At 42.1% G+C, this 71,827-nt stretch overlaps 4 protein-coding genes and 1 long non-coding RNA gene across 9 annotated transcripts; 4 read left to right on the top strand and 1 right to left on the bottom strand.

The window, feature by feature from the left end:
- Window positions 1-5,690: 5,690 nt before the first annotated feature.
- On the top strand, window positions 5,691-6,866 carry LOC110486040 (dispanin subfamily A member 2b). Its single transcript, XM_036940686.1, has 2 exons — window positions 5,691-6,041; window positions 6,450-6,866. Exons 1-2 carry the CDS (start codon window positions 5,814-5,816, stop codon window positions 6,603-6,605), a joined length of 384 nt encoding a protein of 127 aa, XP_036796581.1. The 5' UTR covers window positions 5,691-5,813; the 3' UTR covers window positions 6,606-6,866.
- A 1,804-nt stretch (window positions 6,867-8,670) lies between these two features.
- LOC118938245 lies at window positions 8,671-19,856 on the top strand. The gene is made up of 2 exons (XR_005035506.1): window positions 8,671-8,868; window positions 18,020-19,856. It is a non-coding gene; the product is annotated as an uncharacterized LOC118938245 (long non-coding RNA).
- Window positions 16,650-17,778, top strand: ifm3 (Interferon-induced transmembrane protein 3). Its single transcript, NM_001165249.1, is given in 2 exon segments — window positions 16,650-16,967; window positions 17,376-17,778. Coding segments are annotated over 2 exon segments (381 nt in total). The 5' UTR covers window positions 16,650-16,739; the 3' UTR covers window positions 17,529-17,778.
- Window positions 19,857-24,664: 4,808 nt separating the features above from the next.
- LOC110486043 (spastin) lies at window positions 24,665-56,541 on the bottom strand. Of its 4 annotated transcripts, none has more exons than XM_021557354.2 (17): window positions 56,081-56,541; window positions 47,902-47,985; window positions 47,462-47,545; window positions 44,412-44,495; window positions 43,639-43,829; window positions 43,149-43,282; window positions 42,674-42,767; window positions 41,103-41,177; window positions 40,376-40,447; window positions 40,083-40,158; window positions 39,726-39,817; window positions 39,263-39,342; window positions 36,479-36,521; window positions 36,285-36,364; window positions 29,753-29,823; window positions 29,614-29,654; window positions 24,665-25,005 (listed from the first exon to the last, which is right to left on the bottom strand). In XM_021557354.2, exons 1-17 carry the CDS (start codon window positions 56,436-56,438, stop codon window positions 24,880-24,882), a joined length of 1,785 nt encoding a protein of 594 aa, XP_021413029.2. In that variant the 5' UTR covers window positions 56,439-56,541; the 3' UTR covers window positions 24,665-24,879. The 4 variants fall into 4 exon arrangements, with proteins under 4 accessions (XP_021413029.2, XP_021413028.2, XP_021413031.2 ...); XM_021557353.2 differs by having other exon boundaries at window positions 43,639-43,847; XM_021557356.2 differs by lacking the exon at window positions 44,412-44,495.
- LOC110486044 (protein dpy-30 homolog) lies at window positions 56,325-59,089 on the top strand. Of its 2 annotated transcripts, none has more exons than XM_021557359.2 (5): window positions 56,325-56,701; window positions 58,036-58,076; window positions 58,170-58,217; window positions 58,542-58,684; window positions 58,877-59,089. In XM_021557359.2, exons 1-5 carry the CDS (start codon window positions 56,692-56,694, stop codon window positions 58,947-58,949), a joined length of 315 nt encoding a protein of 104 aa, XP_021413034.1. In that variant the 5' UTR covers window positions 56,325-56,691; the 3' UTR covers window positions 58,950-59,089. The 2 variants fall into 2 exon arrangements, with proteins under 2 accessions (XP_021413034.1, XP_036796583.1); XM_036940688.1 differs by having other exon boundaries at window positions 56,695-56,732.
- The last annotated feature ends 12,738 nt before the right edge of the window (window positions 59,090-71,827 follow it).

Here is a 71,827-nt window from a genome sequence, read left to right on the forward strand (position 1 = left end):
TAATATTTGACTAGTATTGTACTTGATAGACTACAATGAGCACACTATGGAAGATAGCTTAATTTTATTTGTAGACTTTTACAAGGCATTTGATACCGTTGAACATAATTTTATTTTTGAGACTGTTCGATTGTTTGGTTTTGGTCAATATTTTCAAAGTGTAATTAAGACACTTTACAATAGTAAAGTCTCTGTTAAATTATCCCATGGAACTTCACAAAGATTGGACATTAGACGTGGAATTAAACAGGGATGCCCAATTTCTCCTTTCTTATTTTTATTGGTCACACAAGTTATGGCACCGCATATAAATAAGAATAGTTTTAGGGGTATTCAGATACAAGACAAAGAGATAAAATGTTCACAATTGGTTGACGACACCACCATTTTTTTGAAATATTATAATGAAGTCAAGAAAGCTATTGAGTGTATTAATGCCTTCACACATGTATAAGGTTTATCTTTGAATATTAGGAAATGTGAATTATTTGCTTTGAAAAGATGTGACTTAAACTCAGTATGTAATATACCTGTAAAAGATGTGACTTAAACTCAGTATGTAATATCCCTGTAGATGATGGGACTTAAACTCAGTATGTAATATCCCTGTAGATGATGGGACATAAACTCAGTATGTAATATCCCTGTAAAAGATGGGACTTAAACTCAGTATGTAATATCCCTGTAGATGATCGGACTTAAACTCAGTATGTAATATCCCTGTAGATGATCGGACTTAAACTCAGTATTTAATATCCCTGTAGATGATCGGACTTAAACTCAGTATGTAATATCCCTGTAGATGATCGGACTTAAACTCAGTATGTAATTTCCCTGTAGATGATGGGACTTAAACTCAGTATGTAATATCCCTGTAGATGATCGGACTTAAACTCAGTATGTAATATCCCTGTAGATGATGGGACTTAAACTCAGTATGTAATATCCCCGTAAAAGATGTGATCACATATCTTGGTGTTACAGTTAGCAAAGATCAGAAAGAAAGGGCCAACTTAAATGTCTCTCCTATTGTAGAGAAAATTGGAAAGAGATTTAACTCCTGGTTATTAAAAGATCTTTCTTTATCTGGATGTGTACTTTTATTAAAATGTGAAGGTCTGTCCAGATTAGTTTATACCTCCCTTGCCTTGGATGTTCCTCTGTCAGTAACTAAAATGGTTGATCCTAAATTATTTAACTTCATATGGAGGAATAAACATCATTATTTAAGAAAAGCGGTAATATGTAGCACCCAAGGTGAGGGAGGGTTGAATACTCTGGATTTTAAAACCTCTAATATAATATTTAAGTTTAAATGGATACAAAACTACTTAAGAGATTGTCACGACTCCTACCGAAGGTGGCTCCTCTTCCTGTTCAGGCGGTGCTCGGCGGTTGTCGTCACCGGTCTACTAGCTGCCACCGATCCCTTTTCTATTTTCTGTTTTGTGTCTTTCTGCACCTGACAGGACTGTTTCGGTTTTCGTTCATTCTCTTTGTTATTTTTGTTATTTCAGTGTTCAGTTCTAATAAAAGCATGAACATGTACGACGCTGCAACTTGGTCCTCTCCTTCCAACAGCCGTTACAGAGATAAGGTTTGCATTTGGAATATCATCCCTAATTTAATTTTCCAACAGATTGGTGGTCTAGAATTCTTACTGAAATGCAACTTTGATATGGGTATAATCCCTATTATGCTTGCAAACTTTCAAAAACAAGTACTTCTAACTTGGAACCTCATGTACAAACACAATTTTTCCCCAAATAGGTGTCACGCCCTGGCCTTAGTTATCTTTGTTTTCTTTATTATTTTTGTTAGGCCAGGGTGTGACATGGGTGATTTATTGTGTTCGTCTTGTCTAGGGGTTTATTAGAATAATGGGGTTGTGTTCAGTTTAGTTGTCTAGGTAAGTCTATGGTTGCCTAGAGTGGTTCTCAATCAGAGGCAGGTGTTTATCGTTGTCTCTAATTGGGAACCATATTTAGGCAGCCATATTCTTTGGGTATTTTGTGGGTGATTGTTTCCTGTCTTTGTGTTTTATGCACCAGTTAGGACTGTTTCGGTTTTCGTGTTTATTGTTTTGTAGTTTGTTCATGTTAAGTGTATCTTATTAAAGAACCATGAACTTCAACCACGCTGCGTTTTGGTCCGCTCACCTTCGCAGGAAGAAAGCCGTGACAGAATCACCCACCACAACAGGACCAAGCGGCGTGGTGAAAAGCAGCAGCAGCAGCAACAACAGCAAGAGAAGCAGAATCTGGACTATACGACTTAGGAAGAGATAGACAGGTGGGCGGTCAACCCAGGGAGAGTGCCGGAGCCCGCCTGGGATTCGCTGGAGCAGTGCGAGGAGGGTTATAGGAGAATGGAGTTGGAGAAACGAGCACGGCGGCGCGTTAGGAAGCCCGAGAGTCAGCTCCTAAAATGTCTTGGGGGGGCACACAGGAAGTATGGCGGAGCCAGGTAGGAGACCTGCGCCAACTTCCTGTGCTTACCGGAGAGCGAGAGAGACCGGGCAGGCACTGTGTTGTGGAGCGCACGGTGTCCCCAGTGCGGGTGCATAGTCTGGTGCGGTACATACCAGCTCCTCATATCGGGCCGGGCTAGAGTGGGCATCGAGCCAAGTGCCATGAAGCCGGCTCTACGCATCTGGTCTCCAGTGCGTCTCCTTGGGCCGGCGTACATGGCACCAGCCTTACGCATGGTGTCCCCGGTTCACCCTCACAGCCCAGTGCGGGCCATTCCACCACGCCACACTGGCAGGGCGACCGGGAGCATTCAACCAGGTAAGGTTGGGCAGGCTCGGTACTCAAGAGCTCCAGTGCGCCTTCACGGTCCGGTCTATCCAGTGCCACCTCCACGCACCAGCCCTTCGGTGGCAGCCCCACGCACCAGGCTGTCTCTCTGTCTTCTCCCTACAGGTGCTCCCGCCTGTCCAGCGCTGCCAGAGCTTTCCTCTTGCCCAGCACTGCCAGTCTCCCGTCTCTCCTGAGCTGCCAGAGTAGCCAGTCTGTCCTGAGCTGCCAGAGTCGCCAGTCTGTCCTGAGCTGCCAGAGTCGCCAGTCTGTCCTGAGCTGCCAGAGTCGCCAGTCTGTCCTGAGCTGCCAGAGTCGCCAGTCTGTCCTGAGCTGCCAGAGTCGCCAGTCTGTCCTGAGCTGCCAGAGTCGCCAGTCTGTCCTGAGCTGCCAGAGTCGCCAGTCTGTCCTGAGCTGCCAGTCGCCAGTCTGTCCTGAGCTGCCAGAGTCGCCAGTCTGTCCTGAGCTGCCAGAGTCGCCAGTCTGTCCTGAGCTGCCAGAGTCGCCAGTCTGTCCTGAGCTGCCAGAGTCGCCAGTCTGTCCTGAGCTGCCAGAGTCGCCAGTCTGTCCTGAGCTGCCAGAGTCGCCAGTCTGTCCTGAGCTGCCAGAGTCGCCAGTCTGTCCTGAGCTGCCAGAGTCGCCAGTCTGTCCTGAGCTGCCAGAGTCGCCAGTCTGTCCTGAGCTGCCAGAGTCGCCAGTCTGTCCTGAGCTGCCAGAGTCGCCAGTCTGTCCTGAGCTGCCAGAGTCGCCAGTCTGTCCTGAGCTGCCAGAGTCGTCAGTCTGTCCTGAGCTGCCAGAGCCGTCAGTCAGCCAGGAGTGTCCAGAGCCGCCCGTCAGCCAGAAGCTGCCAGAGCCGTCCGTCAGCCAGGAGCTGCCAGAGCCGTCCGTCAGCCAGCAGCTACCAGAATCGCCCTTCACTCCGGAGCTGCCGGAGTCTCCTGCCTGTCCGGTGCTGCCGGAATCTCCCGTCCGTCCGGTGCTACCGGAATCTCCCGTACATTCGGGACCCGTGGCTAGGGTCCCCAGTCCGAGGTCGGCAGCGAGGGTCGCCGCTCTAACGAGGCCACGGAGGCGGGCTAAAAGGCGGACAAGGACTATGACGAGTTCATGTCCCGCGCTAGAGCCGCCACCGCGGACAGACACCCACCCAGACCCTCCCCTATAGGTTCAGGTTTTCAGGTGCTCTCGCCTGTCCAGCGCTGCCAGAGCCTTCCTCATGCCCAGCGCTGCCAGAGTCTCCGGTCTGTCCTGAGCTGCCAGAGTCTCCCGTCTGTTCTGAGCTGCCAGAGTCTCCCATCTGTCCTGAGCTGCCAGAGTCTCTCGTCTGTCCTGAGCTGCCAGTCGCCATTCTGTCCTGAGCTGCCAGATCCGCCAGTCTGTCCTGAGCTGCCAGAACCGTCAGTCAGCCAGGAGCGGCCAGAGCCGTCAGTCAGCCAGGAGCGGCCAGAGCCGTCCGTCAGCCAGCAGCTACCAGAATCGCCCTTCACTTTGGAGCTGCTGGAGTCTCCCGCTTGTCCGGTGCTGCCGGAATCTCCCGTCCATTCGGGACCCGTGGCTAGAGTCCCCAGTCTGAGGTCGGCGGCGAGGGTCGCCGCTCTAAAGAGGCCACGGAGGTGGGCTAAGAGCCTCCACCGCGGACAGACACCCACCCAGACCCTCCCCTATAGGTTCAGGTTTTGCGGCCGGAGTCCGCACCTTTGGGGGGAGGGGGGGGGGGGTACTGTCACGTTCTGACCTTAGTTCTGTTATTATATGTATTATTATATATATATTATTTGTTCTAGTATGGTCAGGGCGTGAGTTGGGTGGGTTGTCTATGTTCGTTTTTCTATCATTTTGGATTTTGTGTTCCATACTAGGCCTAGTATGGTTCTCAATCAGAGGCAGCTGTCAATTGTTGTCCCTGATTGAGAATCATACTTAGTTAGCCTGGTTTCACTTTTGAGTTGCGGGTGTTTGTCTTCCGTGTCAGTGCTTGTTGCCACACGGGACTGTTTTGTTTATTCACGTTTATTGTTTTTTTCCAGTGTTCTGTTGTGTTTAGATTAAACATTATGGACACTTACCACCCTGTGCATTGGTCCTCCAATCCTTCTCGCTACTCCTCCTCAGAAAAGGAGGACGAGATCCGTTACAGGTGATCCTAACTGACCTAAGGCAGGGAATTGTTACTAGGATTAAATGTCAGGAATTGTGAAAAACTGAGTATAAATGTATTTGGCTAATGTATAGACATTCTAACCAGTTAGAAGGCAGGATAGACAGACTGGTATACCACAGACAGAAGTGGTAACCTAGACACGTCACAGGGGCTATAAAGCTGAAGCATACGTTCATAACGTTTTCTCATGACCAAATATGGTAGTGACAGAAAGTCCAGTCAAATGTCTTTGGGGTTTACACTCCCAAAAGCAGCACAAAAAGTTTGACAAACCTGCTATTGTGCAAGAGAGGGGGGAGGGCCTCCAGAAATCAAAACATACACATTTACTGGAAACAGTGCTAATTGTGAAAAACTGAGTTTAAATGTATTTGGCTAAGATGTGAGAGGAAGTCTAGTGTGAGAAGATGGAACTAGGTGAAACTTGGCAGACATTCTAACCAGTTAGAGGGCAGGATAGACAGACTGGTATACCACAGACAGAAGTGGTAACCTAGACACGTCACAGGGAATATAAAGCTGAAGCATTCGTTCTTAACGTTATCTCATGACCAAATATGGCAGTGACAGGAAGTCCAGTCAAATATCTTTGGGTACACACTCCCAAAAGCAGCACAAAAAGTTTGACAAACCTGCTATTGTGCAAGAAAGGGGGGAGGGCCTCCAGAAATCAAAACACACATTTACTTGGAAACAGTGCTAATGACGCCATCATTCACCACCCACTCCTCTTATAAAACCTCCACCTCACCTCACAAAAGAAACGTCTCTTTGGGTCTAAATTTCTCGTATGCACTAGAAGCTTTTATTATTTTTTTAACACGAGGCTAAATAAGTAGCAATATTCGCTTGCCATGGATCAACCACCACCGTACCAGCCAGAGTTTGTCCCAATGAAAGGAAATAAGTACATGCGTCTTGAAGACACTCACGGAGCGCCCAAGTTCCAACATACCGTCGTCTTGGGACAGCCACAGCCCGTTGTACCTCATCCCAGGGATCACATTATCTGGTCACTTTGCAGCCTCGTGTACGGCAACCCATTCTGTCTCGGAATGTTAGCGGTGTATTTCTCCATAAAGGTGAGTTGGAATTCTCCTTATATAGCTTTTTATAGCAATGTCTGGTGTTGGTGCTTGTATTGTCTGGATTTTGAAGTTGAGCAAGTTATTATATAGGCGACCAACTTTGAACTATGGAAGGAGGACAGCATAACAATTATCTACATTTGCGTTTCGTTTTCTTGTTATCACACTGTTATAAAACATGTGTAGCCTATACTTCATCTATAGGCTCTATAGATCTTTACTACAAAATAACTATTTTATGGAGTATTAAACCACTAAGAGGGTAATTCATCACTGAGGTCATCTCATTAGTGTGACATGTCATGTGTGCATGTTGCTAACTAATATGCATAGCTACATAAACACAATCAGCAACACATGAAGGATTCTATAATATAAATGATTCTACATTTTGTCTTCCAGTCGAGGGATAGGAATATGGTTGGAGACTTGGAGGGAGCAAGAAAACACGGGAAGACTGCATGCTGCTTTAATACTGTGACTCTGACTTTGACAATCCTCGGGCTGCTCTTCTTCTTCATCACCTATGGTATCATCATCTACCAAGTTGCACACTGAGGAGATCCAGTCTTTGCTTTTGTAAAAAAAAAGTGTTCATTTGAAGTCTTGGCAGGTGTTATACATCTCTAGGATTGTGTCCTGATATACATTCCAGCTCATCTCTTAAACACACACACACCACAGATGTTCCTTCAGCACTGTGTACCAGATCTTATTTGCTCTTCTTTAGTTTTGTGTTTTAAGGAAGCAAGATGATTCTTTTGAAGTTTCATTCAAATGTAATTTTTTATTAATAAATTCAACCTTTTTGTAAATGCATTACATTTCAGTTTTTATAGCTGTGAATGGATGTTAACGACTCTGTGAGACTCATCCCATATAGACATACACTCACTTAACAAGAAAACAATTGCCATGGCTTTGTATCTACTTGGCAGAGACAGCGTAACAGAACTTGTCTCGGGTCAGCAATTAAACTGTTTACTGAATCTGAGAGGTCCATGAACATACAGTGCCTTGCGAAAGTATTCGGCCCCCTTGAACTTTGCGACCTTTTGCCACATTTCAGGCTTCAAACATAAAGATATAAAACTGTATTTTTTTGTGAAGAATCAACAACAAGTGGGACACAATCATGAAGTGGAACAACATTTATTGGATATTTCAAACTTTTTTAACAAATCAAAAACTGAAAAATTGGGCGTGCAAAATTATTCAGCCCCCTTAAGTTAATACTTTGTAGCGCCACCTTTTGCTGCGATTACAGCTGTAAGTCGCTTGGGGTATGTCTCTATCAGTTTTGCACATCGAGAGACTGAACATTTTTCCCATTCCTCCTTGCAAAACAGCTCGAGCTCAGTGAGGTTGGATGGAGAGCATTTGTGAACAGCAGTTTTCAGTTCTTTCCACAGATTCTCGATTGGATTCAGGTCTGGACTTTGACTTGGCCTTTCTAACACCTGGATATGTTTATTTTTGAACCATTCCATTGTAGATTTTGCTTTATGTTTTGGATCATTGTCTTGTTGGAAGCCAAATCTCCGTCCCAGTCTCAGGTCTTTTGCAGACTCCATCAGGTTTTCTTCCAGAATGGTCCTGTATTTGGCTCCATCCATCTTCCCATCAATTTTAACCATCTTCCCTGTCCCTGCTGAAGAAAAGCAGGCCCAAACCATGATGCTGCCACCACCATGTTTGACAGTGGGGATGGTGTGTTCAGTGTGATGAGCTGTGTTTCTTTTACGCCAAACATAACGTTTTGCATTGTTGCCAAAAAGTTCAATTTTGGTTTCATCTGACCAGAGCACCTTCTTCCACATGTTTGGTGTGTCTCCCAGGTGGCTTGTGGCAAACTTTAAACGACACTTTTTATGGATATCTTTAAGAAATGGCTTTCTTCTTGCCACTCTTCCATAAAGGCCAGATTTGTGCAATATACGACTGATTGTTGTCCTATGGACAGAGTCTCCCACCTCAGCTGTAGATCTCTGCAGTTCATCCAGAGTGATCATGGGCCTCTTGGCTGCATCTCTGATCAGTCTTCTCCTTGTATGAGCTGAAAGTTTAGAGGGACGGCCAGGTCTTGGTAGATTTGCAGTGGTCTGATACTCCTTCCATTTCAATGTTATCGCTTGCACAGTGCTACCTGGGATGTTTAAAGCTTGGGAAATATTTTTGTATCCAAATCCGGCTTTAAACTTCTTCACAACAGTATCTCGGACCTGCCTGGTGTGTTCCTTGTTCTTCATGATGCTCTCTGCGCTTTTGACGGACCTCTGAGACTATCACAGTGCAGGTGCATTGATACGGAGACTTGATTACACACAGGTGGATTGTATTTATCATCATTAGTCATTTAGGTCAACATTGGATCATTCAGAGATCCTCACTGAACTTCTCCTCACTGAACTTCTGGAGAGAGTTTGCTGCACTGAAAGTAAAGGGGCTGAATAATTTTGCACGCCCAATTTTTCAGTTTTTGATTTGTTAAAAAAGTTTGAAATATCCAATAAATGTCGTTCCACTTCATGATTGTGTCCCACTTGTTGTTGATTCTTCACAAAAAAATACAGTTTTATATCTTTATGTTTGAAGCCTGAAATGTGGCAAAAGGTCGCAAAGTTCAAGGGGGCCGAATACTTTCGCAAGGCACTGTACATATCCTGACATGGCTTGTCTTTGTTGTCGCTCTCCAACCAAGTTTAAGCCACAATCTGTACTATTTATGGTTGGTAAGATGACTTGTCCTTGTGTGATATAAAGATGTAGGAATTAGAGTATGTTGAACAACTTTATCAACCCCAAGAATGAACAGTATTAGGTGTTTTTGACCTATTACTCTGATTCAACATCTGTTAATAATTTGTTAAAGTGGAATTTCCAGCAGTGTTGAAAGTCCAGGCCTGGTTTCCGGAGACAAGCTATGTCACCAGGAATCCCTGGCTGTCTGTGTACTGTGGTACTCTTGAATATCTATTTTCCCTCTGGAGAAATATGCTGTGTAGGTTTGATGGGTAAAAAAAAAACACTATTCAATTCATGGCCCTGTTAAAATACTTACATTTATCATTCAGCAGGGCTTGTAACAAGGATGCAAATTTATAGGGATTCACACAGGTTTCCTCTTGTCAGTATAGTTCTTGAAGGAAAGCAGATCAGTAGAGTGAATTGAACTAGATCAGATGATTGGGACAAAGCTAAAAATAAATAGTGTGAGCTGGGGGCCATTTTCAGGCTCCTTGCAAAGCTCGATAGCCTGCAGATTTCTGGGCCCTTTCGAGACTATGGCTTAATGTTTTTATGCCAAGAGTGTGCCAAGCTGTCATCAAGGCAAAGGGTGGCTACTTTGAAGAATCTCAAATATAAAATATATTTAGAGTTGTTTCAAAGGATCGGATCCTTTTTTTAAACTTTTTCTCTTAAGTAATATGATATACCCAAATCTAACTGCTTGTAGCTCAGGACCTGAAGCAAGGATATGCATATTCTTATACTTTTATTTAGTACCATTTGAAAGAAAATCATTTCTAGCTGCCATCCATATTTTTCCACTGTGCTGTGATGTTTCAAAAACCTTTATATTCTCAGAGTATTATTATATGATTGATCGATTGATTGACTTTTCCAATCACACAGCAGTGCTATTTGCAGAGTTAGCTGCAAGTAAACGTTGCAATTTTTCAGCCTTTCCTGTGCCTGCGACCAAAAACAAGCTGCATATGGGCATTACCACAAGTGATCTAATGATTCTATCTCTTCGCAGCACAATGTGCAGAGCTGGGATGGTTGTATCCCCCATCTATAACATTCTATTAGTTGCAAGAATTGTGTATAATAATTTAAATAGAAAAACTCTACGTTTTGAATCTGTCATCATTGTGTATCAGTTCATAAACGATGTGCCATGGAATCAGTACATCGAAAATCTCCTCCCAACTATTTTGCAACCTTTATGGTGCAGCTGTGAATTTTTTGGTCCTTAAATTAAACAGGTAAACTTTATTATTTATTTTTAAAAACTATTTAGCCAATTTTGCTCTTTAATGCTGGGCCGACAAACAAATTCCTTACTTTCTCCACGTTCCACTTGCCTCCTCCGTGTTTGCGGTAATGCAGCAAACAGTTCGTTGTAATTTTGGATAGAGCAGACATTTCCACATTTTCCACATTTCCCTACAAGCTATGGGTATTGATCATATTCCGGCCTCTAATAGAAAAGGGAACCATCTTAAACAGTTAAACCATAGGGAAAGTGTTTGGCTTTACAAACTACAGGCCACTAAATACCCTGGCTTAAATGAAGACATGGATTTCTCACCCTTCCTGTAGGGTCGTGATGGGTCCATTTGCTGTCATCTAGTGGACATTTTGCTCAATTGGCCTCAGCTATGGTTAGACTGTTGTTGTTCATGTTTTGCTGTGTTCTAGTGTACTATGGAATATATAGCTTTCTTATTCTTGACACTTCTCCCAGTCATATTTAAGGTTAGAACTACCTTTTAGTGTTCTGATACTTCTACTTTGGAGTTGTATTTTTATGATAACATAGCTACAGTATTTCACCTTTTAATGTGTATAGTATTGCTTACTAGGTGTGTCCAATCAATTGTGTAACCACTCCCTCTTCCAATTAAGGCTAATTGAAAAGCTGTTAAAAAAGAGGACCTTGTATTCCTTTTTTTTGTACTTCCTGGCGAAGGCCATGCAGCCGAATCACGTCGGTTTAAAAAAAACGTTGTTTCTATTGAACATGCCATACTAAAAGGCATTTTAAATCAATTATATGAAGAGTGCCTTGGTCCTCCTTTCTTTTTGATGCACTGTATATGTAACTTGAAATCACCTGAGATCACAATTTTGTTATAATTTGGATGAATGATTAACAGAAATTCGGAGAAATCAGCTAAGCAAAGTGGGACATGGCTTTCGTGGTCTATAGAGGGTTTCGACAAGCACAGATCATTGTCATTTTAACAATACAGCATGATGTTTAAAGTAACTGAGGTGACCGACAGATGTCCCTGCCATTTAGAGCATTTGAAAAATAGTGACTGTCCCTCCACCTTTTTTTTCTCTCCCTTGTCTCAAATAATTAAAAAATCTATAGTTCGGTGAAGCTTCAATAAGTCAAGTTTCAGTTAGAAACATGCAGTTCTAGATTGTGCTCTGAAATAAGTTTTATTAGAGTGATCTAACATTAACTAGTCCCATCCTTATGTTGACAGGGATGCCCTGTCTTTAAGGAAGCTGCCTTGAAACAGTTAATGCAACAGGCACAATATTTCTCACATTTGATCCAGGCTGTTTTTGTTGTCTAGATAACACCCGTGTGAAGCTAGCCACAATAAGGATTAACCACGATAGAGGAATTTGTAGTTCACCTTAAAAAAACAAAAGGGGGGCGGGGGGTAGTGTTAATGGTGAATATACTGAAAAGACAGGGCAAACAATAAAACACACAAACTGTCACAACATGTGTAGACTTCACTGTGAAATGCTAACTTACAAGCCCTTAACTCTTCTTGAACTGCACTGTTGGTTAAGAAAATATTTACAGAATAAGCTAAAGTAAAAAATAATAAAAAGTAACACACTAACGAGGCTATATACAGGGGTTACCGGTACCGAGTCAGTGTGCAGGGGTACAGGTTAGTTGAGGTAATTTGTACATGTAGGCAGGGGTGAAGTGACCATGCATAGATAATAAATAGCGAATAGCAGCAGTGTGCAAAACAAATGGGGTGGTCAATGTAAATGGTCCGGAGGCAATTTTATTAATTGTTCAGCAGTGTTATGGCTTGGGTGTAGAAGCTGTTAAGGAGCCTTTTGGTCCTAGACTTGGCGCTCCGGTACTGCTTGCCGTGTGGTAGCAGAGAAAACAGTCTATGACTAAGGTGACTGGAGTCTCTGACAAGTTCATGGGCTTTCCTCTGACACCGCCTATTATATAGGTCCTGGATGGCAGGAAGCTTGGCCCCAGTGATGTACTGGGCCGCACGCACTACCCTCTGTAGCGCCTTACGGTCAGTTACCATACCAGGCAGTGATGCAACCGGTCAGGATGCTCTCAATGGTGCAGCTGAAGACATTTGAGGATCTGGAGACCCATGCCAAATCTTTTCAGTCTCCTGAGGGGAGACTGTCTTGGTGTGTTTGGATCATGATAGTTCGTTGGTGATGTAGACACCGCTCCACTACAACCCCATCGATTAATGGGGGGCTGCTCGGCATTTTCCTGTAGTCCATGATCAACTCCTTTGTCTTGCTCACATTGAGGCTGTCTCATCATTGTCGGTGATCCGGCCTTCCACTGTGGCGGCACCGGCGCGGGACGTGGACCCCACTCCACCATAGTCTTAGTCCGCTTTTTTAGCGTCCTTTGAGTGGCGACCCTCGCCGTCGACCTTGGCCTAGTAACCCTAACAAAGGACCCACCTGGACTAAGGGGTGCCTCATTACTGAGGAAGCTCAGGACCGAGGGGTAGCTCAGGACTGAGGGGTAGCTCAGGACTAAGAGGTAGCTCAGGCAGGTTGACGGCTCTGGCGGATCCTGGCTGAATGGTGGCTCTGGCGGATCCTGGCTGAATGGCGGCTCTGACGGTTCCTGGCTGACTGGCGGCTCTGGCGGATCCTGGCTGACTGGCGGCTCTGGCGGATCCTGGCTGACTGGCGGCTCTGGCGGATCCTGGCGGATCCTGGCTGACCGGCGGCTCTGGCGGATCCTGGCTGACCGGCGGCTCTGGCGGATCCTGGCTGACCGGCGGCTCTGGCGGATCCTGGCTGACTGGCGGATCCATGCTGACTGGCGACTCTGGCGGCTCATGACAGACGGGAGACTCTGGCGGCTCATGACAGACGGGAGACTCTGGCGGCTCTGGACAGACGGGAGACTCTGGCGGCTCTGGACAGACGGGAGACTCTGGCGGCTCTGGACAGACGGGAGACTCTGGCGGCTCTGGACAGACGGGAGACTCTGGCGGCTCTGGACAGACGGGAGACTCTGGCGGCTCTGGACAGACGGGAGACTCTGGCGGCTCTGGACAGACGGGAGACTCTGGCGGCTCTGGACAGACGGGAGACTCTGGCGGCTCTGGACAGACGGGAGACTCTGGCGGCTCTGGACAGACGGGAGACTCTGGCGGCTCTGGACAGACGGGAGACTCTGGCGGCTCTGGACAGACGGGAGACTCTGGCGGCTCTGGACAGACGGGAGACTCTGGCGGCTCTGGACAGACGGGAGACTCTGGCGGCTCATGACAGACGGGAGACTCTGGCGGCTCATGACAGACGGGAGACTCTGGAGGCTCTGGACAGACGGGAGACTCTGGCGGCTCTGGACAGACGGGAGACTACGGGAGACTCTGGCGGCTCTGGACAGACGGGAGACTCTGGCGGCTCTGGACAGACGGGAGACTCTGGCGGCTCTGGACAGACGGGAGACTCTGGCGGCTCTGGACAGACGGGAGACTCTGGCGGCTCTGGACAGACGGGAGACTCTGGCGGCTCTGGACAGACGGGAGACTCTGGCGGCTCTGGACAGACGGGAGACTCTGGCGGCTCTGGACAGACGGGAGACTCTGGCGGCTCTGGACAGACGGGAGACTCTGGCGGCTCTGGACAGACGGGAGACTCTGGCGGCTCTGGACAGACGGGAGACTCTGGCGGCTCTGGACAGACGGGAGACTCTGGCGGCTCTGGACAGACGGGAGACTCTGGCGGCTCTGGACAGACGGGAGACTCTGGCGGCTCTGGACAGACGGGAGACTCTGGCGGCTCTGGACAGACGGGAGACTCTGGCGGCTCTGGACAGACGGGAGACTCTGGCGGCTCTGGACAGACGGGAGACTCTGGCGGCTCTGGACAGACGGGAGACTCTGGCGGCTCTGGACAGACGGGAGACTCTAGCGGCTCTGGACAGACGAGGCGCACTGTAGTCCTGGTGCGTGGTGCCGGCGCTGGTGGTACTGGGCCGAGGACACGCACCTCAGGGCGAGTGCGGGGAGGAGGAACAGGGTGGGCTCTGGACTGGGCTCTGGACACGCACAGGAAGCCTGGTGCGGGGGGCTGCCACCGGAGGGCTGGTGCGTGGAGGTGGCACTGGATAGACCGGACCGTGCAGGCGCACTGGAGCTCTTGAGCACCGAGCCTGCCCAACCTTACCTGGTTGAAGGCTCCCGGTCGCCCTGCCAGTGCGGCGAGGTGGAATAGCCCGCACTGGGCTGTGCAGGCGAACCGGGGACACCATGCGTAAGGCTGGTGCCATGTACGCCGGCCCAAGGAGACGCACTGGAGACCAGATGCGTAGAGCCGGCTTCATGGCACTTGGCTCGATGCCCACTCTAACCCGGCCGATACGAGAAGCTGGTATGTACCGCACCGGGCTATGCACCCGCACTGGGGACACTGTGCGCTCCACAGCATAACACGGTGCCTGCTATAAGGTTTCTCTCCTGTATGTATTCTCTCATGTTTTTTAAGGTCTGTTGACCACGTCCCACGCCAGAGCCGCCACCGCGGACAGACACCCACCCAGACCCTCCCCTATAGGTTCAGGTTTTCAGGTGCTCCCGCCTGTCCAGCGCTGCCAGAGCCTTCCTCATGCCCAGCGCTGCCAGAGTCTCCCGTCTGTCCTGAGCTGCCAGAGTCTCCCATCTGTCCTGAGCTGCCAGAGTCTCTCGTCTGTCCTGAGCTGCCAGTCGCCATTCTGTCCTGAGCTGCCAGATCCGCCAGTCTGTCCTGAGCTGCCAGAACCGTCAGTCAGCCAGGAGCGGCCAGAGCCGTCAGTCAGCCAGGAGCGGCCAGAGCCGTCCGTCAGCCAGCAGCTACCAGAATCGCCCTTCACTTTGGAGCTGCTGGAGTCTCCCGCTTGTCCGGTGCTGCCGGAATCTCCCGTCCATTCGGGACCCGTGGCTAGAGTCCCCAGTCTGAGGTCGGCGGCGAGGGTCGCCGCTCTAAAGAGGCCACGGAGGTGGGCTAAGAGCCTCCACCGCGGACAGACACCCACCCAGACCCTCCCCTATAGGTTCAGGTTTTGCGGCCGGAGTCCGCACCTTTGGGGGGAGGGGGGGGGGGGTACTGTCACGTTCTGACCTTAGTTCTGTTATTATATGTATTATTATATATATATTATTTGTTCTAGTATGGTCAGGGCGTGAGTTGGGTGGGTTGTCTATGTTCGTTTTTCTATCATTTTGGATTTTGTGTTCCATACTAGGCCTAGTATGGTTCTCAATCAGAGGCAGCTGTCAATTGTTGTCCCTGATTGAGAATCATACTTAGTTAGCCTGGTTTCACTTTTGAGTTGCGGGTGTTTGTCTTCCGTGTCAGTGCTTGTTGCCACACGGGACTGTTTTGTTTATTCACGTTTATTGTTTTTTTCCAGTGTTCTGTTGTTTAGATTAAACATTATGGACACTTACCACCCTGTGCATTGGTCCTCCAATCCTTCTCGCTACTCCTCCTCAGAAAAGGAGGACGAGATCCGTTACAGGTGATCCTAACTGACCTAAGGCAGGGAATTGTTACTAGGATTAAATATCAGGAATTGTGAAAAACTGAGTATAAATGTATTTGGCTAAGGTGTATGTAAACTTCCGACTTCAACTCTATTAATTAACATGACTTTAAATATTTGTTTTATTTTATTACTTTATTATTTAATTACAAGTCATCTCATCTCTGTAGAGCTGCTGCCTATGGTGTCTGACAAAATCACAATTTGAGTAGTGATTTCAAAGTAAATAAGGCATACTTTTATGACTGCTGAACACCAACTATCAGTCACTTAGTTTATGCATTTTCAGGCTCGCGAAGCAACTGCTTTTTATCACTCGAAATCGTGTCTAATCTATTGATTTTACCACAGGTGTTCTCCAATCAACTTGTAGAAGCATCTCAAGAATGGTCAATGGAAAAAGGTTGCACCTGATCTCAATTTCGAGTCTCATAGCAAAGGGTCTGAATACTTATGTAAATGAGGTTTTTCAGTTTTTAAAATGTTTATACATTTGCAAACATTTCTAAAACACTGTTTTCACTTTGTCATTATGGGGTATTGTGTGTAGATTGATGAAGCCATTTTTTATGTAATCAATTTTAGAATAAGGCTGTAACATAACAACAACAAAAAAGTCAAGGGGTCTGAATACTTTCCGAATGCACTGTACCACAGACAGAAGTGGTAACCCAGACACGTCAAGAACATATGTTGGTGAGAGGAAGTCTAGTCCCGGGTAGTGTGAGAAGATGGAACTAGGTGAAACTTGGCAGACATTCTAACCAGTTAGAAGGCAGGATAGACAGACTGGTATACCACAGACAGAAGTGGTAACCTAGACACGTCACAGGGGCTATAAAGCTGAAGCATCCGTTCATAACGTTTTCTCATGACCAAATATGGTAGTGACAGAAAGTCCAGTCAAATGTCTTTGGGTACACACTCCCAAAAGCAGCACAAAAAGTTTGACAAACCTGCTATTGTGCAAGAAAGGGGGGAGGGCCTCCAGAAATCAAAACATACACATTTACTGGAAACAGTGACAATGACGCCATCATTCACCACCCACTCCTCTTATAAAACCTCCACCTCACCTCACAAAAGAAACATCTCTTTGGGTCTAAATTTCTCGTTTGCACTAGAGCTTTGATTATTTTTTTAACACGAGGCTAAATAAGTAGCAATATTCGCTTGCCATGGATCAACCACCACCGTACCAGCCAGAGTTTGTCCCAATGAAAGGAAATAAGTACATGCGTCTTGAAGACACTCACGGAGCGCCCAAGTTCCAACATACCGTCGTCTTGGGACAGCCACAGCCCGTTGTACCTCATCCCAGGGATCACATTATCTGGTCACTTTGCAGCCTCGTGTACTGCAACCCATTCTGTCTCGGAATGTTAGCGGTGTATTTCTCCATAAAGGTGAGTTGGAATTCTCCTTATATAGCTTTTTATAGCAATGTCTGGTGTTGGTGCTTGTATTGTCTGGATTTTGAAGTTGAGCAAGTTATTATATAGGCGACCAACTTTGAACTATGGAAGGAGGACAGCATAACAATTATCTACATTTGCGTTTCGTTTTCTTGTTATCACACAGTTATAAAACATGTGTAGCCTATACTTCATCTATAGGCTCTATAGATCTTTACTCCAAAATAACTTTTTTATGGAGTATTAAACCACTAAGAGGGTAATTCATCACTGAGGTCATCTCATTAGTGTGACATGTCATGTGTGCATGTTGCTAACTAATATGCATAGCTACATAAACACAATCAGCAACACATGAAGGATTCTATTATATAAATTATTCTACATTTTGTCTTCCAGTCGAGGGATAGGAAGATGGTTGGAGACTTGGAGGGAGCAAGAAAACACGGGAAGACTGCATGCTGCTTTAATACTGTGACTCTGACTTTGGCAATCCTCGGGCTGCTCTTCTTCATCACCTATGGTATCATCATCTACCAAGTTGCACACTGAGGAGATCCAGTCTTTGCTTTTGTAATTTTTTTTAAATTTGAAGTCTTGGCAGGTGTTATACATCTCTAGGATTGTGTCCTGATACATTTCAGCTCATCTCTTTAATACACACACGCCACAGATGTTCCTTCAGCACTGTGTACCAGATCTTATTTGCTCTTCTTTAGTTTTGTGTTTTAAGGACGCAAGATGATTTTTTTTAAGTTCCATTCAAATGTAATTTTTTTATGAATAAATTAAACCTTTTTGTAAATGCATTACATTTCAGTTTTTATAGCTGTGAATGGATGTTAACGACTCTGTGAGACTCATCCCATATAGACATACACTCACTTAACAAGAAAACAATTCCCATGGCTTTGTATCTACTTGGCAGAGACAGCGTAACAGAACTTGGCTCGGGTCAGCAATTAAACTGTTTACTGAATCCGAGAGGTCCATGAACATACATATCCTGACATGGCTTGTCTTTGTTGAATGAACAGTATTAGGTGTTTTTGACCTATTACTCTGATTCAACATCTGTTAATAATTTGTTAAAGTGGAATTTCCAGCAGTGTTGAAAGTCCAGGCCTGGTTTCCGGAGACAAGCTATGTCACCAGGAATCCCTGGCTGGCTGTGTACTGTGGTACTCTTGAATATCTATTTTCCCTCTGGAGAAATATGCTGTGTAGGTTTGATGGGTAAAAAAAACACTATTCAATTCATGGCCCTGTTAAAATACTTACATTTATCATTCAGCAGGGCTTGTAACAAGGATGCAAATTTATAGGGATTCACACAGGTTTCCTCTTGTCAGTATAGTTCTTGAAGGAAAGCAGATCAGTAGAGTGAATTGAACTAGATCAGATGATTGGGACAAAGCTAAAAATAAATAGTGTGAGCTGGGGGCCATTTTCAGGCTCCTTGCAAAGCTCGATAGCCTGCAGAGTTCTGGGCCCTTTCGGGGCTAAAAGGAGGAGGAGACTATGGCTTAATGTTTTTATGCCAAGAGTGTGCCAAGCTGTCATCAAGGCAAAGGGTGGCTACTTTGAAGAATCTCAAATATAAAATATATTTAGAGTTGTTTCAAAGGATCGGGTTCCTTTTTTAAAACTTTTTCTCTTATGTAATATGATATATCCAAATCTAACTGCCTGTAGCTCAGGACCTGAAGCAAGGATATGCATATTCTTATACTTTTATTTAGTACCATTTGAAAGAAAATAATTTCTAGCTGCCATCCATATGTTTCCACTGTGCTGTGATGTTTCAAAAACCTTTATAATCTCAGAGTATTATATGATTGATTGACTTTTCCAATCACACAGCAGTGCTATTTGCAGAGTTAGCTGCAAGTAAATGTTGCAATTTTTCTGCCTTTCCTGTGCCTGCGACCAAAAACAAGCTGCATATGGGCATTACCACAAGTGATCTAATGATTCTATCTCTTCGAAGCACAATGTGCAGAGCTGGGATGGTTGTATCCCCCATCTATAACATTCTATTAGTTGCAAGAATTTTGTATAATAATTTAAATAGAAAAACTCAACATTTTGAATCTGTCATCATTTTGTGTATCAGTTCATAAACCATGTGCCATGGAATTGGTACATTGAAAATCTCCTCCCAACTATTTTGCAACCTTTATGGTGCAGCTGTGAATTTTTTGGTCCTTAAATTAAACAGGTATACTTTATTATTTATAAAAAAAATGTGTTTAGCCTATTTTGCTCTTTAATGCTGGGCCGACAAACACATTCCTTACCTTCTCCACGTTCCACTTGCCTCCTCCGTGTTTGCGGTAATGCTGCAAACAGTTCGTTGTCATTTTGGATAGAGCAGACATTTCCACATTTCCCTACAAACTATGGGTATTGATCATATTCCGGCCTCTAATAGAAAAGGGGGCCCATCTTAAACAGTTAAACCATGGGGAAAGTTTTGGGATTTACAAACTACAGGCCACTAAATACCCTGGTTTAAATGAAGATATGGATTTCTCACCCTTCCTGTAGGGTCGTGATGGATCCATTTGCTGTCATCTTGTGGACATTTTGCTCAATTGGCCTCAGCTATGGTTAGACTGTTGTTGTTCATGTTTTGCTGTGTTCTAGTGTACTATGGAATATATAGCTTTCTTATTCTTGACACTTCTCCCAGTCATATTTAAGGTTAGAACTACCTTTTAGTGTTCTGATACTTCTAGTTTGGAGTTGTATTTTTATGATAACATAGCTACAGTATTTCACCTTTTAATGTGTATAGTATTGCTTACTAGGTGTGTCCAATCAATTGTGTAACCACTCCCTCTTCCAATTAGGGCTAATTGAAAAACTTAAAAAAGAGGACCTTGTATTCCTTTTTTTGTACTCCCTGGCGAAGGCCATGCAGCCGAAACTCGTCGGTTTTTAAAAAACGTTGTTTCTATTGAACATGCCATACTAAAAGGCATTTTAAATCAATTATATGAAGAGTGCCTTGGTCCTCCTTTCTTTTTGATGCACTGTATATGTAACTTGAAATCACCTGAGATCACAATTTTGTTATAATTTGGATGAATGATTAACAGAAATTCTGAGAAATCAGCTAAGCAAAGTGGGACATGGCTTTCGTGGTCTATAGAGGGTTTCGACAAGCACAGATCATTGTCATTTTAACAATACAGCATGATGTTTAAAGTAACTGAGGTGACCGACAGATGTCCCTGCCATTTAGAGCATTTGAAAAATAGTGACTGTCACTCCACCTTTTTTTCTCTCCCTTGTCTCAAAGAATTAAAAAATCTATAGTTTGGTGAAGCTTCAATAAGACACGTTTCAGTTAGAAACATACAGTTCTAGATTGTGCTCTGGAATAAGTTTTATTAGAGTGATCTAACATTAACTAGTCCCATCCTTATGTTGACAGGGATGCCCTGTCTTTTTTATTTTATTAGGCAAGTCAGTTAAGAACAAATTCATATTTTCAATGACGGCCTAGGAACAGTGGGTTAACTGCCTGTTCAGGGGCAGAACGACAGATTTGTACCTTGTCAGCTCGGGGATTAAAACTTGCAACCTTTCGGTTACTAGTCCAACGCTCTAACCACTAGGCTACCCTGCCGCCCCATCTTTAAGGAAGCTGCCTTGAAACAGTTAATGCAACAGGCACAATATTTAGCCACAATAAGGATTAACCACGATAGAGGAATTTGCAATTCACCTTAAAAAAACAAAAGGGGGGCGGGGGGGGTAGGTAGTGTTAATGGTGAATATACTGAAAAGACAGGGCAAACAAAACACACAAACTGTCACATACTTCACTGTGAAATGCTAACTTACCTTAACCAACAGTGCAGTTCAAGAAGAGTTGAGAAAATATTTACAGAATAAGCTAAAGTAGAAAATTATAAAAAGTAACACTAACGAGGCTATATAGAGGGGTTACCGGTACCGAGTCAGTGTGCAGGGGTACAGGTTAGTTGAGGTAATGTGTACATTTAGGCAGGGGTGAAGTGACTATGCATAGATAATAAATAGCGAATAACAGCAGTGTACAAAACAAATGGGGTGGTCAATGTAAATAGTCCGGAGGCCATTTTATTAATTGTTCAGCAATCTTATGGCTTGGAAGTAGAAGCTGTTAAGGGGCCTTTTGGTCCTAGATTTGGCGCTCCGGTACTGCTTGCCGTGTGGTAGCAGAGAAAACAGTCTATGACTAAGGTGACTGGAGTCTCTGACAAGTTTATGGGCTTTCCTCTGACACTGCCTATTATATAGGTAATGGATGGCAGGAAGCTTGGCACCAGTGATGTACTGGGCCGTACGCACTACCCTCTGTAGCGCCTTACGGTCAGTTACCATACCAGGCAGTGATGCAACCGGTCAGGATGCTCTCAATGGTGCAGCTGAAGACATTTGAGGATCTGGAGACCCATGCCAAATCTTTTCAGTCTCCTGAGGGGAGACTGTCTTGGTGTGTTTGGACCATGATAGTTCGTTGGTGATGTAGACACCGCTCCACTACAGCCCCATCGATTAATGGGGGACTGCTTGGCCCGCATTTTCCTGTAGTCCACGATAAACTCCTTTGTCTTGCTCACATTGAGGCTGTCTCATCGTTGTCGGTGATCAGGCCACTGTTGTGTCGTCAGAAAACTCAATAATGGTGTTGGAGTTGCGTTTGGCCACGCAGTCATGGGTGAACAGGGAGTACAGGAGGGGACTATGTACACACTCCTGAGGGGCCCCAGTGTTGAGGATCAGCGTGGCAGATGTGTAAAGCATAGCTGTGAATGAAGCATTTCTGAATATGAGTCCTGTATGTGACATGTATAGTATGAGGTCCTTATTTTTTAAGACTTTGAGAGTATGGAAACCCAAATCACTATATAAGTCACAATGGCCCTGTAAACACTCAGGTTGTACAACACATTTGACAATGTTAGTTATAATAAAAAATAAAAAATGTTTTACGAGTTTGTCTGCACACCCCTTTTTTTTACACAATCATGTCAAATTTGTTGTAAGCTACATCAATTGTACAACCTGAGAATGTACAGGGCAGATGTCTGCAAAACGTTACCTTGAATAAATAAGCAATAGTCTATTGTACACAGTCTAACTTTTGCTGTCCCCTTTCGGTTTGGAGTGGGACAACAGCATTACGTTCAATGAGTAGGGCAGGGGTAATTCAACTCTTACCCTTCAAGGTCCAGACCCTGCTGCTTTTCTGTTCTACTTGATAATTAATTGTACACACACCTGGTGTCCCAGGTCTAAATCACTCCCTGATTGGAGGGGGACAATGAAAAAAAAGCAGTGGAACTGGCTTCGAGGTCCAGAGTTGAGTGAGGGGAATAGGCGATTTACTTCAAATCATGAAATCCAAATGTAACAATCAAATATTTGTGTAAACAAGCAACAAATAATGCAGTGGTGTGCTGCCTCATAACTATCAAGCTGAACAACCATTGTAAAAAAAAAAAAAAAAAAAGTTAGCCTAGCAACATATGACACAAGTCATTTTTATTTTATTTTACTGAGAAGCTAGTGGCCTTTCATATTTGACACAAATGCATTACAAAAGCCCTGATTTATGTTTGACATCGTAAACGTATCCCACCGGGCACAGACGTCAATTCAATGTCTATTACACGCTGTTTCAATGTCATTTCATATAAATGACGTGGAAACAATTCTGATTCAACCAGTGTGGTCCAGTGGGCTAATATTCAAAACAGGTTAAGCTGGTTTACCCAAAGGAAACACAAGACCCCTTTTAATCAGTTGCAGATTAAGTTAAAACTGCATTCAGAATGCTTATGCTATATTGGAAGTGTGAATCAAGTTTAAAAACAACACCACAATGAGCTGTTTTCACAGACATTGTTCTATATTGATGCCAAACCACACCTATAACACTGTTAACATTCTGAGAGAAGCCACATTGTGGTGTCCCTATCTGTCATTGATTGAATTGGAGTCTTGATGTCAAGCATATTGGCACAGTATTCCAATGCATCTCAGTCAAAAGGCAGTGTCCATTTTAAAAACCCTCCCTTAAGAAAAAATAATTGTTGTTAGAGTGCAGTAGAACTGCAGTATGCTGCAAATACTGCGTCCAAAATAACACTGTTTATTTTTACTGCAGTAATTTTGCAGTGTAACTACAGTTAGAGTGCAGAATAACAGCAGTACACTGCAGTTAATTCAGCAATTATTTTGTCCAAAATACCAGTCAACTGCAGTTTCAAAACTTATCTTCTTTTTTTTTTTATAAGGACTGCTGTCGCTAGGGTGAATGGCCAGAGAAAAGGGAAGAAGCACCATTTTGTTGTGAAAAACAAAAAACAAAGGCACAGATCCATGCTACCATGCACACGACTAAGGCCTCTCTTGTTGGAGGGATGTTACACACAAACGTTATGTACAATGGGATACCTATGTACAGTGCATTCAAAAGTATTCAGACCCCTTGACTTTTCCCACATTTTGTTCAATTACAGCCTCATTGTAAAATTGATAAAATATGATTTTTTCTTCAATCTACACACAATACCCTATGACAAAGCGAAAACAGATTAAAAATAAATAAATAAATACCTTACTTACATAAGTATTCAGACCCTTTGAGCTTCGACATTGAGCTCAGGTGCGTCCTGTTTCCATTGATCACCCTTGAGATGTTTCTACAACTTGATTGGAGTCCACCTGTGGTAAATTCAATTCATTGGAAATTATGATTTGGGAAAGAACACACCTGTCTACTGTATATAAGGTCCCACAGTTAACATTGCATGTCAGAGCAAAAACCAAGCCATGAGGTCAAAGGAATTGTTTGTAGAGCGCCAAGACAGGGTTGTGTCGAGGCACAGATCTGGGGAAGGGTACCAAATAAATGTCTGCAGCATTGAAGGACCCCAAGAACACAGTGGCCTCCATCATTCTTAAATAGAAGAAGTTTGGAAGCACCATGATTCTTCCTAGAGCTGGCTGGCAGGTCAAACTGAGCAAATCATGGGAGAAGGGCCTTGGTCAGGGAGGTGACCAAGAACCTGATGGTCACTCTGAAAAAGCTCCAGAGTTCCTCTGTGGAGACTGGAGAACCTTCCAGAAGGAAAACCCTCTCTGCAGCACTCTACCAATCAGGCCTTTACGGTAGTGGCCAGACTGCAGCCACTCCTCAGTAAAAAGGCACATGACTGCCCACTTGGAGTTTGCCAAAAGGCACCTAAAGGACTCTCATAAGAAACAAGATGCTCTGGTCTGATGAAACCAAGATTGAACTGTTTTGCATGAATGCCAAGCGTCACGTCTAGAGGAAACCTGGCATCAGACTGGGGCGATGGTTCACCTTGCAACAGGACAACGACTCAGGTGTGCCAAGCTTGTAGCGTCATAACAAAGACACAAGGTTGTAATCGCTGCCAAAGGTGCTTCAAAAAAGTACTGAGTAAAGGGTCTGAATACTTATATAAATGTTATATTTGTACTTTATTTTTTATAAATTTGCAAACATTTCTAAACACCTGTTTACACTTTGTCATAATGGGGTATTGTGTTTAGACTGATAAGGGAATTAAAAAAATTAAAATAAGGCAATAACAAACATTTCTAAATGCACTGTACATGTGCCTTGTCTCAATGTACCGTTTAATTAATCATTTCAAATGTAAGGATATTTATACGTATTTATTTATAAAATCACTCCGACTATAATAGTTTGGAAGACAACAGCTGTATCATAACACACAATAAACAGTTTATTTGAACAGTCCTTAGAGTTAAAAGTAAAACAATAACAAAAACACCTCTGTTCAAAACACTTTTCAATCCACTGCCTCAATGGAGGTTCAGGGTTAGGACAGAGACTGTGTCCCCTCTCGGCTCATACACCAGTGGTGTCCCCATAGTCCTTGTTCCAGCGCACATACAGGTCCAGCGTTTGTGGTCCGACACTCCTCTTGATCTTCTTCAGTGACTCCACGAAATCAGAGAACCTGATATTCCTCACCTGCACAAAAGGCACAGAACACTACAGTGATGAAGGGTGCAACAACAGCAGGGTGGTTCATTCATTCACATCAAACGTAAGAAAACCGAATGAAACTGAGGGAACACCGTAACCTGTCCAATGAGAAGCGCTCATTTTCATTTTCTGTAGGAAAAAAGTTTTGCAACCATTAAGAGTTATTTAAAAAATGTAACCTTTATTTTACCAGGCCGTCAATTAGGAACAAATTCTTATTTACAACGATTGCCCGGCAATAGGCAAAAGGCCTCCCGTGGGGGAGGGTGCAGGGATTATAAAAAAAAAAAAGTAAGACAAGATGGACAACACAGACAACACAGGGTTTTTAATTAAAAGTATATATTTAACTTTGTGAATGATGCACATTGTGAATGCTGCAAATACTTGAGCTTGCCTGTTGCAATGGAACCAATAGAGGTCCTGCAGGGGCCACACCACTGCCGCAGCCCCAGCAAGTTGAAGGAGGAAGGGGCTAACTTGAAGGACAAAGAAATTAGTCTGAAGAAGGATGGGACTAGGATCCATTATGTCAGAGGAACTATGTTAGACTCACTGTATTGAGGCATCTAGAGGCTCAGAAAGAGTCATAGACGCTGGAAGATTTTAGGGGGAAGATGTCTGTGCTACAGACAGCTATATTGGTCCACCAATACAGGACTAGTGAAGTACTACTTTTGTGACAAATATATATATATATTTTTTTTATTATGATTTTTCAGGGGGTGCTGCAACACCCTCCCTTAGTACCCCTACTCCTTGTGGCTATGGAAAGAATCAGAGAATCCTGGAATAATCATTTGACCTTTTACAGGTGACAGACTTGAGGATTTTTTGCCTAAATTCTGTTAATTTTTCCCCCAAATTCCATTTTCTCTATTTAGTTTTTACAAGTTTTGGATTTTCCCATTTTTTTCCTTCAGGCTTTTGATCTCACTTTTTTAATAGAAAATCAACTAAATTGGATGTACTAAAGTCCACAACAATGCTTAAACCACATCAGGAGATCATTTTTTTCTTCATTTTTGGGTGTAAATACCAGTTGGGTTCAAATACATAAATTAAATTCTCTCTCCCAGTAAATTCCATTTAATTCAATTCTAATTCCAGTCCTCTGAATTCCAATGTTAGGTCAATTCCAAGAATTCAATTCCACAAATTCCAAATTGAATTCAATTTCTGGAATAATTATACTGGAATTATAATAATATAGGTTGAAATTATTAAAAACAAATCCTACAGTCCATGTCGTATACTATGTGCATTAACTTCATTAACTGGGAAATGTAAAAATATAGAATTCCAATTAAATTAATTTTCAAAGATTAAACACAGAGCCGCCGCCATGGGCTCCCACCTCTCACGAAACCAATGGTCACTCTGACAGCTCCAGAGTTCCTCTGTGGCGATGGGAGAACCTTCCAGAAGGACAAGCATCTCTGCACTCCACCAATCAGGCCTTTATGGTGGCCAGACGGAAGCCACTCCTCAGTAAAAGGCACATGACAGCCAGCTTGGAGTTTGCCAAAAGGCACCTAAAGGACTCTCAGACAGTAGTGAGAAACAAGATTCTCTGGTCTGATGAAACCAAGATTGAACTCTTTGGCCTGAATGCCAAGCGTCACGTCTGGAGGAAACCTGGCACCATTGCTACGGTGAAGCATGGTGGTGGCAGCATCATGGTGTGGGGATGTTTTTCAGTCAGGATCAAGGAAAAGATGAACAGAGGAAAGTACAGAGAAATCCTTAATGAAAACTTGCTCCAGAGCGCTCAAGACCTTAGACTGGGGTGAAGTTTAACCTTCTATCAGGACAACGCCCCTAAGCACACAGCCAATAGCTGTGCAGCAAAGCTCCCCATCCAACCTGACAGAGCTTGAGAGGATTTGCAGAGAAGAATGTGATAAACTCCCCAACTATAGGTGTGGCAAGCTTGTAGCTTCATACCCAAGAAGACTCAAGGCTGTATTCATAATATAGCTAGCTAACGTACATTTGGAGGAAACAAGTTATAATTAACTGGCTAGCTAACTAGCGTTAGCAGTCTTTTCAATGGTGGCAAGTCCAGCTAGCTAACCAGCTAGAAAACAACAGAATGAAAGTATAATTTTGGATTCGAAAACTAGTCCAACAGGCTCTGCATTTCAGGAATCACAATCGTAAGTACCCCTGGTGCACTGATAAATTATTTACCATTTAAACCATTTATTTAAACAATTTATTTGTTGATGAAAACTCTGTTTTGCAACTGCAGTCATCGGCTTCCTTGCATTTCAAATGTGACCTGGTTGGATTGGATTCTGGTTAGTGGCGGTTGCTATCCAACGGAGCGCTGTGATTGGTTGCACAAATATTCTGTGGCGGGCTTAGCGAAGGGGCAATTCCCACCCCATCCTCTGCATCTAATGACTTGAGGGAAATCTATCAAATGTTCATACCCTGACTACACCGCTCACGTTGCGTGCGCGAGCATTGCAAAATAAATGTAGAAATATATTATTCAATTATTGCACCCACACTGCTCGCGTGCGCCAACAAGCGTCTGCGTTGCCAAGGGCTAAAATAGAAGTCGGTTCTATTTGTGACACAGATCGCGCTGCAAGTCCTGCCTCTCCCATCTCGTCATTGGTTTATAGAAGCAGGTACCCACGTGCCATCTCATTGGTTATGAAAGACGGAAAGACGAACGAGGTCAGTGGCGGTAATGCACCAAATTTATGAAAGTTGCCAATCGCAATATAAAGTCCAGAGAAGAAAAAGCCTGGAAGGAGGAGAGATGACTAGAAACGATTTGGTTCACCGTTTTATGTGTGGATGAATTGTCGGAGTAAAGGACCTTCTGCATTTCAGGAAAAATAACAACTCAATATTTATATCCCAGGACAAATTTGCTAGCAACAGCAAGCTAGCTAAATAGGACAAATTAGCTAGCAAGTGCAAGCTGGCTAGCTAAATTGCCATAAATGTTTGTTTTGATATTTTAACCTGCGTGTCGTGATTGCGTTTGGTGTGGGGGGGCTAACTTAATTTATGCACGATGGCGCACACGCGCAGCCGGTTTGGGTTACTTGTCAGTCTGCTCTGGTCGCGTCTGGTTTTCCAGGGACCTTAACAAAGAGTCAGCACACTCAACCCCAGCAATTATTAACTCAAACCCTGGTCCCTATGACTAATTCTAAAATGATTATATGGAAAGGTTAAGGTGATGTCTCTAGATGTTACATTAAGGTTGTTTAGTGTTTTTACAATGGATTCACTTTTTTTTGCATCACTTTTCAAAAAAAGTTAATCAAAAAACTCATATGGCTTTTTTAAAAATGAGAATGTGACTATAATAAATAAGCACAAAAATAGCACAGTATGGAATTATAGGTGAGCTAATATCAGATATTTGGAGTAGCATATCGTGGAATAGATTTTCCCAAATATCGCCCACCCCAAACATGCCCTAATAAATAACACACCAAGATTCATAGGTAGAACTTGCTGCCAAGGGCGCCAAGTTGGCACAGGAGGACCACTCTGTAGACAGGCTGCCGAAGGGTAGTCAACAACTAGAGCGTTGGACTAGTAACCGGAAGGTTTCTAGATCGAATCCCCGCGCTAACAAGGTAAAAATCTGTTGTTCTGCCCCTGAACAAGGCAGTTAACCCACTGTTCCTAGGCCGTCATTGTAAATAAGAATTTGTTCTTAACTGACTTGCCTTTTTAAATAACGGTTACATTTTTAAAAACTTGAAAAAAAAACTAGCCATTGATTCTCAAACCGAACACTATCACTCAATATGCGCGTTCACGTGTCAATCTCAATTGCTAGTTGTCGAGTCTACGAGGGCTCCACTGAAACTTTGGCAGCCTCTTTACTGAGTGGGTATACTGTGCCGATTCAGTGTCCTTGGCAGCAACTTTTATCCATGAATTTTAAACCGTTACCTAGCAACAACATGGCCACTACTACTTTGCCCTCAAAATTGTCAGAATGAATCTAAGATAATCATTTGTTTAAGTTTTTGCCGAGGTCTTAGTCTTGCAATTTTACATCTAGCTAAGGTGTTTTGTGCTTGAAGGAGTAGTATTTTTTAAGTTTTAAAAAGTGCATGAAAACAAGTTAGTGCAGTAGAGAGTCTGCTGTGCTCAGCTGACCCGACACTGTTTAGAGAAACATGCGGTTCTACAGACTGATTTATGAGAACACGTCTACAACTTTATCAGCATGATGGAATTGAAGGACAAGCTACACGCTGTTCATCAGTGCCCAAAATCAATAGCTTGTCACTAGCTTGTTATGTTCCATCCTTGTGTTTGTCAGTGAAGCTAGCCATTAGAACTAGCTAGCAGGCACTATGAGCAGGCAGGCTAAGTCAACTGGCGAGTTGCTTTGGTACTATTTGTGCTGCAGTAAAGAGATGCCGTTTCGCTTCATAGCGTATCATGCTACAAAACAGGTCGCAGAAGGAGACAATGCTTGCAAATGGGTTTTGAATTTTGGAACATTGACAAGTGGCAGTTGGGATACAAGTGGTTGATTGGTCGAAGTGTTTGGTTTATTATTCAGCCTTAGTGTGATGTATACAGTGAATAGTGTAAACATACCTCGTTTGCGGCCATGTTCCTGACTTGTTCTGGACGCAACTCTTGAGAATTGAAATAGATTGCATTAGGAAACAAATAGACACATTTGTAAAGAGACCAATTGCTGTATCGATTCAAATGAATGAATTATGCCTCTTACCTCTGATGGGACCGAGGGACGCATCTTTGGCCAGCGAGGTCAGGTCACTGCCAGAATAGCCTTCTGTCATTCTGCAAGGATTACACATATACCAAGTATTTCCATTATACAACAATATTAAATTAAGTTTGGGCACAGATAGCCTAGTAGTTAGAGCATTGGGCCAGTAACCGAAAGGTTGCAGGATCGAATCCCCGAGCGTAAAAGGTAAAATTCTGTCGTTCTGCCCCCTAAACTAGGCAGTTAAACTACTATTCCCCGGTAAATAAGAATTTCTTCTTACTTAAATAAAGGTTAAAGATATTTTTTTATTTATCTACATCTCTTAGATCTCTATACAGTCAGGTCCAAAATTGTCACCCTTGATAAAGATTAGCAAAAAACGACTAAAATAAATAATACAAATACTGAGCTATATTATGAGCTATATATATATTACTTGTTAAACAATCTGAGCAATTGTTTTAGTATAAAATAATATAAATAAATAACTGGAGCATTCGCGAAAAAAGCACATTTGTTGCACAAATGTACCTTACCATAAACATCAATGTCCTTCTTAAAATCAATACACAGAAGTATATATATATATTTTTAACCTGCATATTTAGTTAAGATAAATACATGTTAGCAGGCAATAGGGAAATTGTGTCACTTCTCTTGCGTTCAGTGCAAGCAGTGTCAGGGTATGTGCAACAGTTTGGGCCGCCTGGCTCGTTGCGAACTTTCTTCTTAAGAAAGGCCATAATTAATTTGCCAGAATTTTACATAATTATGACATAACATTGAAGGTTGTGCAATGTAACAGCAATATTTAGCAATATTTCAGTGAAATACGGAATGGTTCCGTATTTCACTGAAAGAATAAAATATATTTTTTCAGAATTATAGTTTCCGGATTTGACCATATTAACCTGTTAGAGCTCTAGGGGCGCTATTTCATTTTTGGATAAAAAACGTTCCCGTTTTAAGCGCGATATTTTGTCACGAAAAGATGCTCGACTATGCATATTCTTGACAGTTTTGGAAAGAAAACACTCTGAAGTTTCAGAATCTGCAAAGATTTTGTCTGTAAGTGCCCCAGAACTCATTCTACAGGCGAAACCAAGATGATGCATCACCCAGGAATTAGCAGAATTTCTGAAGCTCTGTTTTCCATTCTCTCCTTATATGGCTGTGATTGCGCAACGAATGAGCCTACACTTTCTGTCGTTCGCCCAAGGTCTTAGCAGCATTGTGACGTATTTGTAGGCATATCATTGGAAGATTGACCATAAGAGACTACATTTTCCAAGTGTCCGCCTGGTGTCCTGCGTCGAATTCGGTGCGCAATTGCCAGCTGCTTCTACTTTACCATTTGATTCAGGGGAGAAAGCATGTGTCCAAGAACGATGTATCAATGAAGAGATATGTGAAAAACACCTTGATGATTGATTCTAAACAACGTTTGCCATGTTTTCAGTCGATATTATGGAGTTAATTTGGAAAAAAGTTTGCGTTTTGAGGACTGAATTTATGGATTTTTTTTGGTAGCCAAATGTGATGTATAAAACGGAGCTATTTCTAATACACAAGGAATCTTTTTGGAAAAACTGAGCATCTGCTATCTAACTGAGAGTATCCTCATTGAAAACATCAGAAGTTCTTCAAAGGTAAATGATTTTATTTGAAGGCTTTTATGTTTTTGTTAATGTTGCGTGCTGGATGCTAACGCTAATGCTAACGCTAAATGCTAACGCGAAATGCTAACTCTAGCTAGCTACTTTTACACAAATTATTGTTTTCCTATGGTTGAGAAGCATATTTTGAAAATCTGAGATGACAGTGTTGTTTACAAAAGGCTAAGCTTGAGAGATGGCATATTTATTTCATTTCATTTGCGATTTTCATAAATAGTTAACGTTGTGTTATGCTAATGAGCTTGCTGATAGATTTACACAATCCTGGATACAGGGGTTTTTTCATAGCTAAACGTGACGCAGAAAACGGAGCGATTTGTCCTAAACAAATAATCTTTCAGGAAAAACTGAACATTTGCTATCTGAGAGTCTCCTCATTGAAAACATCTGAAGTTCTTCAAAGGTAAATGATTTTTTTGAATGCTTTTCTGTTTTTTTGTGTAAATGTTGCCAGCTGAATGCTAATGCTAAATGCTACGTTAGCCATCAATACTGTTACACAAATGCTTGTTTTGCAATGGTTGAGAAGCATATTTTGAAAATCTGAGATGACAGTGTTGTTAACAAAAGGCTAAGCTTGAGAGCTAGCATATTTATTTCATTTCATTTGCGATTTTCATGAATAGTTAACGTTGCGTTATGGTAATGAGCTTGAGTCTGTATTCACGAACCCGGATCCGGGATGGGGAGATCAGAAAGGTTAATGATCAAAGACTTGTATTTCTGTGTGTTTATTATAATTAAGTCTCTGATTTGATATTTGATAGAGCAGTCTGACTGAGCGGTGGTAGACAGCAGGCTGGTAAGCATTCATTTAAACAGCACATTACTGCGTTTGCGAGCAGCTCTTAGCAGTGCTTGAAGCACAGCGCTGTTTATGACTTCAAGCCTATCAACTCCCGAGATTAGGCTGGCAATACTAAAGTGCTTATAAGAACATTCAATAGTCACAGGTATATGAAATACAAATCGTATAGAGAGAGATAGTCAACGCGTCATAATTTCTATAACTACAACCTAAAACTTCTTAACTGGGAATATTGAAGAACTGGGAATATTGAACCACCAGCTTTCATATGTTCTCATGTTCTGAGCAAGGAACTTAAATGTTAGCTTTTTTTTTTACATGGCACATATTGCACTTTTAATTTCTTCTCCAACACTTTGTTTTTGCATTATTTAAACCAAATTGAACATGTTTCATTATTTGAGACTAAATGTATTTTATTCATGTATTATATTAAGTTAAAATAAAAGGGTTCATTGTTCATTCAGTATTGTTGTATTTATCACCATTACAAATATATATATTTAAAAATAATATATATATTTTTTTAAATAGTAAAATAATAAATAAATACAAAATCGGCCGATTAATCGGTATTGTTTTTTTTTTTGTCCTCCAATAATCGGTATCGAAAAATCATAATCAGTTGACCTCTAATGAATTAATAAATATATATAATCAGGTGTCAAAATGATTGGCAACCCTAAATATTTTTATAAAATCATACAGTTCTATTTCATTTACATTCTATTCTTTTAATGAATCTCATTTTAAGCAACTGTATTGTGTCCTTCCATGGCATCTTGTTTCAATAGGGTATAACAATGAGGTAACACGCATGTAAAATCCCATTGTCATCCGTCACCATGTGAAAATTCACAAAACAAAACCGACAAATGGTTGTTGAACATCAAATCAGGCAATGGGTACAAAAAAAGCTAAAAAAACAGAACACAACAATTAAGGGGCAACAATTAAGAAGTTTCAAACTTGCCTGGTATTGGAAAAAAAGTGTATCTTGTCCCCACACACAGTAAGGAAGATAGTTTGGGAGGCAAAGAATATTGAAGGGCTAAAGTTGGAAAATTACAGAACTTGGTCACTTCTTGGGGTCACCAAGTCTCCAAATCTACACTTAGATGCCACCTCCATGCCAATAGGCTCTTTGGAAGGGTTGCCAGAAAAGAGCCTTTATTGAGAGCAACCAACTAATGTAAACTCCTGGAGTTTGCTAAACGGCATTGACACTTGGATTGGAACGCTTGCTGTGGTCAGATTCAAAACTGTGATTTTATTGCGATTCTAGGGTCCAAACATATTGCTCACCACATATCTGCTACAGAGTGACAAGATGGCGCCATGAGAAAATGAGTTTTGATCAGTCATGGAAATTAATGTGCTGAAAACAAATTGGCTGTCTATTTAAAAAGTCGATATTGGATGTTATGGAGCTGTTTTGCTTCCACTGGTCCTGGGGTCCTTGTTAAGGTCAACGTCATCATAAACTGTAGCAAGTACCAGGACATTTTAGGCAAAAATCTGGTTGCCTATGCCAGGAGGCTGAAACTTCAACGTAAGTGGATATTCCAGCAAGACAATAACCCCAAGCACAACATCAGAATCCACAATGAAATGGTGAACTGACCAAACAAATCTATTTTGCAATGGCCATCTCAGTCTCCGGACTTGAACCTCATTAAAAACATGTGGTTTGAATTGAAGAAGGCAGTCCATAAGCGCAGACCAAAGGATATCAAGGATCTGGAAAGATTATGTATGTGCTCTCCAGTGGGGATTTTAGCATGTAAATCTTGGTGGGAAAACAAAACAAAAAAATGTGGGATGCATGCCAGCAAAGCCACTACACAATACATTAATTGCACTATAACGCTGACAAACGATGCCCACAAACTGTTGGGACTCTGCTGTTGGGGCCCTAACACCTTACCACTGCTACACCTGGCTTTCAGCGGAGCCTTGTCTAGCGGTGAAACAGTTCATCCAGCCTCATTTACTGCCTTTAAAAAAACATAGCTGATATGGCTGACTTGCTTAAACAAATGTGGTTTCTACTGACAATTGAAATGTACAAACTATGGCATAAGGGGGCGAGAAGCGGATAAGAGGCAATCCGTAATTTTGATTAAGACTTTAATGAGCAAGCGACGAAGGACGTAGTCAGTATAACTATTTGTTCAGCACTTTTGAAATGTACAGCGACAGAATTCAGAACATTGGCCGTTCTTACAGTACTGTACAACAAGTCAGAACCGTAGGATAAACAAAGGGGGCATATAAACAGAATGAAAGCTCTTACAATATTCAATGACTACATTTCTCTAAAACAGGTTAAAGGCTTCATGTGCACCACCAAGTTAGAACAGTAGGCAAAATTAAGAGCTGAAAATATACCACATTTTTAGGGTGAGGCACATGGGCTACTAACAGCTTACTACACAACATACACTTAGTATTACTTTCTTAGCTACAGTATACATATCTCCCTTGCATCATTTATGCAGCAGCATACAAGACATTTTTGGACTCACCTTGTGAAGGTGGCACGGCGGTCCTTTGTGGGCAAATTTTGTCATCAAACTTTGTCATCAAAGTCTGGCATTCTCTGGATTTATGATGGGAACTCAAACAAAAATAACACACAGCCACTCCATTGAATAGCAGGCGAACATTAGTGGTTGCTTTGCAATGCTTGCAGTTAGTCACTGATTCCTTCCAAACGACTCATTGTTGAATTTGTGATTTCCAACTTGTTGTGTAATCTTTATGGCCGATGAGCACCGTTACGTTTTATCTATAATTTATCTTCATTATTTATCTTCATATGAAAAGGATTTGCCAGTAGATTGTCGACTTGATTCATGATGATGACTGCTAGCTAAGACTTTGAAATTAAGATGTTGACATGATCAGTCCAATCAAAGCTACTGTACATATAACGTGATTTGACGTAATTTTATCTGTGGCCAGTGACCTTGAGCCTTCTTGGAAGGGCACTCATAATAACTCCACGGCAGGACCCAAAGGGCTGAAATTTTGGATGTCTACCCTTACTAAGGACATGAACTTGGCGATGGCGTAGTGTCCCCATGAGTGACAGAACACTGAGCCAATCACGGCACAATGCTCCTATTTTCTGCTGGCTCGCCCCACCACCAACAGAAAGCACTGAGCTAGGCTGAAATACCTGCATTTTGGAGCTGCCTTACTCAAGAAAACAAAAAAAGAGACCATGTGTGTATGCAGCTTTATTAACTGAATGACTTATATATATTTTTTACATTGTTTGCAAACTGATATGTGATACGTATTAATGCCAAAATAACAGGCAAAACAGGCAAGCCCCCCCAAAAAATATATGGATAATATATATTTTCAAAACAATTGCTAAAAATGTGGGACCTGCCCTGAATGAAGGGTCGCCACTGGTGTTCTTCAATCTCATAAAACATTTGAGAAAAAGGCTCAGTCCCATAGGGCGGCGCACAATTGGACCAGCGTCGTCCAGGTTTGGCCCGGGGTAGGCTGTCATTGTAAATAAGAATTTGTTTTTAACTGACTTGCCTAGTTAAATAAATAAAAAAAAAATTAAATAAAGTACCATTATCAAAGCGGAGGGTGCCGGAGTATTGAAAACTATATTTTTTAAATTACTTGTTAAAGAAAATCTTTCACTGAGCAATTGTATTAGCATACAATAATATAGTTTTGCTCATCTTTATCTAGGTTGCCGATAATTTTAGACGTGACTGTATATCTCTGTATGTCATTCTGAAAGCATAGAGAGATAGCAAACATTTCAAATAGAACATTATGTCTCTATTCTTCTCTATATATTAATATATCTATTGAAATCTCTTTATTTATCCATCATTTTGAAAGGATTACAGTGGACAAAACATGTTATATTATAAAGATATATGGATATCATGATCTATCGCTATATCTAATGGTCTATCAACTACCTATTGTACAAAGTTCATTCATACCATGGTAAAGGATATCTAAAAGTACATAACATATTAGGTAGGTTTCCAAGTCAGTTTACCTGGCTAGCTGTGACAGTTCTTTCAGTGCGAGAGGATTTCCGTGCTTCTCCAAAAGGTTCTTGACCAGTTTTAGCCGTGTCTATACACAACACACAATTATATACATTTTTTGCAGGGAAATTGTATGGGGGAATGTGATTTGTTTACTGTATGGCTACAATTGTAAATTGAATTAATAGGTTTCTTAACATACCTCTTCTGTTGGTAAAGCCACATACACCCGTTTTGCAAATCGCCTGTGAATAGAAACAGTTTGAGAACATGTACCATTGGGTATGCCTTGAAGACTTAAATGACAATTCCACCACTTTATAACCAGTTATTATGCTGTTAGGATACACTGAGTGAACAAAACTTTAGGAACACCTGCTCTTTCAATGACAGACTGACCAGGTGAATCCAGATGAAAGCTTTGATCCCTTATTGATGTCAGTTGTTAAATCCACTTCAATCAGTGTAGATTAAGGGAAGGATACAGGTTAAATTATTTTTAGGCCTTGAGACAATTGAAACAATTGAATGTGTGCCATTCAGAGGGTGAATGGACAATACAAAATATTTAAGTGCCTTTGAATGGGGTATGGTAGTAAGTGCCAGGCGCACAGGTTTGGCTGTGTCAAGAACTGCAACGCTGCTGGGTTTTTCACACAACAGTTTCCCGTGTTCACACAACAGTTTCCAGTTTCCCCAAAGGATATCAAGCCAACTTGACACACAACATGGGCCAGCATCCCCGTGGAACACTTGACACCTTGTAGAGTCCATGCCCGGACGAATTCAGGCTGTTCTGAGTGCAAAAGGGTGTTCAACTTAGACCAAAGGATGTTTGTACAAAACATCCTTTTGTGTAAGTTGCACACAGTGTATATGAACTACTGTAGGATTTGATACACATTTTGATGTTTTATCATTTTTTGTTAGTCATACTGCATGATTCCTCATTTTTGAAACCTGTGCATTGCCCTCATCTACAGTATAGTCAAATCACATTTTATTTGTCACGTGCCGAATACAACAGGTAGACCTTACCGTGAAATGCTTACTTACAAGCCCTAAACCAACAATGCAAAAAAAAAATTTAAGTAAGAAAATATTAGCAAAAATATATAAAAATAAACTTAAGTACAAATAAAAAGTAAAAAAATGAACTACAATTTCTGGGGTGCATTTCACCTCCCACAATGCAATACTCTGCCTAGTCTGCAGTTAGCTTAGCTCGCTAGCAAGCCCAGATGAAGCTTATCATAAGTTAAGTGCATTTCACATTCCTTTTGGGTTGTAATAATATTATTATAATGCTTGCATGAATAGAATTCTGAATATATGTTAATATCATTGTAACCAATCGACTGCATTACACACAAAAAAAAGGAGTTAGATGCTAACAAATGCTAACCATAAGTTACCGTATCTGATGGTTAGCAAGTATGCTAGCTAGCCCAACTTCTACATCAGAAATACGTTTTTCCAACAATCACAGTCGAGTTAAACTTAGCGACTCTCTTAAACAAATGTCCAAACAACATGTAGGCCTGTTAGAACATTTATTAAGACATTTACAGGCAAATCACTATGGAATCCTAGTCTCTCATGGCTAAGTAGCTAACCCTGCTGCATCTGAAATAAAGTGTTTTCAACAATAACAGCCAAATACAGCCTGTCCAAGTAACCATCCAATAACACTGTAGGCCTATTAGAACTACTAAAAAGTATGACATTTATAAGTAATTCACTACAAAAATATAGGCTATTTGGAAAAGGGCGCAATGGCCGGAGTGGTTTTGCCAAATGGAATCATGGTAGTTCGAGCCTTGAACAACAGAAAAATATTGGAGTAAGCCAACTAAATATCATTCTATAGGTTTTTGAGCGTCACCTTGCAAGCAAAACATTTTAACCGCCTCCCTCATGACAACGAAGACAAAAAATGTATGTTTTGAAGTAAATTTTTTGGAGGCGGAGAGAAGATTTAGCAATTTTGTAACTCACTTCATACAATTCTACACATTTTTCCATAGGGTGGAGGAAAATGTTGGCAGTTTTTAATATGATAACTGAAGATCAAAGGGCCCACCCCGGTTGGTAATTTGACCATACTTACTACAAGTTTAGATAGCTGGCCACTAGACTAACTTATCAATCTAAAACATTTAAGCTGATGTACTAATTTAGTTACTGGCGATGCACAACCACCATTCTATTATTCTAACCCTCAACAGTAAGTTGAGACACCGACTGAGTTTCAAAATACATATTAATTATAGAAAATAAATATTGGTCCAATGGTCTACATTGCTGTATTAGACGAAGACAACCAGAGCAACACATAGCAGGGAGTTCGAATACGATCATGTTCTATAGAGTTTTTTATTTTTATTTAACCTTTATTTAACTAGGCAAGTCAGTTAAGAACGCCCGGGTTTGGCCTAATCCAGGCGCCGCGCCGCCCTTTGACTCCCAATCACAGCCGGATGTGTTTCAGCGTGGATACAAACTAGGGACTGTAGTGACGCCTCTTGCACCCTTGCAGTGCCTTAGACTGCTGCGCCACTTGGGAGCCCCATAGATAGCTGAAAATGGCTGTCTATAATGTATTTGTATTAGTCATCTAAGGGATCCTACTTGAAAAAAAAACAGAGAAGCAATTTCCAGTTTTGCTCATCACGAAACAGTCATTAGCCATGAAATCACAAAATTACACTAAAAAACTGTTTATGACATCACTAAATACTTCATAATTACAAACCAAATGTTACATGTGGCAGAGTTGCCCTTTGACAGTGCTGTGGCAGAGAGACCTTAACTGAAAAGTAAACCTGGGTTGTGTTCAGTAGGCACACAAAAACGGGTAGGGCGGTACTACATGAACAATTTGCATGTTTTCCATTGCAATACCCTGTGTCCTGTTGAAAACAACCGTGGCATACTAAAAAAAAAACTGGGCATCCCCTGCCCCAGCCACACTGGCCTACAGTACCTAAGAACAGCTTCGTCCAGCTCCTGAGGTCTGTTGGTGGCTCCCATCACCAACACCCGCTCATCCCCACCAGACTGCACCTGAACACACACACACACAAATAAATACTATTGTCAGAAACAGTGAGACAATGTATCTCTTGGACAGATTTAATGTGGAAGATGCAAAATCTTTCTGCAGGATATGGACAAAAAAATCCAATCAAAAGTTTATTGGTCGCGTACACAGTTTAGCAGATGTTATAGCAGGTGTAGCGAAATTCTTGTGTGACTAGCTCCTAAACAGACATGGCTGGTTGCAGGATGTGGCCAACACACAGAATCCCTCCAGGGACAAACATTGCATACACGTGTGCATACGCTCATGAACTCATAAAACAAAACAAATAAACAGGTCACAAAATTAACACTGGAACACACATGCATGCATATGCAGAAACACACACAGGGAGAGACCTCCTTACCCCATCAAATTCAATCAAGAACTCAGTCTTGAGTCGTCTGCTGGCATCATGCTCTCCCTCTCTCCTCTCACAGAGTAGACTGTCAATCTCATCTGTGTGGGGTAAGTAACTGTAGTCATAATCTGAATGGAAGGGTCCCATTATCCTAGTATTCTATGCATAGTTGCACACTCCATTTCCATCAGTTATTAAATAGAAAAGTCTTGCCAACATGCTACAATGCAACTTTCTTGCATACAATATCTGTGCTTATTATTAGATTGCAGGTAATGAAACATCATTATCGTTATGTGCTTTCTTGACCAGTTCATTGCAGTTACGCATTCATCTTGGTTCATCTAACAAAGTCAAAGTTACCTATGAAGATGATCGAGGGTTGCAGTTCTCTGGCGACGGCAAACAGAGCTCGCACCAGCTTCTCTCCCTCCCCCACCTACAGGGAAAGACCAAAAGAATAGTGAGTTTACTCTTTTTCTACAAGGGTCTACTTGAAATGACTGATATATGGTTGTTTTTCTGCTAAACTCAGCTGAATGCACTGACTAAGTTGCACTGGATAAGAGCATCTGCTAAATAACTAAACATGCAAAGTAATGTCAAATGTAACAAATTAAAGTGTAAAGAGATCTCTACGCTAATAATGTACTTACATATTTCGAGGTCAAGCTGGCTGCACTTATGTTGAAAAATGTGGCGTTGGACTCCATGGCCACTGCTTTAGCCTATCCGTAAAAGAAAGAGCAAAAATGTCAAATGTAGAACATTATACTTGTTTTGAGATATTTTCAACAATATGCTCTATAATCCTTAAATTTTCTGTTCGCTTGGTTTTAAATTTGATAACATATCCAAATTCCTGCTCTATAGAATCACCATTTGTTTTAATGCAGGTCAGACACATTTTGTGAGATTGAGTACATACTAGAGTACATTAATGATGGCTAAACTACATTCATAATGGATAATGCAATGTTGTATGACAAAAAAAACACTAAATATACATTTCCACAGATTTAGCCTATCCTTACATCATTCTGTGCCATCGGTCATAGTACTCTACTGTCAAAGTACTACCATATAAAGTGTACTTACAACCTTAGACCTAAACCAACTCAACTCTTGGACAAAGCATCTTGTAGTTAGAGGATGTCTCAACCAGCTAATCCAGTGAAAAGAATATATCCACTGTCTATATTAATTATATTAGTCTTGTATTATAAAGATTTTACAAATGCATCGTTTTGTGCATTTTCTATGGCAGTTGTTATGTTATTTCATGATCACTTGTGATCTTTGTGAGCCTAACCAAGACCCACTCTCCTAATCATTTCTCATTCGGTCTCTTGCCAATACCACATGGCACTGCACCACACTCACCAGCATCGTCTTTCCGTTGCCAGGAGGACCGAAGAGCAGAAGGCCTCGTGCTGGAGCCCTCAAGCCTGTGAACAACTGGAAAAAAACATCTACTCAGCACTTTTTCATAGTCCTGAAGTTCAAAATTACAGAGCAATACATAGTAATTTATTGATTCTGATAGGCTGATTTAACATTTACTGTATGCATACAGTATGAAGTGGGTAAAACAGTACATAAACATGACTAAAGTTACCAGTGTTCAATGACTATGTACATAGGGCAGCAGTCTTGAGTACCTGGTGGTAGCCAGCTAGAACAGTGACTAAGGTTCAGGGCAGGGTAGTGGGCGGAGGCCAGCTAGTGGTGACTGTTTAACAGTCTGATGGCCTGGAGATAAAATATGTTTTTCAGTCTCTCGGCCCCAGCTTTGATACACCTGTAATGTCTCTGCTTTCTAGATGGTAACGGGTGAACAAGCCGTGGCTCGGATGGCTGAGTTCCTTGATTTTCTTGGCCATTCTGTGACACCAGATGGCGTAGATGTCTTGGAGGGCAGGCAGTGTGCTACAGGGTGATGTGTTGGGCTCATCGCACTGCCATGGATGGCACAATTGCCGTACCAGGCTGTGATACAGCGTGACAGGATGCTCTCAATGGTCCATCTGTCGAAGTTTATGAGGATCCTAGGGGCCAAGACAAATTTCTTCAGCCTCCTGAGGTTGAAGAGGCGCTGTCGTGCTTTCCGCACCACACTGTCTGTGTGAAGGGACCATTTCAGGTTGTCAGTGATGTGCATGCCGAGGAACTTGAAGCTTTTGACCTTCTCCACTGCGACCCCATAAAAAAAAAAAAAAATCCTGGCACCACTCTGCCAGGGCTCATCATTGTTGGTAATCAGGCCTACCACTGTTGTCGTAACATGACTGAACAAGGCGTTAATGGCCCACAAATAGTTTTAGAATGGCTTGCAACATGGTTTAAGAATGTAAAATGCAGCCCACCGATGGAGATGCATCCAGCTGCAGCGCCAATGTGCAATAGAAGGGAGAAAAACATAGCGCCGGTAATATGGTCACAACTTTCAAACGGTTTGGGCTAGAGACAAGCGCTATCTTTGTAGAAATGGTGCAACCGAAGCGCTGGCTTTGGCACACGGAAACAAAGTGGTACAACGAAGCCTAATCATTACAACAATTGTTAGCAGGCATATTATTTTTCTAGGTGCACTGGTGCTACAAAATAAAAATTCCCTCCTATAAAGCTTGAACACATTTGCTCGTATCCACGGTTCCCCCTTATTCATTATGATTGAAAAGTCAAAACCGATCCTAGATTAGCACTCATACTCTGAGACACCTTTGTAGGCCATCATTGTAAATAAGAATTTGATCTTAACTGACTTGCCTAGTTAAATCAACAGAACAAAAAAAAATACAGACCATTATGTTAGGACTGCCCACATTAACGGTTGCTGCTCAACATTTTTACTGACGATGTTACTGAGAGGTGATACTTTGTAAGAGGCTGCCCATAACAGCCTGTGAAAAGACTACCATATACACTCCATTGCTGTTCCTCTCCAATCTCACCTCTGGCCTCAGTGCAGGCAGGATGACTATTTCCTGTAGGGCCTGCTTAGCCAGCTCCTGGCCAGCAATGTCCTCGAACCTCACTGATGAGCCACTGGAACACACACACACACACACACACACACACACACACACACACACACACACACACACACACACACACACACACACACACACACACACACACACAAACACACACACACACACAAACACGAGACTGGTCTGAGTGCTCATTCCCATACAGAAATAAAGACATACTCAACTCTGCCTGGGTTGTATAAATTAGGCAGCAAAGACAGACTGAAACAGGCAGGCAGAACTTTTCAGTGTAAAAACGTTATAAAAAGTGTGCCCTATTGAACATGACCCAGGTCAAGCAGTCAACATCTATTGTGTTCCAAACTGAGACACCTTGCAAAGCACATGCTTTAAGTCCAGTGAATAATACATAACACTCCAAATCATTGTCTTTCACCTGTCTATGATCTCGCTGAGGATGAGGTTGGCACGCTTGCTGTCTACATTCTTCAAGTTCTTCATGTCCCGGTTCTTCAGTGGGGACATAGATGTGGGAGTGGTGGTGGTGGTGGGTTTACAGCCCGCTTTACCCTATAACAAAATAACCATGAATTCAGATTTGGTTACGATTTTAAACAAGCTAATCTCTTGTGATGATGATTGGAAATTCTCCTATTTTATTAAGTTTGTTAATTTGGTCTTCCTTTCATTAAAAATTGATATAGACTGGACATGTTCTTTTAGTATTCTTTTTTTTATTCCAGCTATTTTATAGTCCATGGCTGTAGTGCTAGTCTAGGATCAGTTATTCCGTTCAGAGCATAATTAATCAAATTTACATTGACAGGGAGGAACTGATCCTAGATCAGCATTCCTACTCTGAGACACTATAAATATGGGCCCTGGACTCTTGGCTAGATGTTGAGGAAAGACAATCTGTGTCTCACCTTGTTGCTGTTGGACTGGGGGGCCGGTCTGTGCTGTGTGAGACTGCTGGAGGGCCCACTGAAGCTGGGGGAGTGCTGGTGGCCCCCGTGGCCTGCCGCCAAGGTTTTTTTTGCCGTATGCTTTGGTCGTGGGAGGGAGTGACTGGAGTGAGTAGTCAGGGAGTCCCTCTTTTTGGGTACAGCTCCACTTACTGCCAAGAGCAAGGAGACTGTTAAAACAATCAAGATTAATGATCGAGGATTTATCAGTAGGGTAGTTTTAGGACATTTAATTAAGCTGTGTGTGAGCTAATGTCCCTTCAGTAGAGGCATAATGATTCTCCGGGCCTGATTTAGTCTTAGACTGTGTGAATCTGAACAGGTCCAACAGACTTCAAACTTCAAGTCCATGTAGTCACTGGACAAAGCTGGGTAAACACCCACCAGTGTTTCTATGAAAGAGAAATATGACTGTAGTTTGAGGTAGCCATCAGTGTCCGTGTGAAGAACAGATTGATAAATACACAGACAAAGCAGCAGAAAGAGTAAAATACATCAAATCGTTAACACTTAACTTGGAGGAAGCTTACTGTCCATTGGCATTCAAAGATGAAATAGGAACAAACAGGAAAAGTAGGTTTGGACGTAGATCAATTTCAATTATGTATGAAGAGAATAAAGCCAGAAAAACTGGAATTCCTGAATAAGGAGGAACAATTACACCCCTGAAAACAACACTTTTAAGAAACCAGTCATGACAACTGAAAGCAGATTCCCAGTAAGCACCCACCCACCTGAGCGTAGATGGCCGTTATGGTACGACTGGTTTGAGCTCTCTGTATAGATGTCTCTCTGAGCTGGCCCTGAACACAGCTTTGCTATACAACAGGAATGACAACAACAAAAACAAAACGAAATTGGGAAACGGAATAGGAGAAGGGAGGGAAAAGGAGAAGCAAAGGAAATTATATTAAAATAAACAAATAAGATAAAGGGCCATGATTCTTTAAATGGGGGACAAACAGCAATGTTTTGGGAGGGTGCCTAAGTGAAGTTGTCATGCCACATCCAAAAAAGAGGCATATGGGGTAGGGCTGAGGATTGTCAGTGTCTTGGGCAGCAATGCCAAACATAGCAGCCATATGGGCTCCTAAGTCACTGCATCTCAGTGCAAGAGGCGTCACTACAGTCACTGGTTCAAATCCAGGCTGTATCACATCTGGCCGTGATTGGGAGTCCCATAGGGCGGCGCACAATTGGCCCAGCGCCGTCCGGGTTTGGCCGGGGTAGGCCGTCATTGTAAATAAGAATTTGTTCTTAACTGACTTGCCTAGTTAAATAAAAGGTTAAATAAAAATAAATTAATAAAAATTCCAAACAGGACGAATCAAAACACCAAGAGTAGGGTCCTGTTCATTAGAGAAATGTTTTAAAACGTTCTGCAAAGCAAAAGGAAAATGATAATTTCTTATTGGACAAGTCTTTGTTATCTTAGGTTAGGTGCCTGATGAACATGACTCAGGATAATGTTACAGCCAGCTGTGGAATGACGAGAAGCTTCTGAAAGAGCTTTGGGGGACCACGGAGTGGACTTTTACCCTAAGTAAATCATGTTTTGGGGTGTCCATTACGGGTTTAATAAAAAGGTACTGGAGTATTTAGGGCCTAATCCCTTTTGGTGCATGAAGTACATTGTAGTTTGGAAGTCATGTCAATACAAAAAGTATGTATGCGAATATACACTGAATTGCACCCCCTTTTGCCCTCAGAACAGCCTCAATTTGTCAGGGCATGGACTCTACAAGGTGTTGAAAGCAATCCACAAGATGCTAGCCTGTGTTGACTCCAATGCTTCCCACAGTTGTGTCAAATTGTCTGGATGTCAATTGGGTGGTGAACCATTCTTGATACACACAAGAATGTTGAGAGTGAAAAACACAGGAATGTTGCAGTTCTTGACACACTCAAACCGATGCGCCTGGCACCTACTACAATACCCCGATCAAAGGCACTTCAATATTTTGTCTTGCCAATTCACCCTCTGAAAGTCACATGTACACAATCCATGTCTCTCTGAAAAATCCTTCTTTAACCCATCTCCTCCCTTCATTTACACTGACTGAAGTGGATTTAACAGATGACATCAATAGGGGATCATAGCTTTCACCTGTCATGGAGATGTTTTGTACACTCAATGGAGACAAGGCCTACATGTTCTTTTCCCCCCAAGAGATACAAAGCTATGGAGCGATTTCAGTGCCAACAGCAATTGTACTGGATTTGGATATTTCATTTTAATTAAATCATTTTGAATGTGTAATCCACAAATGGAATGAATAATTTCATTCAGTTTTAAAATTCAATTTCAATGTAATTGAATATTCAAAATTCTCTCTAAAAGCTCTCTAAATTCAGATTCAAAACCAGAGACAACATCATGGTACTTAGGCACAAATTAATCTGAAACAACCAAAACAAACAACAAATGCATTCAACAAGTTTGTACAGTCACAAGCTTGCTGTAGTCATTGTGTGCTATGAATATGGGAGCAAATACTTACATAAGTTACTTTGTCCCAATACTTTTGGTCCCCTTAAATGGGGCGACTATGTACAAAAAGCGATATAATTTCCATATCGGTTCACCCGAGCATACAAGCATACAAGTATCTAAGTATCTGACTGAGCGGTGGTAGGCAGAAGCAGGCGCGTAAACATTAATTCAAACAGCACTTTAGTGCATTTTGCCAGCGGCTGTTTGTTGTGCTTCAAGCCTGCGCTGTTTATGACTTCAAGCCTATCAACTCCCGAGATGAGGCTGGTGTAACCGAAGTGAAATGGCTAGCTAACGTCAATCGCTCTGAGCCTTCTAGTAGTTGTTCCCCTTGCTCTGCATGGGTAACGCTGCTTCGCTGGTGCTACCAGGCGGTTTCAAAAGGAAGGCCCTAAAAATTGCCAGACTCCAGCCACCCAAGTCATAGACTGTTCTCTCTGCTACCACACGTCAAACGGTACCAGAGTGCTAAATCTGGGACCAAAAGGCTCCTGAAGAGCTTCTACCCCCAAGCCATAAGACTGCTAAATAGCTCACCAAATAGCTACCTGGACTATCTGCATTGACCCTTTTTGCACTAACTCTTCTTGACTCTATGCACACACAATGGACTCTAACCACAAACTCACACATACAGTACTGCCACTGACACTCCAACACACGTACACACAGGCACATATTCGCCACACACATCACATACGCTGCTGCTACCGTCTTATTTATCCTGTTGCCTAGTAACTTTACCCGTACCTATATGTACATACAGTATCTACCTCAATTTCCTAGTACCCCTGCACATCCACTTGGTACTGGTACCCCATATACATAGCAACGCTATCATTGTTCATTGTCTATTTATTCCTCCTTGAACTTTTATTTTCTTCCTATTATTCTTCAATTCATTGTTGGGAAGGGCCCGTAAGTAAGCATTTCACTGTTAGTCTACACCTGTTTACGAAGCATGTGACAATTTAAATGTGATTTGATTTAAATATTGAATTTGAATATTAAAACAGAATGCAATATTCATTCAATTCAGTTTCAAATCTGGAAATTCAAGATCAATATATGAATTCAATGATTTAATTTGTGCATTACACATTCAAAAGTATTTCATTCAAATTCAATATCCTTAAACAAATTCAAAATTATGGAATTCAAATACAATTTCTGTTGGCACTGAAATCGGTCCATACAAAGCTAACAGTATCTAAGCTAGCATGATGAAAAACAACAAATGTGGACACGCAAGGCAAGACCTTCAAATGTGTCCAAATGCTTGATTCTCACCTAAGAGCTCCAGGCGATCCTTTGCCATGATCAGATTGGTGATCATCTTGGCCTGTAGACGTTTATCACGTTCATATTTCTCGCCTGGAAGAGAAGAGAGATTAAAAACAAATCTATTAGTAAAATAGCTGTATTCTTCCTTGTTTTCCACTACTGATTTTTAGTTTGTTGCTATAGCAGAGGTCGCCAACTCCGCTCCTATAGTTACTGGATATGCAGGTTTTTGTTCCAGCCCAGCAGCCACACACTAGGTGCTTACAATAATCAGCTGAGCATGGTCTTCAATCAGGACCGCGACTAGCTGAACCGTGTGTGTTAATGCTAGGTTGAAACAAAACCCTGCATATCACTAGCTCTCCAGGAACAGAGTTGTTCAGGAAATCTGCACTATAGGTCCTAGGGAATACAAAATACAGCAAAAGTGGGCACAGTCAACTCACCGTTTTCAGCTACCTTGATCGCGATGCCCCTCTCGAGCTCTGCGATTCCGCGCTTGTACCACTGGACTGCCTGTTCCTTGTGCACTAGTAACACACAAACCACAAGTCGGGACAGTCAGACGGGCAGAGAAAAAAAAGCAATTTGAGGTACAACATACAAAGAAATTCCTCACAGTCAAATGAGATCCAACAAAAGTCAATGTAAACGGATGAGATATTTAGTACTTTTGCAGTAGGCTAAGCATCTTTTAGTGTACAATACACATTTGCCATGCATTAGGCTACATATTTGACATGATTTAAGTGTTGCATAAAGGTATAGCATCTCAAGAGGCATTGGAAGAGTAGTAAAAAAAATAAATGTGCATGACAGTCAATCATGACCTCAAACAAGGGTACAGAGACTCGTGGATCAATCAGTGCATAAACCATAATGAACTATAATGAATCATTTCACATGACTGACCCGGTCTCTTAAACCCCTCTGGCCTGGAGCAGTGTTAAGTCATGGGACTGATTTTCATGGCTGTGGGAATATACAGCATATCCACTCCTTATGAGTGATTGAGTATTATTGAGACAGGGGCTCCCTAATCCCCAAGGCAGGCAGACAGACCCTAAAATTCTACTGGGTTCAGCCGAGTTGCGTTCATTAGGCACTAAACTGAAAAATTGCCTGAAACGGGGAGGAATTGTCATAAGAATTGCTGATTTAAAAAAAATGTAATATATATTTTTTTATTACGTTGCATGCCTTGATCTATGTATTGCTTCCATTAGGATCTTAGCTATATGAGAAATGTCATTGTATCCTCTCTAGCCACTTAAGGACAATGATAGCTGCCACTCCGGCCATCCCCATTTCAATATATAAATAAATAAGGTGGATTTGACTTACACTTCAAACCACCACTCATCTCTACCGGTTTAGGTTACTTAGGGGCATGATATAGGCCAGAGCCTTTAATTGCAAATAAATAGAGGGATGTGATATACAGTAGGGGCAAAAAAGTATTTAGTCAACCACCAATTGTGCAAGTTCTCCCACTTAAAAAGATGAGAGAGGCCAGTAATTTTCATCATATGTACACTTCAACTATGACAGACCAAATGAGAAAAAAAAATCCAGAACATCACATTGTAGGATTTTTAATGAATTTATTTGCAAATTAAGGTGGAATACTTTTTTGCCCCAATGTAGGCTTAGCCTTCATTGAATAAGTCATGACCTTTTCAATGAAGGCTAAGCCTATAATCAATGATTTCCAGATCTAATTCCATTTATAAGCTAATGCCCAACCATGATAAAAACAAAGTAGGACATTTAGATAGACCAAAACAGGGACTGGGAATGCTCCATCTTTCAGTGAGACTAACCTAGATTTCGCTAACCCAGTCGTTTTTTTCAAAAGATGTGGGCCAACAGTGCTGCATACTTGGAGACTCCTGTTCAAAGTTATGGCATTCTCCACACTCCCAGAGGTAGAGCAAAGCGTTCAAAAAAGTCCAAGGCCCTCAACCAGGCCCTTTGTTCCGTGATGCCAAAACCATTTTCTCTCCCCATCCCATCACAATGGTGCTACACAGGGAAACGGGATGTCTAATATGGGAGGGGCCTGGTTGAAAAAGAGCATAAGGCTTTCTACACTACAGTACAGGCCTACTCCAAAAAACAGTGGTAGAAATATACTCCGGAGGTGATGGCTGTGGTTTTACGATCTCCTAACCTATTGTGTGTGTGTTTTAATCGCATTATTTTACAATTATTTTGTACATAATGTTTCTGCCACTGTGTGTTATTACTCACCCCGTACTGGAGGAAAACTTTTTCTTCAATGAGTCAGACGGGAAGGATTTACTTCAGAAGCCCGACAAGGCCCTCATCATTCGCAGGACAAAGAGACAGAGCTATAGGGGACGTAGATCTGGGTGCCTTTTAAGGCTCTGACGCCGAGCGGGTAATCTCCCTTTTCCATCAGTCCTATTAGCCAGCATACAATCAATGGTAAATAAAATAGACGAACTACAATCACGTACAGTTGAAGCTGTAAGTTTACATACACTTAGGTTGGAGTCATTAAAAGTTATTTTTCAACCACTCCACAAATTTCTTGTAAGTCGGTTAGAGCAACTACTTTGTGCAAGACACAAGTAATTTTTCCAACAATTGTTTACAGACAGGTTATTTCACTTTATAATTCACTGTATCACAATTCCAGTGGGTCAGAAGTTTACATACACTAAGTTGACTGTGCTTTTAAACAGCTTGGAAAATTCCAGAAAATGATGTCATGGCTTTAGAAGCTTCTGATAGGCTAATTGACCTGTGGATGTATTTCAAGGCCTACATTAAAACTCAGAGCCTCTTTGCTTGACATCGTGGGAAAATCTAAAGAAATCAGCAAAGACCTCAAAAAAATTGTAGACCTCCACAAGTCTGGTTCATCCTTGGGAGCAATTTCCAAATGCCTGAAGGTACCACGTTAATCGGTATAAACAATAGTAGGCAAGTATAAACACCATGGGACCACGCAGCCGTCATACCGCTCAGGAAGGAGACGCGTTCTGACTCCTTGAGATTAACGTACTTTGTTGGGAAAAGTGCAAATCAATACCAGAACAACAGCAAAGGACCTTGTGAAGAAGCTGGAGGAAACAGGTACAAAAGTATCTATGTCCACAGAAAACAAGTCCTATATCGACATAACCTGAAAGGCCGTTCAGCAAGGAAGAAGCCACTGCTCCAAAACCGCCATAAAAAAGCCAGACTAAGGTTTGCAACTGCACATGGGGACCAAGGTTGTACTTTTTGGAGAAATGTCCTCTGGTCTGCTGAAACAAAAATAGAACTGTTTGGCCATAATGACCATTGTTATGTTTGGAGGAAAACGGGGGAGGCTTGCAAGCCGAAGAACACCGTCCCAATTGTGAAGCACGGAGTCGGCAGCATCATGTTGTGGAGGAGTTTGCTGCAGGAGGGACTGGTGTACTTCACAAAATAGATGGCATCATGAGGAAAGAAAATGATGTGGATATATTGAAGCAACATCTCAAGACATCAGTCAGGAAGTTAAAGCTTGGTCGCAAATGTGTCTTCCAACTGGACAATGACCCCAAGCATACTTCCAAAGTTGTGTCAAAATGGCTTAAGGACAACAAAGTTAAGGTATTGGAGTGGCCATCACAAAGCCCAGAGCTCAATCCTATAGAACATTTGTGGGCAGAACTGAAAAAGTGTGTGCGAACAAGGAGGCCTACAAACCTGACTCAGGGGATTTTTACAAGGATGAAATGTAACTGTCTTAGGTCAGTTAGGATCACCACTTTATTTTAAGAATGTGAAATGCCAGAATAATAGTAGAGTGATTTATTTCAGCTTTTATTTCTTTCATCACATTCCCAGTGGGTCAGGAGGAATGGGCCGAAATTCACCCAACTTATTGTGGGAAGCTAGTGGAAGGCTACCCGAAACGTTTGACCCAAGTTAAACAATTTATAGGCAATGCTACCAAATACTAATTGAGTGTATGTAAACTTCTGACCCACTGGGAATGTGATGAAAGAAATAAAAGCTGAAATAAATCACTCTACTATTATTCTGGCATTTCACATTCTTAAAATAAAGTGGTTATCCTAACTGACCTAAGACAGGGGATTTTTACAAGGATTAAATGTCAGGAATTGTGAAAAACTGAGTTTAAATGTATTTGGCTAAGGTGCATGTAAACTTCTGACTTCAACTATATGTGAGAATACTATTCATTGACTACAGCTCAGCGTTCAACACCATAGTGCCCTCAAAGCTCATCACTAAGCTAATGACCCTGGGACTAAACACCTCCTTCTGCAACTGGATCCTGGACTTCCTGACGGGCAGCCCCCCAGGTGATAAGGGTAGGTAACAACACATCCGCCACGTTGATCCTCAACACAGGGGCCTCTCGGCGGTGCATGCTCAGTCCCCTCCTGTACTCCCTGTTCACTCATGACTTCATGGCAAGGCACGACTCCAACACCATCATCAAGTTTGCCGACGACACAACAGACAGCCTCATGGTCCAAACACACTAAGACAGTCGTGAATAGGGCACGACAAAACCTATTCCCCTCAGGAGACTGAAAAGATTTGGCATGGGTCCTCAGATCCTCAAAAGTTTCTACAGCTGCACCATCAAGAGCATCCTGTCTGGTTGCTTGGTATGGACTCTGCTCGGCCTCCGACCGCAAGGCACTACAGAGGGTAGTGCGTACGGTCCAGTACATCACTGGGGCCAAGCTTCCTGCCATCGAGGACCTCTATACCAGGCGGTGTCGGAGGAAGGCCCTAAAAATTGTCAGACTCCAGCCACCTGGAGTCAGACTGTTCTCTCTGTTACCACATGGCAAGCAGTACTGGAGCGCCAAGTCTAAGTCCAAAAGGCTTCTACCCCTCCAAGCCATAAGACTCCTGAACAGCTCATCAAAGGGCTACCCAGAACGCACTTTTACACTGCTGCTACTCTCTGGTTGTTATCTATGGATAGTCACTTTAACTCTACCTTCATGTACATATTACTTCGACTAGCCGGCGCACATTGACTCTGTACCGGTACCCCTTGTATATAGCCTTGCTGTTGTTATTTTACTGCTGCTTTTCAACAAAAATAAATTACTTATCACTTTTTCATAACTTCTTAAAGTATTTTTGGTTAAGGGCTTGTAAGTAAGCATTTCACTGTAAGGTTGTTGTATTCTGTTGTACCTGTTGTATTCGGCGCATGTGACAAATATGATTTGATCTCCAATATCCAGTCAACCCCTGAGTGTCTGAAATAGTTTGGGACTGGTGTGACTGTGTGCACTAGGATAAACCTGAGCAAGTACAGTATAGTGGTAGAGTACAGTAAGCCCCTTGGCACGTCGCTCCAGCCAGTGCAGTAGGTCAATCGAACATTGGCAGAGAAGACGAGGATGCAGATGGGTGGGTTTCCAGGGCTGGAAGATTAGGCTGGATTCCAGTATCTCTGCTTTACTCCAACTACTATGATAAAGTGATAAAGCAGATGATCAGTTGTCTTAAAATTCTGCCTTCAGCAAAGTAAGGGTTTGGCTTATCTATAACCTGACTCTTAAGACTAGAGGTCGACCGATTAATCGGAATGGCCGATTAATTAGGGCAGATTTCAAGTTTTCATACCAAACTGAAATCTGTATTTTTGTACACCTATTTTGGCAATTTTTTTTGTTACACCTTTATTTAACTAGGCAAGTCAGTTAAGAACACATTCTTATTTTCAATGACGGCCTAGGAACGGTGGGTTAACTGCCTTGTTCAGGGGCGGAACGACAGATTTTTACCTTGTCAGCTCGGGGATTCAATCTTGCAACCTTACGGTAAACTAGTCCAACGCTCTAACCACCTGATTACATTGCACTCCACGAGAAGCCTGCCTGTTACGCGAATGCAGTAAGAAGCCAAGGTAAGTTGCTAGCTAGCATTAAACTTCTTATAAAAAACAAATCAATCATAATCACTAGTTAACTACACATGGTTGATGATATTACTAGTTTATCTAGCGTGTCCTGTGTTGCATATAATCGATGCGGTGGCATTTGCGAAGAAGGACTGTCGTTGCTCCAATGTGTACCTAACCATAAACATCAATGCCTTTCTTAAAATCAACTGAAGTATGTATTTTTAAACCCGCATATTTAGCTAAAAGTTAATTGTGTCACTTCTCTTGCGTTCATTGCACGCAGAGTCAGGGTATATGCAACAGTTTGGGCTGCCTGGCTCGTTGCAAACTCATTTTTCAGAATTTTACGTAATTATGACATAACATTGAAGGTTGTGCAATGTAACAGGAATATTTAGACTTATGGATGCCACCCGTTAGATAAAATACGGAACGGTTCCGTATTTCACTGAAAGAATAAACGTTTTGTTTTCGAGATGATCGTTTCTGGATTCGACCATATTAATGACCAATGGCTCGTATTTCTGTGTGTTATTATGTTATAATTAAGTCTATGATTTGATAGAGCAGTCTGACTGAGCGATGGTAGGCACCAGCAGGCTCGTAAGCATTCATTCAAGCAGCACTTTCGTGCTTTTGCCAGCAGCTCGTCGCTGTGCTTCAAGCATTGCACTGTTTATGACTTCAAGCCTATCAACTCCCGAGATTAGGCTGGTATAACCGATGTGAAATGGCTAGCTAGTTAGCGGGGTGTACGCTAATAGCATTTCAAACATCACTCGCTCTGAGACTTGCAGTAGTTGTTACCCTTGCTCTGCATGGGTAACGCTGTTTCGAGGGTGGCTGTTGTCGATGTGTTCCTGTTTCGAGCCCAGGTAGGAGCCAGGAGAGGGACGGAAGCTATACTGTTACACTGGCAATACTAAAGTGCCTATAAGAACATCCAATAGTCAAAGGTATATGAAATACAAATCGTATAGAGAGAAATAATCCTATAATTCCTATAATAACTACAACCTAAAACTTCTTACCTGGGAATATTGAAGACTCATGTTAGCTTTCTTACATGGCACATATTGCACTTTTACTTTCTTCTCCAACACTTCGTTTTTGCATTATTTAAACCAAATTGAACATGTTTCATTATTTATTTGAGGCCAAATTGATTTTATTGATGTATTATATTAAGTTCAAATAAGTGTTCATTCAGTATTGTTGTAATTGCCATTATTACAAATAAATGTTTTTTGATTTTTTTTTATAAAATCGGCCGATTAATCGCTATCGGCTTTTTTTTGGTCCTCCAATAAATCGGTGTCAGTGTTGGAAAATCATAATTAGTCGACCTCTACTCAAGACACCACTGTGCAAAATAGCTTGGGGATGAGGTTAGCTTATGACAGACCTAGGAGTCTGGGAGAAACATAATCAATACATTTTGTGTGTTTGCATTGAAAACACAGGTCTAACTAACCAAACTCACCAACATGATGAAAGTATAGCCTTTCAAAACAGCACTGACTGTAGACTGTTTTCCAAAGTGCTCCGGCCCCTGTGTATTGAGGGTAGGAGTTTCTTAAACACAAGCAAGAGGAACGAAATGGGGAGAGACCTACCTGAATTTGTCCAATAGAAACTTTTGTTTTAGTTGCAAAACCTTCCCTTTTCCAACTGTTTAACTAATGATAACACCCCAGTTACAGTACATTGGAACAGTGTAAATAGTCAGGGAGGAACTCGATTAATTCAGTTCGCTCATGCATGATGACACGGCCAACTCGGAGAGGAGAATCTTAGGCATTTTCCTCCCTGCTGACGATACCAATTAATGTCGGCTCACATCATCCAAGCACATGTCTATTGATCCCCTGGGATCACACAGATTGGAGAAAGGCACATGCAGATAGGCAGTAGCTCTGCTGTTATACTGTATAGGCTTGTGTGTGTGGACAGTATATTGGGAATATAAACTGTTCTGGTTTCAAAAACACGGTGGCACAAAGGAGGACAAAGCATATATATATTTGCTGTTTTTTTTTTTTTTTGCATATCCATACAGTATTGCCCATCATTGTTACTTTCATTTTGTTAACAAACTATAAAACATTAATTGGCACCTTAATTTATGCAGGCTAGTTATACTAGTTTGTGTCCCCCGCACTCAGCCACTAACATATTGCCCCTGGGCATACCATATGGCTGACCCTATTCAGCCAGTCTGAGACCTAGGTTGAGTAGGCAGGCACATTCTCCTAGCCATATTGAAAAGTCTGCATAACACTGTCAACTGGCTCAACATTAAGCCATTGTAGTAATAATGTGGTGGTATTAATGGACAGACATGTATCTGCAGTCCAATAAGCTAATATCTCTTTGTGATTGCATACTGAATGTCATTGACAGAACAACTGTTCTCTTTGTCTGCATGATGACATTATAAAAACGGTGGTGGTTTCAATGGAAAAGTCCGAATAAATAAAATAAATATGATGGGATCAACACTTCAGCACCACACCTTGGGTAAAGAGCCTGCGTTTGAATCAATAGACCTAGTTAAATTTAACCAGTTTTGTTTCAATCTGTATTGACAGTAGTATCTTTGTTTGCATTATCCACACATCGGTGTATGACAGTTGATAATTTGACAACTGCTGTTTAAGCCCAGCTAGCCAACAGTCAGTGGTGCTGCTGCAAATAGCAGTCACACTACACTGAAAAAATACCTTTGTCATCCTCGTCAATTCTCAGAGCCACTGAGATGTACTCGAATGCTTGTTTGTGGCTGTTTCGGATCTGCTCGCCGCTGTCCTGCTTGCACACCTTGTTCGCATGTTCATCTGCTGCCCGTTGTTTGGGTCTCGCAACCATAGCGCGAGACATCCGCTCGCACAGCCAGGCGAAGAGTACGCCAAAATTCAAGACTAGGACACGGAGCACTGTAAACAACGCCAGCAGTGGGTAGAAGAAGTAGTACACACTTCGTTTATGCAGTGACACCTGGACGCAGATGTCCCCTCCGTCGGGCGGGGACCCTGCAGGGCCTCGCTTCTTTCTGCTGCTTCTTCCTTCCGGAAAACTCATTCACCCGACGACTTGCTATCGTATCCATTACATTACATAGCCTTTTGCTTGGGTTCAACTTTTGAAGCGTCTATAGTTGCCATATATTCTCCGACATTCAAATGTTGATAAAATTGGACGGGGCGGTTACCAAACGAACAAAAGGGTAAGAGAGGAGGGGCACGCGCCCTCTTGTCCTATCAGAGAAAGTACGTAACTGCAAACAAGAGTTTACGTAGAGACCACCCACATTGCGTAAATACTAACAACAAACATGGCGGACGGTAAGTGAAATGTTCGTTTATCGGCACCTTTGTGAGTTATATTATAATTGTAGTCAATTTTAGGGATACATTTAGCTTTAAATATTTCTTATACCCCAACAATTGGTTTAATCCAATCTGATCTCTCCGTAACAGTCATTGGTTCACGGTGGAAGGTCGTTGCCAACATGATAACGTTAGCTAGCCAACGAGCTAAAGTAACGTTACTTTACTCGCCTCTAGAATTCATTTAACGTTACTCTAGCTAGCCCGCCTGTAGGGTACCTTCTTTGGCTTTTAAGAATAGATGGTAATGCTATGTTACTAGTCATCTACCTGAATTTAGTCTGGAGTAAGTGTGCGTATCTTATAGGTAAACGATGACAGAACGACCGTCCTTGCGGTTGTTGACATTTTGATATTGTTTCTGATCGGTCTCCGAATGATTCTGAAGACATTTACGTTAACTGACTGACTGTCCTCTTCGGGTACGTTCGTAAATTCACTCTGGAGTGCCAGTATGCGCTCTCGGTGTACGTAAATTCGATGCGTTTTGCAGGGCGTTTAGAGCGCACACTGGACGCTCTGGCCAAGGAGTTTTTAATTTCCCCATTATTGAATCAGGCAGGCCAGTTGAGAACAAGTTCTCATTTACAACTGAAACCTGGCCAAGATAAAGCAATTTACAACTGAGATCTGGCCAAGATAAAGCAAAGCAGTGTGACAAAAACAACAGTTACACATGGGATAAACAAACGTACAGTCACTAACACAATAGAAAAAAATATGTACAGTGTGTGCAAATGTAGTAAGATTGGGGAGGTAAGGCAATCAATAGGCCATAGAGGCGAAATAATTACAATTTAGTATTAACACTGGAGTGATAGATGTGCAGATGGTGTGCAAGTAGAGATACTGGGGTACAAAATAGCAAATAACAATATGGGGATGAGGTAGTTGGGTGTGCTATTTACAGAAGGGCTGTGTATGAGTAAGGTTGATCTGACCTCACAATGGCAGTCAATCACCCAAGCTAACTGGCTAAAGGTAGATAGCTTGCTAGCTACTTCCAGACATAAATGAGAGAGAACCTCACTCTGGCCATTTGACTTGCACTGGCAGAGCTGGTTAGGCTGTTCTCATGTTATCCAGAGTGTTGGTGACTGCAACTGTGCTACTGGCAACAATTTAATTAAGCTTTTTTGTCTATTTTTACTGACAATGGCCATATTCAACAGGTGTTGAGCGTTCGTAAATTCATCAGTTATTCTGCGCTCTGAAATCGGAGTAGATAGCCAGAGTGAATTGCCTAGAATGTAGTAATGTTAGCTGACATTAATGTATGTTTCTCTCAGATCACACAGACGCAGACCAATCTATGGAGGGGAACACTCCAGTAAGTCTATTACAGATGTAGTTAGGGATTTGAAGTGGTTCTCTTCATTTAAAGTCGTTTTTTATAGTTAGACTAATTTCTGCTCCTTTTTAGATTGCTGAAAACCCCCATTCTGAATATGGACTGACAGAAAACATCCAGGTATGACCATCAATATAATTATTGTGCCTTTCAGAAAATTATGTCCATGAAAAGGGGTCAATTTCTAAAACTCAAACTATCACACTGCATTGTGGTAACCTTGCTTGTCTACTGAACAAGCACTGAATGCACAGCTCTCTAACATAGCAGGCACTAATATGTGAAGCCTATGCTTTTTGGTACAAATTGTTTAGGCTACATTGCATGAGATTGCAATTCTGAGTACACTTTTGAGACGCTTACATACATGGATAGTGGTGTGAGTAGCAGTAACTTGTGACATTTCTGTATCTCTGCTTCGTCTTTCACCACCTCATTGTGTAGAGAATAGTGGAAAATGAGAAAGCCAACACAGAGAAGGTCTCCAAACAGAAGGTGGATCTGCAGTCGCTCCCCACCAGGGCATATTTGGATCAGACAGTGGTGCCCATTCTTCTTCAAGGCTTATCTGTGTTGGCCAAGGAAAGGTATGTTGAAAATGTCTGTGCAGGGGCTCAGCTTTTTTCCCATTCACATTTCTGTGTGACATGCTTGGAAATGCATTTGTAAAAAATGCATTGAACAGGCAGTACTATGAAAAGGGAAGAGCATTTGAGTAACAATTGTCAAGCTAATATACTTTAAAGATGTGCGTTTCTCCATTTTGTCTTCTCTTTCAGACCTACAAATCCTATTGAATTCTTAGCAGCCTTCCTTCTCAAGAACAAATCACAGTTTGAAAATCGAAATTAAGCCCCAGACGGATGGAAATGTGCACTTTGAGGCCACATGTTTAAAATGAAGAAAATTGTTGTTTCTGTCAATGGTTATGTTTGCTAATGATAGTGTATGTTGTTTTTTTAAACCAGAATAAAGATTGTGCTGCAGGGAAATATGGTACTCTTCTTTTAGGGCAAATGTCAGCAGTAAACTAATATCTACAAAACAGACACACACTAGTGTGCACCTTAAGTTCCCTTGCATCATGGTCCCCTTCAGGGTAAACTATTCTAAATTCAAATTCAGTCTATTTACCAAAATGCCTACAAGAGGAAACATTGCTTTTTAATTAACAATATCCTCTGTGATGTAACATTGAGAACTAGTCCAGTCCATGTTTACATATTGCCAAATTACACATGTAATATTCCAGTGCCTTGTTTTATTTTACCACTAGTTGAGCTATAGAGCTGGTGATGAACCCCTTTGATAAAAGGGTCAATCTCAGACGCCGCAACCTCCATTCTATTAATCATTAATTTTAGAATCAAATCAAATTTATTTATATAGCCCTTCGTACATCAGCTGATATCTCAAAGTAATGTACAGAAACCCGGCCTAAAACCCCAAACAGCAAGCAATGCAGGTGTAGAAGCACGGTGGCTAGGAAAAACTCCCTAGAAAGGCCAAAACCTAGGAAGAAACCTATAGAGGAATCCGGCTATGAGGGGTGGCCAGTCCTCTTCTAGCTGTGCCGGGTGGAGATTATAACAGAACATGGCCAAGATGTTCAAATGTTCATAAATTACCAGCATGGTCAAATAATAATAATCAGAGGCAGAACAGTTGAAACTGGAGCATCAGCATGGCCAGGTGGACTGGGGACAGCAAGGAGTCATCATGCCAGGTAGTCCTGAGGCATGGTCCTAGGGCTCAGGTCCTCCGAGACAGAAAGAGAGAATTAGAGAGAGCATACTTAAATTCACACAGGACACCGGATAGGACAGGAGAAGTACTCCAGATATAACAAACTGACCCTAGCCCCCCGACGCATAAATACTGGAGGCTGAGACAGGAGGGGTCAGGAGACACTGTGGCCCCATCCGATGACACCCCCGGACAGGGCCTAACAGGAAGGATATAACCCCACCCACTTTGCCAAAGCACACCACTAGAGGGATATCTTCAACCAACCATCCTGAGACAAGGCCGAGTATAGCCCACAAAGATCTCCGCCACGGCACAACCCAAGGGAGGGGGGCGCCAACCCAGACAGGAAGATCACATCAGTGACTCAACCCACTCAAGTGACGCACCCCTCCTAGGGACAGTATGAAAGATTCCTAGTAAGCCAGTGACTCAGCCCCTGTAATAGGGTTAGAGGCAGAGAATCCCAGTGGAAAGAGGGGAACCGGCCAGGCAGAGACAGCAAGGGCGGTTCGTTGCTCCAGAGCCTTTCCGTTCACCTTCCCACTCCTGGGCCAGACTACACTCAATCATATGACCCACTGAAGAGATGAGTCTTCAGTAAAGACTTAAAGGTTGAGACCGAGTTTACGTCTCTCACATGGGTAGGCAGACCATTCCATAAAAATGGAGCTCTATAGGAGAAAGCCCTGCCTCCAGCTGTTTGCTTAGAAATTCTAGGGACAATTAGGAGACCTGCATCTTGTGACCGTAGCGTACGTGTAGGTATGTACGGCAGGACCAAATCAGAGAGATAGGTAGGAGCAAGCCCATGTAATGCTTTGTAGGTTAGCAGTAAAACCTTGAAATCAGCCCTTGCCTTGACAGGAAGCCAGTGTAGGCAGGCTAGCACTGGAGTAATATGATCACATTTTTTGGTTCTACTCAGGATTCTAGCAGCCGTATTTAGCACTAGCTGAAGTTTATTTAGTGCTTTATCCGGGTAGCCGGAATGTAGAGCATTGCAGTAGTCTAACCTAGAAGTGACAAAAGCATGGATTAATTTTTCTGCATCATTTTTGGACAGAAAGTTTCAGATTTTTGCAATGTTGCGTAGATGGAAAAAAGCTGTCCTTGAAACAGTCTTGATATGTTCTTCAAAAGAGAGATCAGAGTCCAGAGTAACGCCGAGGTCCTTCACATTTTTATTTGAGACGACTGTACAACCATTAAGACTAATTGTCAGAATCACCCTTTCATCCATTGTTAGATTTGTGCTCTTGGAATTCATTTAGCAGAAGTACCACTTTATTGCACAACACAAAATCCATCAAACTTCATTTAAGTGCATTAATATAAAATGTTACAGCATTACATTCTATAAAATATATCTTAAATATAAAGACTACACACTCTCGTTGCATGCAAACAGCATACCAGTATTTTAGCTTTAAGCTACCGGCAAGTTTTGGTCTTCAGTGAGCATTTAGAACCTAGACTGCAATACAAACTGATGAACAGAGAATATCAGTTTGGATTTCAGGCTAGTTAGGACCATCATTCTTCATGTTTAGTTTCTGTTTTCGGGCTCTCCGGGATGTTTCCCCTAGGTACAGATCTAGCATCAGCCTCTCCCCCAATCCTACACCTTCACCATACATAGCAGCAATTATCAAAATAGAGAGTGTATGATTTGACTTCCATTTGGTTTCAAACCAACTATTAGAAAATGTAAAGTTAAATAATTTCCTATAATAATAAATAATAATAAATAATAATAATTTTCCTATCAATTGTTGACAAATAGAGTGCCTCAAACAGAACTTTCATTTGAATCTGCTTGATTGTCTTGCTTATTTACAGAAGGGCAATGGGGGTTAGAAGTGAAGACATAAAATAGACTTTCTGCTTTCAAGACATTAAAATCAGTGTAAAAAAACAACAACTTTATTTCATGAAAATAACACCAAATACACTCTGACCTCAATGCCTGCTTTATATAGCAAGCCCCAGACAGACAGATTCACTGTCTGTAGGAGCTAACCATTTTTTGTGAACAGGTTTATTGGTCAGAATAATCTGATCGGATTGTAATGTCATGCTGTGGGGGCCAAAAACTACATCCCACCTGAACAGGCAAATTCCAGGAGTAAAAAAATAAACCTCACACTAAAAGGGAATTATAATTTTCCCAATTTCAGAGTTATTTTGACCTTGGTGGGAAAATATCATTAAATCAAGTTTTGGACTGCACTGCCGCTTTAAAAACAAGTAGCCTTGAGCAGAGATTTGACTTGAATGGATCACTGCAGCATGCCTTGACTGTTCAAGTTACCACTTCACTTGAACTATTGAAGTGCCAAGTTATCCTCAAAAGAACCCAAAGTTGGTTGAGTGGGACATAAATGCCTAATTCAATTTGATCTATAGTGCGTAATACAAATGTGATTTCTCCTGATCATTCACAATGTCCTATTTTTCTGACCTGCATCTTATCAAAATGGACCTATCTAATGAGAAGAAACAAATTGACGCCATCCTATATCTGGAAAATAACAGACAGAAAGTTTCGGATTTTTGCAATGTTGCGTAGATGGAAAAAAGCTGTCCTGGAAACAGTCTTGATATGTTCATCAAAAGAGAGATCAGGGTCCAGAGTAACGCCGAGGTCCTTCACAGTTTTATTTGAGACGACTGTACAACCATTAAGATTAATTGTCAGAATCACCCTTTCATCCATTGTTAGATTTGTGCTCTTGGAATTCATTTAGCAGAAGTACCACCTGCCACGTTGAAGGGGAAGTCAGATGTAGAACTGATGGGCAGCGAGGTTGTCCATAAAAGGGGCGGACCAGGTTATCTGTAGAGAAGTAGAATACCAGGCCGAAGGTGATGGCCCTCCCAATCTCCTTCTTGTATATGGCCAGCAGCAGAAGAGTGAGGCAGAGTCCCTGTGAGGCACAGAAGGGGTCATTAAAAGAACGTTCAAAGTTCATACCATTCGCAACCAAAGCTCATGCTGATGTTGGCATCATTCTGTAGTTATTATCTGAACCATTCTGACATCGGACCATCGTCCTACATCCTCGGAACAGGAGGTTATATTGTCGTCAAGGGCTTATTTAGGAAGGGAGAGGAGGGCGTGTTTGAAAAGTTTTATAGCCCATGTCCCTTCACAGGGGCGGGCCACTGATTGAGCATGAAAACCCAAATCTCACATTTTAGAAGCTAAAATCACATTTCATATTCAAACATTTAAATTGAACAATAATTCCATGTGAATCCGATAACTCTGATGTGTAGCCTTTCCACTGTAGAGTTTATGTCATCTTATCATTGATGAGAATATCTCAGATGACAACTGAACTGACATCATATTCATTAAGAAAAATAACAAATAATTTGAGCGCAGCAGTAAAATAACAGGAGTGAGGCTGTATACAGGGGATACCGGTACAGAGTCAATGTGCGGGGACACAGGGTAGTCGAGGTAATACAGTGGGGCAAAAAAAGTATTTAGTCAGCCACCAATTGTGCAAGTTCTCCCACTTAAAAAGATGAGGCCTGTAATTTATCATAGGTACACTTCAACTATGACAGACAAAATGAGAAAAAAAATCCTGAAAATCACATTGTAGGATTTTTAATGAATTTATTTGCAAATTATGGTGGAAAATAAGTATTTGGTCACCTACAAACAAGCAAGATTTCTGGCTCTCACAGACCTGTAACCTCCACTCGTTACCTGTATTAATGGCACCTGTTTGAACTTGTTATCAGTATAAAAGACACCTGTCCACAACCTCAGACAGTCACACTCCAAACTCCACTATGGCCACAACCAAAGAGCTGTCAAAGGACACCAGAAACAAAATTGTAGACCTGCACCAGGCTGGGAAGACTGAATCTGCAATAGGTAAGCAGCTTGGTTTGAAGAAATCAATTGTTAGGAAATGGAAGACATACAAGACCACTGATAATCTCCCTCCATCTGGGGCTCCACGCAAGATCTCACCCCGTGGGGTCAAAATGATCACAAGAACGGTGAGCAAAAATCCCAGAACCACACGGGGGGACCTAGTGAATGACCTACAGAGAGCTGGAACCAAAGTAACAAAGCCTACCATCAGTAACACACTACGCCGCCAGGCACTCAAATCCTGCAGTGCCAGACGTGTCCCCCTGCTTAAGCCAGTACATGTCCAGGCCCGTCTGCAGTTTGCTAGAGAGCATTTGGATGATCCAGAAGATGATTGGGAGAATGACATATGGTCAGATGAAACGACAATATAACTTTTTGGTAAAAACTCAACTCGTCGTGTTTGGAGGACAAAGAATGCTGAGTTGCATCCAAAGAACACCATATCTACTGTGAAGCATGGGGGTGGAAACATCATGCTTTTTGGGGCTGTTTTTCTGCAAAGGGACCAGGACGACTGATCCGTGTAAAGGAAAGAATGAATGGGGCCATGTATTGTGAGATTGAGTGAAAACCTCCTTCCATCAGCAAGGGCATTGAAGATGAAACGTGGCTGGGTCTTTCAGCATGACAATGATCCCAAACACACCGCCCGGGCAACGAAGGAGTGGCTTCGTAAGAAGCATTTCAAGGTCCTGGAGTGACCTAGCTAGTCTCCAGATCTCAACCCCATAGAAAATCTTTGGAGGGAGTTGAAAGTCCGTGTTGCCCAGCAACAGCCCCAAAAAACCTTGTGAAGACTTACAGAAAACGTTTGACCTCTGTTATATACCCTTTGTTGGCAATGACAAAATATTGAGATAAACTTTTGTTATTGACCAAATACTTATTTTCCACCATAATTTGCAAATAAATTCATTAAAAAATCCTACAATGTGATTTTCTGGATTTTTTCCCCCTCATTTAGTCTGTCATAGTTGAAGTGTACCTATGATGAAAATTACAGGCCTCGCTCATCTTTTTAAGTGGGAGAACTTGCGCAATTGGTGGCTGACAATACTTTTTTGCCCCACTGTATGTACATGTAGGTAGAGTTAAAGTGACAATGCATAAATAATAAACAGAGTAGCAGCAGCATAAAATACGGGGTGGGGAGGGTACAATGCAAATAGTCTGCATACCCATTTGATTAACTGTTCAGGAGTCTTATGGTTTGGGGATAGAAGCTGTTTAGACCTAGACTTGGCACTCCGGTACCGTCTGCCGTGCGGGAGCAGAGAGAATAGTCTATGACCAGGGTGGCTGGAGTCTGACAATTTTTAGGGCCATCCTCTGACACCGCCTGGTAATGAGGTCCTCGATGGCAGGAAGGTTGGCTCCAGTGATGTGCTGGGCCATACGCACTACCTTCTGTAGTGTCTTGCGGTCAGAGGCTGAGCACTTGCCATACCAGGCAGTGATGCAACCATGCTCTCGATGGTGCAGCTGTAGAACCTTATTAAAGATCTGAGGACCCATGCCGAAGCTTTTCAGGCTCCTGAGGGGAAATAGGCTTTGTCGAGCCCTCTTCACTACTGTCTTGGTCTGTTCGGACCATGATAGTTTGTTGGTGATGTGGACACCAAAGAACATAAGGCTCTCAACCTGCTCCACTACAGCCCTGTCGATGAGAATGGGGGCGTGCTCGGTCCTCCTTTTCCTGTAGTCCACAATCATCTCCTTTGTCTTGATCATGTTGAGGGAGAGGTTTTTGTCCTGGCCCCAGACGGCCAGGTCTCTGACCTCCTCCCTATAGGCTATCTCATCGTGGTCAGTGGTCAGGCCTACCACTGTTGTCATTGGCAAACTTGATGGTGTTGCAGTCGTGCCTGGCCATGCAGTTATGGGTGAAAAGGGAATACAGGAGGGGACTGAGCACGCAACCCTGAGGGGCCCCTGTGTTAAGAATCAGCATGGCGAATGTGTTGTTACCTACCCTTATTCAGACAGGGAGAGGTTGAAAATGCCAGTGAAGACACTTGCCAGTTGGTCAGCGCATGCTCGGAGTACACGTCCTTGTAATCCACCTGGCTCTGCAGTGAATGTTGACCTGTTTAAAGGTCTTACTCACATCGGCTACGGAGAGCGCGATCACACAGTCGTATGGAACAGCTGATGCTGTCATGCATGCTTCAGTGTTGCTAACCTCGAAGCGAGCATAGAAGTAGTTCAGCTCTTCTAGTAGGCTTGTGGCTGTGTGTAGTCTAATAGTTTGCAAGCCCTGCCACATCTGACAGGTGTCGGAGCCGGTGTAGTACGATTCAATCTTAGTCCTGTATTAACGCTTTACCTGTTTGATGGTTCGTCGGAGGACATTGTGGAATTTCTTATAAAACGTCCTGGTTAGAGTTCCACTCCTTGAAAGCGGCAGTTCTACCCTTTAGCTCAGTGTGGATGTGATCTGTAATTCATGGCTTGTGGTATGTACATACGGTCACTATGGAGACGATGTCATCAATGCACTTATTGATGAAGCCAGTGGCTCATGTGGTGTACCATCGGAAGAAACCCGGAACATATTCCAGTCTGTGCTAGCAAAACAGTCCTGTAGCTTAGCATCTGTGTCATCTGACCACTTCTTTATTGACCGAGTCACTGGTGCTTCCTGCTTTAGTTTTTGCTTGTAAGCAGGAATCAGGAAGACAGAATTGTGGTCAGATTTGCCAAATGGAGGGCGAGGGAGAGCTTTGTACGCATCTCGGTTTGTGGAGTAAGGTGGTCTAGAGTTTTTTCCCTTCTGGTTGCATATTTTACATGCTGTTAGAAAGGAGGTAAAAACTGATTTAAGTTTCCCTGCAATAAAGTCTCCGGCCACTAGGAGTGCCGCCTCGATGAGGGTTTTCCGGTTTTCTTAGGGTCGTATACAACTCATTGAGTGCAGTCTTAGTGCCAGCATCGGTTTGTGGTGGTAAATAAATAGCTACAAAGAATTTAGATGAAAACTCTTGGTAAATAGTGTGTTCTACAGCTTATCATAAGATACTCTACCTCAGGCGAGCAGAACCTCGAGATATTCCGCGCACCAGCTGTTGTTTACAAATATACATAGACCAGAGGCCGCTGTTCTATCCTGTCAAAAAGCTTAAAAAAGCTTAAAACCCACCAGCTGTATGTTATTCATACAGCTGGCGGGCAGACACAGCAGAGGTTCAAACTGTGAATATAAAATTAATTTTATCAATGGGACCCTCAGGATGATAAATCATAAATCAGAGCAAGATTACTGAATGTACGTTTTTTTTATATTTTACCTTACAGGACAGTTAAGAACTAATTCTTATTTTCAATGACGGCCTAGGAACAGTGGGTTAACTGCCTGTTCAGGGGCAGAACGACATATTTGTACCTTGTCAGCTCGGGGGTTTAAACTTGCAACCTTCCGGTTACTAGTCCAACACTCTAACCACTAGGCTACCCTGCCGCCCCAAGTACATTATTTACCTTCAGAGGTGAATATATCAAACCAGTTGCTGTGATAAGTTTTGTTGTTGTGCACTCCCCTCAAACAATAGCATGGTATTATTTCACTGTAATAGCTACTGTAAATTGGACAGTGCAGTTAGACTAACAAGAATGTAAGCTTTCTACCCATATAAGACATGTCTATGTCCTGGGAAATGTTCTTGTTACTTACAACTTCTTGCTAATCACATTAGCGACTTTAGCTCAACCATCCCGCGGGGGAACACTGACCCCGTAGAGGTTAATGTCCCGTTAGTTGGATATTTGTGATCGCAGCTCATCTATTTTGTTATCTTGTTATCCAATGATTGTACGTTGGTAGAGGAAGATTAGCCACTCGCCGTCGGATCCTTACAAGGCACCTCGAGAAGGCACTGTACGACCCTGATATCTCTCTTTCATGGTGAATGATGGGGATTTGGGCCTTCTCTGGTGTCTTAAATAAACCCTTCACGTCTGACAAAAAATCTTTGTCCAGTACGTGGTGAGTAATCGCTGTCCAGATATCCAGAAGCTCTTTTCGGCCATAAGACGGAGGCAGAAACATTATGTACAAAATAAGTTACAAATAATGCAACAAAAATACACCCAATAGCACAATTGGTTATGAGGTCGAAAAACAGCAGCCATCTCCTCCGGCTGCTGTTGGAACCTCAAATATAAGCACCCACCATTTTTTTTAAATCATAGAATTCTAAGAATAAAAAAAAAAGCTGAAAGGATAGCAAAATATTTTGCAACAAAAATTTTAGTTTATTGGACATATTCAGGTAGGTATCTTCGTTCCATTTGATTTCAAGAGAATACACACCCGTGAACTTGTTTAACAAGATACACTTTGTTGCAAAACATTTTACTACAGTGTGCCCCAATGAACAAAACCTTGTACTTACATGAATATATGAGTGCAGGGAAGGTGGGCTCGTTACGCTCCTGTGCTGTCTCCACAAGCATCCTTAGACGACCTTTGGGGCACAAGACTGCAACCAAATCTGCAAACAAAGGAAAACAGCATGACACAGGAATTTCTGAATGAGCAAAAAGTACTGAACTACTGGAAGAATGATTGCAACATCTATGCATGATGAAATTGCACACTTTTTGATAGGTGGTGCTCAGCTAATAGTCAAGGTCTGTACAGCAGCATGATAACTGGTCTACCATTAACACCTATGCCATTAAATCAAAGTTCACGTCCAGAAACAATCTGTAGCCTCTACCCATCTTGGCTAAGATCTAAAAGGATTAGATAGGTATACGTAATAAGAAGGTAGATTCACCTTGCACTGGGATAGGCAAGGTGGATTTTTATTTGTACCCCTTTTTCATGGTATTCCGGACAATGCTAGACAGTAGAAACCAACAACAATATGTACTCTGAGCCCTCTCACTCACCGTAGACAGAGATGGCTCCCAGGATGACCCAGGCGGACCACTCGGCAGGTACTTGATGAACACCAGGGCTGAGATGGCGATGAGGTAGGCCTGCTGCAGCTGCCCCTTCCAGTGTATGCAGATCATTCCCACCGCCCCAAAGTTCCAGGCTACTGTGGGGTAATTCATGGCCATGTTGTAGGTTTTAAATACCTCCCTGGATAGGAAGAGAGAGAGATGTCAAATCAAACTTTAGGTAAAGTGCATTTAAACGTCAAACCGCTTTACAGACAAGGGATGTATCTCAATGGTCCTAGTTGCTTCCTTTCCTATCCTTCATCCATAGTGATTAGAGGACCGATGAATATCCTTCCTTTCATCTGCCTTGTCTGTTAGGATGAGGAATTCACATTAAAAACTGTTGAGATACTCCCATTCAGTTTGAACTGAGGAATTAGAATGCTGCCTTTGATGTACAATACTAGTCAAAAGTTTGGACAAACCTAATCATTCAAGGGTAATTCTTCATTTGTACTATTTTCTACATTGTAGAATAATAGTGAATACATCAAAAACTATGAAATAACACATGGAATCATGTAGTGACCAAAACAAAAAAAAGTGTTTAAAAAATACAAAATATATATTTTGATTTGTTTAAGTAGTCACCCTTCACACACACTTGGCATTCTCTCAACCAGCTTCATGAGGAATGCTTTTCCAACAGTCTTGAAGGAGTTCCCACATATGCTGAGCACTTGTTGGCTGCTTTTCCTTCACTCTGCGGTCCAACTCATCCCAAACCATCTCAATTGGGTTGAGGTCAGGTGATTGTGGAGGCGAGGTTATCTGATGCAGCACTCCAACAGATGAGGCATAAGGACAGTGTTTAAATCTTAAAGAAGTTTGACGTTAAGACTTTGACACCACATCAGTATCATGTTGTATTTCTCTTTGTGCAAACAAGAAAAATATAAATATACAAAATACATTTTTCTTCTTGGTCAAATAACCCTTCACAGCCTGGAGGTGTGTTGGGTCATTGTCCTGTTGAAAAACAAATGATAGTCCCACTAAGCACAAACCAAATGGGATGGCATATCACTTCAGAATGCTGTGGTAAATAAATCACTAACAGTGTCACCAGAAAAGCACACCTTCCTCCTCCATGCTTCACAGTGCGAACCACACATGCAGAAATCATCCGTTCACCTACTCTGCATCTCACAAAGACACAGCAGTAGGAACAAAAAATATCAAATTTGGACTCATCAATCCAAAGTACAGATTTCCACCGGTCTAATTGCTGGTGTTTTTTGGCCCAAGAAAATCTCTTCTTATTGGTGTCCTTTAGTGGTGGTTTCTTTGCAGAAATGAAGGCCTGAACCACGCAGTCTCCTCTGAACAGTTGATGTTGAGATGTGTTTGTTACTTGAACTCTGAAGAATTTATTTGGACTGAAATTTCTGAGGATGGTAACTCTAGTGAACTTATCCTCTGCAGCAGAGGTAACTCTGGGTCTTCCTTTCTTGTGGCGGTCCTCATGAGAGCCAGTTCCATCATAGCGCTTGATGGTTTTTGAAACTACACCTGAAGAAACGTTCAAAGTTCTTGAAATTTTCCAGATTGACGGACCTTCATGTCTAAACCTCTCTGGGATCGTTCGGGACGCTAGCGTCCCACCTCGCCAACAGCCAGTGAAATTGCAGGGCGCCAAATTAAAAAACAACAGGAATCTCATAATTAAAATTCCTTAACCATACAAGTATTTTACACCATTTTAAAAGATACACTTCTCGTTAATCCAACCACAGTGTCCGATTTCAAAAAGGCTTTTCGGCGAAAGCAGAACATGTTAGGTCAGCAACTAGTCACAGAAAGCATTCAGCCATTTTCTAACCAAAGAGAGGTGTCACAAAAAGCAGAACTATAGATCAAATGAATCACTAACCTTTGACGATCTTCATCAGATGACACTCCCAGGACTCAATGTTACACAATACATGTATGTTTTGTTCGGTCAAGTTCATATTTATATCCAAAAACCTTGTTCAGAAATGCCTCCAAATACATCCGGAAAAATTGCAGAGCCACATCAAATAACAGAAATACTCATCATAAACTTTGATGAAAGATACATGTTTTACATATAATTAAAGATAAACTTGTTCTTAATGCAACCTCTGTGTCAGATTTCAAAAAAAACTTTACGGCAAAAGGACAATATTCAAGCTCTGTCGTAACCGGCCGCGACCGGGAGGTCCGTGGGGCGACGCACAATTGGCCTAGCGTCGTCCGGGTTAGGGAGGGATTGGTCGGTAGGGATCTCCTTGTCTCATCGCGCACCAGCGACTCCTGTGGCGGGCCGGGCGCAGTGCGCGCTAGCCAAGGTTGCCAGGTGCTCCGACACATTGGTGCGGCTGGCTTCCGGGTTGGATGCGCGCTGTGTTAAGAAGCAGTACGGCTGGTTGGGTTGTGTATCGGAGGACGCATGACATTCAGCCTTTGTCTCTCCCGAGCCCGTACGGGAGTTGTAGCAATGAGACAAGATAGTAGCTACTACAACAATTGGATACCACAAAAAAGGGGTAAAAATTCAAAAAAACTAAAACAAAAAAAAAGTACCTCTTTAATCCACAATTTGACATCAACAAGCCCAAGAAAACCGTGTCCATTCTTTGATGAAAGAAAGCGCTTCTGCAATTGCTCTTATCTCCAACGACAAGATGAATGGCAACAAGGAAGTCCTCGGCTGATAAAAATATACATACAAGTAAAAATACACATAAAAAATATATTTATGAAACTTGCAAACACAACCCCCTCATCTTACAGTGCCAACAGAAATTCTACACACCCTTTCAAATGTTTTATTGCCTTATAGCCTGGAAATAAAATGCATTAAGATACCCCCCACCCCCACGCATGGCCTTATTTCTATTACAGCATTTTGGATGACTGTCATTCATTTTCCATTCACACAGCTCAATGTAACATCCATAGGTTTCGCATGATATTTGAGCATTGTATTTGGTACAAATCAATCCCTAAGCTTTAGACCTCAGCTGAATCTGGTAATTAATTACATGGTGTTACCTTGGATTGAAAACTGTCATGGTCAAAACGGATAGATTCAATGGTTGTAAAGATGGGGAGAGGTCTGTCCATAGTAAAAGAGATGCTCTGCTTTCTTTGACACCACACTAAAAAA

This window comes from Oncorhynchus mykiss, chromosome 13 (genome assembly GCF_013265735.2).
Source record: "Oncorhynchus mykiss isolate Arlee chromosome 13, USDA_OmykA_1.1, whole genome shotgun sequence".
In the NCBI taxonomy this organism is placed as follows: domain Eukaryota; kingdom Metazoa; phylum Chordata; class Actinopteri; order Salmoniformes; family Salmonidae; genus Oncorhynchus; species Oncorhynchus mykiss.

Coding starts and splice junctions, on each gene's coding strand:
- LOC110486040 (XM_036940686.1), top strand. CDS start 5,814: ATGGATCAACCACCACCGTACCAGCCAGAGTTTGTCCCAATGAAAGGA. Junction 6,042..6,449: donor CGGTGTATTTCTCCATAAAG/GTGAGTTGGAAT, acceptor TTTGTCTTCCAG/TCGAGGGATAGGAATATGGT.
- LOC110486043 (XM_021557353.2), bottom strand. CDS start 56,438: ATGAGTTTTCCGGAAGGAAGAAGCAGCAGAAAGAAGCGAGGCCCTGCA. Junction 36,522..39,262: donor CTGGACGAAGCTGTTCTTAG/GTACTGTAGGCC, acceptor TTCTATTCACAG/GCGATTTGCAAAACGGGTGT. Junction 29,824..36,284: donor GAACTGTCACAGCTAGCCAG/GTAAACTGACTT, acceptor TAATCCTTGCAG/AATGACAGAAGGCTATTCTG.
- LOC110486044 (XM_036940688.1), top strand. CDS start 56,711: ATGTTCGTTTATCGGCACCTTT. Junction 58,077..58,169: donor CTATGGAGGGGAACACTCCA/GTAAGTCTATTA, acceptor GCTCCTTTTTAG/ATTGCTGAAAACCCCCATTC. Junction 58,685..58,876: donor TCTGTGTTGGCCAAGGAAAG/GTATGTTGAAAA, acceptor CTTCTCTTTCAG/ACCTACAAATCCTATTGAAT.